The following is a 72,089-nucleotide window of genomic DNA, read 5'->3' as shown; positions in this document are numbered from 1 at the left end:
CTAGCAGGAGCTTAATGCAGTAGTGAGATAGTAAGGTTGTAAGAATAATTTCATATCAGTTGTAAATTAAATTAGTTGGGATTTGGTATGTTGTAGTAAAAGTTAAGGTTGTGGCTTATTTTCATACTTTAACCTGTTGCGATCCGTGGTTAAGTAAAGCAGGGTCATTGCAAATAATATTTTATATACAGGTTTATATTTTGTGTATGTGTTGTGGACCCCAAACTTCTGACCCGGGAATGGAGGGCGCCACAATATCAATACTAGAGAGGAAATAGAGTGAACATTGTTCCAACCTTATAAGACTTGCATAGGGTAATCAGAGTATAAAAAGTATATCAAGATTTGATATCCAGAATATAGTATAAGCATAGCAAGATCATCAGAGTTACACATAGGGTCAATATATAAGTCATACAATCAATCATATCACAACTATTACCAGTTATACTGCATATTTATTCTAGCACAAAACATATAGAGTTATTCTAGTATAAACAGAGAATCAGAGTGACCAAAGAATCTGTTTTCAGAGTTACCTAGGGTCTGAAGCTCAAAAATCATACAGAATATACTCAGGAAATATGATTTAATCACATAAAATTTAATCAGAGTATTAAAGCTAGTTGCATAAGAACTAAACCTATGAATCAGAGTTATGATAGAATCACAAAAGAGATTATAAGATCTTAAATCAGAGTGCAAATAGAACTGAAATGTGTGTGTGTGCTAAAATAAATATCAATGTCATGAGTATTTACATCGTAGTAAACATATAACATGTAAACATTCAAACAACTCATATATGTCATCAAAAACTCTAACTTACTTACCACTAGCATATAACATGTAAAGCATGGTAATCAGTTAGCTTCAAAACAAGTTTACAAACATGGATATATATAATGAATAGATATGTAAACTTACTTTCTCATGTTGTTAATTTAGATTTTTGGAATATTGCTTATTTTGATCCCCATGAGTTGTTGCTGAATCAAATCTGGGATTTGGTGCTTTGAGGGGAATAAATCTTGAACTTGTACTAGAGTTTGAATCTGGATCAACCCCTGTTATATTCAGAAACAGCTTCAGGCTTCTTTTCATTCTTGGAAAGATCTTCACTAATTAAAGATTATGATATATCCTTGAATGTGGGAACAAACCTCCACAAATTTAATCTTCAAACTGATTGAGTTCATCTTACATAACAATCACTCAATCTGGATCTCCAAGAGCTTCACTGCTTCCTTTGGTTCCATTGGTGATAGAAAACCAGAATTTATTCACTTCTTTGTAACAGCTCTTTTAGCCCTTACTCCAGTATTAGAAATACTAAGTACCACATGCCAAAAATGGTCTTTACTCCATTCTTTACGTCTTGGTAGACTAGCTCCTCGTGACTCAGCATTTCTAGAATTAAGTTAAGTCTGACTTGTAGATCCTTGTTCTTCTCCTTCTGATCTTCTAGCCTTTACTCTAGTATCAAAATTACCGAGTATCATATGCCAAGGATGGTTTTTACTCCATTTTTACTTCTTGGTAGACTAACTCTTGATGACTCAGCATATTCAAAATTATATTGAGTCTAACTAACCGATCTTTGATCTTCTTCTTTTGCTCCCCCTGAGTTATTTTCAGCATGATCTATAGAATCTGAAGCTTGTGGATTGGTTCCAAAGATGGTATAATTGTGCTTCTTTCAGTTTCCACTATCATTAACTGCAACCATTTCCACTATCAACACTATCAATTCATCCTTTAGAATCTGAATCTTAAGAACTAGTTCCAGAAATAGATTGACTATTTTTGCTTGTCACAGGACCATTCCCATCGGAGTCTGAATCAGAATTGTGATCATTGACAAGATCATTTGCAATTACATCTTCATTTGGAACAATCTCAGGTTTCATCTTCATCATCAGAAAGATCTTTAACATCTAGATTATCTAAGTTGTCTTCCTTCTGATTACTTGGGAGCTTGCTGCTATTAAGTGTTAATAATGACAGAAATAAAATCTCATAATCAAACATGATTCACTATCCACTAAGTCTACTACCAATTATGATATTCAACAAAAACTCATTAATTGTTAGACTCCATGGAAATTGAATTATGTCCGACTATGCTACATACATGATTTTGATTTTAGTGAGTTTTTTAGAAAAGGCAATGTAAAAGATCTCACTATTATCAAAATCTCACCATTATCTTGTGATAAAAATATTAACAAAATTTTTCAACAAATTTATTCAAGTATGTAGTGCTACACAACTCACCATTAACTAGTGATAAAACTATCAACAAGAATTGTTACTAGATTTATCAGAAGTTTATAGTGCTACAAATATTACCACCAACTAATGATATGAATTATCAAGAGTTTATGGTGTTACAAAACTCATCACTAACCACTGAAAAAGATTCTCAATAGTGTAATACTACCAAACTCATCACAAACCACTGAAATAAATTATCAGAGGTGTAATGCTGCTAATCTCATCACAAACCACTGATATAAATTATCAAAGGTGTGATGCTGCTTATACTTTAACAATTTGACTATGGAGCAAATAATAAAGATGAATTGCTTCAAGGTCCATAAATCAAACTATTAAAGTAGAAACTCAACAAATAAATAAAACATATATTCAACAAATATATGCATTTAAATATTGAGTGAAAGATGACATTTCTGATTTCACGCCATATCCCGTAGTGATTCCTTTGTTGTCATCTCCAAAGGAAACTACTGGGCCAGCTCACTTATCCACTTCTGATAGCAGGGCTCTATCCTCGAACTCTTGTTTATTAAACACCCAATGTTCAAAATCCACATGGTTCGCTTCACTTTCTCTTGCCCCTTCTACATTATGGATCAAGTTTTCTTTGGTACCCAAACTAAATTGGATCCAGAGGACTTAGAGAGATTCATATTATGAATAATGTCAGATGCAAATTTAACGTGCTTTTGTTTCTCATCGACTGTCTCCTTCTTCTCTTTAGAAGCCTTAAGAATGCCTTTAGGCTTCCAAGTTGGAGTTTCCTTCCTAACCTTAGGAGGACTGACAGTCTTTACCCTATTATGTTTTCTACTCATGTTCTTATCATTATTCTTACAAGTAGTGGATGGAAAATGCATCAAGTTAAGATAATACGACAAGGTATTAAAAGCACATGGCATACATTTAGATTTATGACATGAAGAATGAGAACTAGGCAAAGTAGGCATGTTATGCTTAATATGAACTTTATCTTTGTCTACTTTACTCACAGTACATGCATATGCAAGATACGAAGCAGAATTACATTTAAAGCATAACTTCCTAAAAGAATTAGGTTTTAGCTGATCTTCATTTTTAATGCTAGCACCTAACTTTCCATTTCTATTGCGTTTATTTTTCTTTTTAGCCTTGTGAACATCTCTATCATCTAAGTGAGTTTTAGGTTCATCACTAGAAGTTAACTCCTCAGATGACTCTACAATTGACTCCTCGTCACTAGAGATATAATCCTCAACAAGCACCTCGTCTTCATTGAAAGAATCAGGAGTAGCCTTTTTGCATAACAAATTACTGACCTTTTCAGAAGCTTGTGATGTATCTGAAGAGTTTGATTTACCATTATCAACACTCTCTGATTCTATCACATGTTTCTGTCCAACATCACTGGATCCAGTATCAATTATGGATCCACCGATTTGGTTGTCAATAATTTCTTTTGCATTAATAGCAGAGTCTTGATAATCTTTCAACTTGGATTCTAACTCAGCTATCTGACTCATACGGACAATATCTAAATCCTCACTAGCTTTGACCATGTTCTCTAGGCATTCATTACATTTCTTAAGATTATCTAATTCAACAGTAATTAGGCCTAGTTCTTCTTGTCTAGTGAGAAACAATCTATTTTTAGATTTTATTCTATCTATTTCTTCTTTAAAGCTGATCACACTAGCATGAAGTTGAAATAATTCTACTCTTCTATCCTTATCACAATATTTGCAATCATGCCAGGATATATTAGTAGTGGTATCAGAAGATACCTGCGATGACGAGGTTTCCATTGATGTTGGATCATTGCATTCTTCTTCCTTTACATTTGTACCATTTCAGTGTTTTTCATTACTGACTAATTCTTTGTCTTGATGATTCTTCTGTCCATCTTCATTCCTTCTCAGACAAGCTTTTTTCTCATTTGCTTGTGTGGACTCTTCCATTTCAATATTAGAGTGTCCCTTATCTTCAATATCACATAATTCATGTGTGCTTCCTCCAATCAACTGTTCCTTGCAGCCTTTACTGGATACTGACTCTATAGATTCTCCATCTTCAAGATCTTGACTGTCTCCACTAGATGACTTAACCTTATGTTTGGAATTTCTTCTGAATTTAATTGCACTATATTTAGAAGCCATATCAAACATAGTTTGATCTTCTAATTTCTCAAGCTCTTCCAAAGTATAATAGTCATTTGTAGCTTCTTCATTTCCAGTCAGATTTGATCCACTTGTCGAAGCTTCTGAAGTCAGTGATCCTTCAACGTTTTCTTCAGGAATTCTGTATTCCTGTGCTACATGACATGTTGATTCATTTATGGTCTTATTCATGTTGTTCACTGTCTCAGACCTATGGTTGACATTTTTCTGCTTTTCTTCAGCTTCATAGGCCTTCAACCTGTCATAAAGCTCATCCAATGACATTATGTTGAAGTCTAGTCCTTCTCTGTTGGATGACATTTTATTTTTCAAATGATTGGGTAAGGTAAGAATTTTTGTTTATCTGTTTCTCTGAGTATTCCTTCCCAAGTGTACTCATTTCATCCAGAAGTTGGGTGTACCTTCCATGCAACTGTTTAATACTTTTACCGGGAAGAGATTTAAACTCCTTGTACTCAGACATCAGGAAATTTAATCCGTTCTTATCTTTAGTTCCCTCAACTATAGCTTCAATGGTCTCCCACATGTGTTTAGCACTAACACAATCCTTAATCCGATGACGCATGTTAGAATCCATTGACTCAACTAAAATTGATCGAAGACTTGCATCCAAAGAAATTAATTCCTTATCCCTATCAGTGTATTCATACGGATCCTTTGGGATAAAATTTTGAGGAACTCTACTGTCTAAATTTATAGGTACAAAAATGTCCTTTCTTGGTACAAACGAACCATTCTCTAAAATTCCCTTGTAATCACGGTTAACTACTGAAATAAACAGAGTGATATTTTTCTTCCATAATTTATAGTTGTTTTCACTGACATTGTTAAAGGAAGGAACATTGATGCCATTAACTATCCGAGTGCTCATACTTTCAGATCTATAAAAATTCTGCAATATAAGGTCTCAAAATACGATAACCCAAACAGTCAAAATCCACCAATACCAATCAATTAACCAATCCACAACAATAAAGTACACTACGACCACAAATCAACCCAAATCTGATCTACACACCAGATGCACTCCCAGACTCCGTAATAACCAAAACCAACACAGAACTTACTAATCTTACGGATTTGATCTGTATATCGATCAGTAGGCTCTGATACCAATTGTTAGGTCCAAAAGGTACATACAGAGGGGGGTGAATGTATGTTCTTCTTTTTCTAAAATTAATTACAGTGGAATATCAAAATTAAAACGAATCAAACACACAACGAGGTTCTGGATAAATATTCTTTTTATTCAAAATTATAAATACCCGGAGGTTTGCTTACAACTCCAAATATAAAGATCTGAAGCAACAAATACAAAAAGAACCAAAGCAGCAAGCTATAAATATAGGGTTCTTCTTATCATTCTAAAAATTAAAAGCTCCTATCAAAAGGTATTAAATACAATCAAGAGAGCTTTAAATAATGAGTGTTACGAGTTTGTAAGGCTTTAATGTTAGGGATTCGGGCATAAAAATGCAGCAGAAAATCAAAAATTTTGAATCCCTGCCTCAGGATCTATATATAATGAACGGATGATTATGGAGAATAGGATCATGTACCTTAATAAAGCTTTTCTTCTGAGTATGATGAACGTTCTTATCTTGATGAACCACAGCAGCCCTCCTTGCGAAGATCTGCTCTCCAAAGGTATCCACACGAACATTCGATCGTCCAACAATCACCGGAGCCGGTACTAGCCGACACTACACCATAGATGGCCTATCGCAATGGTTTAATCATGCATGTTACAAAATTATGTTACCTTAGGTGTGCTCATCTTAACCTACAGCAACGTAGTATTTTTGATGTTACCCTAGCCTTTATAACATGTTACTATAGTTTCAAAGTGTTATATATGAGTAACATATATGAATTTATGTTACAATAGGGTGTTAATGGATAAAAAAGTAGTACATTTTACAAACAATTAAATATATATAATTATTTGACATGAAAATTAATCAATTTTATAATATAATTAAGCAAAAATATTAATATTAGTTAAGATTGATAAAATATATATTTTTTAAAATTTTATAAACTGTATTAATCAACAATTGATAATTTTTTATCAATAAAAAATTTAAAAACAATTAAAAGTTAAAATTTATTATAAAAAAGAGTTTAAATTTGCTGTATTAAATTATTTAATTTTAAATTAAAGTTGTAACTTGAGTTTGTAAATTATTGCAAGTGATATTATCTTTATATAATAAATTATATAGTACTGATTTATAGCAGGAAATTTTTTCTCTTAAAAAGAGAGTGAATTGGACAGGCGGACAATTATTTGGGCCAAAATGGAGAAGCGGGCTAAAATTTGGACGAGCGGCAATTTTTTAGACGAGCGGCAATTTTTTTTGGAGAAGTCAAAATACCCCCTTTCACTCTCATCACTAACAAAAATCGCCCTCTCTCTCTCTCTCTCAGCTCATTCTCTCTCAACTATGTGTGGCATTTTCTACATTCTTTCAGTTTTATGGGTAAATTAAAATCGATTCCATTCATTTTAAGAGATTAACTTTCAAAGATCGATGGATATGGGGGCTGCTTAACCAATTGGAGCTTCAAAATAAACTAGGGTTTTTATATTTGAATTGGGGGTTTCATCCTTTCCTGGTTCTGCATAACCAGGACGATACTCACTGGTGTGAGAGCAAGTGGCCTCCGTGTATAAGGATGTTCTCATGCCATCATTCCAATTATGTAAGGCTATTTTTATTATGTCTAATTGCTGAAATTTTGTTCTGTATTATATTATATATTGACCTGTGAGATGCAGTAGACACTTACATGAGATATATGGTTTTGCTGCAATCTTGATAGTTATCAGTTATCTTCAGTAAAACTATAAGTTCTCTCCAGCTATATCAAAATTTTGTTTGGTGTTTTACTATAATGATAGTTATATCTTAATCGTTGCTTATTGATTAATATGTGTTTTTTACTTTTGTCTCACGGCAGTAAATTCTTTAAAGTTATTGCAAATGATTATATTTTTGTGGATGGGGAAGTGTTGACTCTGCGAAATCTATTCGATATATTTATGATTGTATATCTATAGTAAGCCTATAGAATATTTTCTTTCTCTTTTTCTCATTCTAGTAACAAAGCCAAAGTTGTCTTTACTGAATTTCGTAACATCTGTTTTGCCTAAGCTCCCTGTGCCTTTCTTGTTATTTTATTAACCAAATGCAGCTATCTTGTTAAATATTGAAACATCAGTTCTAAATATAATTCATATATTTAAGCTACAGACTGTCTCCCTGATCATTAAGGCTCTTGCATGATGTTCAATGCTGGTAATCATTTATGTGGAAACGAAAGTTTACATTCATGAATTCCGCTGGTTTGTTAGGTTCGGAGTCATCTATGTTTTGGTAGGGATGTTGTGATGCTAAATCTCATTTTATCTATGATGTATTTTTACACCGGGTTGGTACCATCTTTTACAGATCAAAATTCCTAGTTTCTAAGAGATGATTGCAGTGTATAGCGTCTGTCCTAGTCTAAATATTTCCTCTGTACAACTCAGTCACGTGTAGATATATCATATATTCATATGTGTTGCCTCTTAAGAATTTTAGAAACATATACTTCTCTAGTTCTCTTAATACAAAATTTAGTTCATAAACGTGTAAATAAATTGGCACTCCTGGTTCAGTTACTAATTTCCCACAAATTTCCTTGCTATTATCTATTTTATCTTGCATAATAGACAGAGTCAATTTACAACATATTGACTTTAATTATGATATTTTATGAAACATTATTTTTTGGGTCAGTTTTACTTCTTGCGAAATGTACAACGCAATATTTTTATTGTTTAAAAATCTACATGAATTTCATTTTTTGAAATTTTAAATGTTTTGTTTAATTTTTTGAAGACTAAATGAGACTTTTTCTGGTTATGGTTGTGTATCGGCATAGGAGTTAACTTTTTCCAAATTGATCAAGTCACCATCTCAGATTTGTAATTATGTATTGTCTATCTTACTTTCTGAAAAATGCTGTTTGATTACAGGTTATATTGGAGATAATGCTGCAACTGCTGAAACTTTGACTTCTGATGGCTGGTTAAAGACTGGAGACCACTTTTACCTTGACTCAGATGGATTCTTGTATATTGTTGATAGGTTGAAGGAGTTGATCAAATATAAGGCTTACCAGGTTGTTTTATAGTTTATGCATGCATAAATGTAAATAAGGCTTATACCATTTATTGTGATTTCTGTAGATTGTAGACTGGTTATGAATGTAGTTGAGATTATGAAATTTTGAATATATTAGATTAATGTAATATATTTTCAAATTTTGCAGTCGATTTCACACTTTCTGATATTAGTTTTTTTCATTTTTCTTCCTGATAAATTGTTACAGTAGCTTCATAAAGTGTTAGAGTAGGTTCAAAGTGTTACCCCTGGTACAAATTTGATGCTACCACTGTTGGACTCACATGCCACGTCACCACTGGGGAACCTACATGCCACGTCATCATTGTGGACCCACTGGTGGGTCCCATTTTTTTTGGAAAATCTAAGTGCAAAGGTAACATACATAATGTGATACTATAGACACAGATTGATGTTACCTTTGACTGCTATTGTAACACAAATGTCAATGTTACACCAGGGTAAACGTAATGTTACCTTAGGGGCCAAAAGTAACTCGAAAAAAAGCAACTTAATTTTTATGTTACCTTAGGCCTTTTTCTGGCTGTGGTAACACTTTTTTGGGCCTGTTGTAACATTTTTCATGGTGTTGCTGTAGGCCATTTATGGTGTAGTGCGATTTGGTTGCCTTCGTCTCTCTCTCTCTCTCTCTAGCCTTTTTAAGATGTAGAGCTGCTAGGGTTTTTCTCCAAAAATGTGATGTAACCACTAACCTTAAAATTATACATCTTAATGTATATACATGGGAGAGAAAGGAGGCTTAACCCTAAACCTAATGGGCTTCAAAAGGACCCATTCTGATTTTGGGTTTATATTATTATTAAATTCGAATTCTAATATATACAATTAATCAAGTCTCACTTAATTAATTTAATAATTAAATTTGATTAATAATAATAAAATATTTAAATTCATAATTTAAATAATACCCCATTTAAACGTTCTTTGTGTGACCCTTTAGGTTATTATTATGTTGGCAATAATTTTATTTTCCAATAATAAAATTATAAATAATGAGTGGCATCTAGTAATACATCAGTGCTATTCTGAATTTAACATGTGACTGTCTATTTTTTTTCTTACTCAACTGGCGACGTACAGATATAAGGCATCAACTTGCGATGCCCATTTTTCTTTCAACCTGTGTCGTATTGTTGAGTTATCCGAACCAGTATTGTTGAGTTATACATACAACTTCAATCTTGCTCAACAGTAACTTTGCTTTCATCAAAATTACACAAAAAAACTCCTTTTCTTTTTTTGTCATGTCAAAACTTGCTACTGTAATTTCAACATTTTTTGTTATCGCTATATTTAATAGGACGAAGAATATTTTTAATCCTTATTTTCTCCAAATTTATGCGAGCATTAAGCTGATATTTTGTTTAGCCCCTAATATTTAACAAAATCCTAAAAATTATGTCATGAATATTCTTCTCATATACATAACATCAAGGTTATGCCTGACTATAATACTACTCCAATATGGCAACTCAAAAAATGGATTTTTGTTCCAAGGGTAATATGACGAAGACTTTATGCTTTTTCTATTACTTACCAAAATCATTCTCATAACCACACAATAGTTACTTTATCTGCATTTTCGTTAACATTTCAAGAGCTTCCTAAATTCCACTTCTCCATGAAAATTCCGCTTATCAGACCTCCAATTGTGATCAGGAGGAATAAATTTTCTATGATTCAGATAGACAATCTTCTTACCATATTTTTGGTAAGTTGATGAGGTCTCATAGTGGCATGAAAGACACGCTCACTTACCTTTCGTACTCCAACCCGATAAAAACTGTTAATCCTGGGAAATGATCATTTATTCTCTAAAAGAGATTTGCCTGTAGTGCAAATCACATCTTACATCGATCATAACTTCAACACCCCATAACTCTTTCAACCCTGTAATTAAGGGTTGCATTTATACATCAATTTCAATACTAGGATAAACCGGGCCATGGAATAAGGAAATCAAGGGTAGGGTTATAATTTACTAAGATAATTGGTCAAGTGTTGTGAGAAATATTCATCCACCGACTAGGGTTAAATCCATCTGCAGCTGAACTCAACCTTAGATTTAGGATTTCTGCCGCCAATTCAAGATATTTGGCATCCGTCGACTTCCAACCATGACCATTAGTTGGATGCATTAACTCCTTGCTAAAGCATCCCATATCATTGAGTTAGAGAAATCAGAGCTCATGAACGTTCTTCGCAGCCTTTACTTTCAAAGAAAAATATCTCATTACTTTCGGTGAAATTTTATGTTCCTTAACCAAATTTGTGTTTTGATCAATCTTATCCTTATCTTCAACTACTTTTCATTTGAGCGTTCCACACTTTTTACAATTATACAACTTCTCATTTTCATCAAAAATGGCATGCAGTCATCTGGACATGCATGTATTTTTCGGTAATCAAGTCATAAATCTTTGATCATACCATTTCCCGCATTACAAGATGATGATAAATTTACGCTAGGAAAAATCTTATTTATCAACTCAAGTAAATAACTAAATGTTGTTTCACTAAATCCATTAATGCACTTTAGTCGATAAAGCCTAACTATGAAACTCAATCGAGTGAATTTCTTATAATTAGGATATTAAGGCTCCCTCTCTCCCTAACAAGCCGATAAAATTTTCTTGCATCAGTATTCAATCCATTTATAACTATCCTTCGAAAGCTATATTTAAAGGTTAATGGAAAATTCTCAAAAGTATGTATGAAGTGTAACAATTAGTAGCGTATGAAGTGTAATAGTTAGTGGCAAATATAGGTTAGTATTTTTAGAATTAATAAGTTATTAAAACAATCGTTTAAGTTATTAAATTAAATTGAGAACTAATAAAATTTAATTAAATAATTAAATTAATCTATATTTGTTTTATTTTTTTATTCATGTATAATCAAAAGAATCCCTTTTGGACTTTGCTTATATTCTATATTACATATTTTCATTGGCTCATGAAACATACAGACACACACACATACACAATTTTTAAATTTGAACATATATATGTTTTAATAATTTCTTAAAATCAATATAGTATCAATTTTAAGTATTATAAATTATATATTTATATGTTGATGTATTCATTGGCTTATATATTTTATTTAATTTTCTTACTTTTAGCTTGCATTGATAGATTTTCAATATTTGTGTTTTCATTTCACACATTAAAGATTTATTAACTATTTTTTTTACGATCATCTCTGTGTGTCCAGTAGTTAGATGATAAATTTCCTTGAATGAAGGAACTCATTGTTGTTACTGTTGTATTTTGATACAATTCATTTATGTGTAACATGATTTTTTAAAAAGATAATGAAACTTTATGGCTTGTTTTGCCTTTACTGTTCTTGTATAATATTTCTTGTCTCCCTATTTTTGGATGTGCACTGAAATTAGTAAAATAAAAAATAATATTGGTTGTTATTCCCTAACAATCTAACAAAGAAATACAGAACGGCGATGTAATTATGGCTACTTTTTTAATTTTAAGAACAGTTCTACTATGAATATATAACTGTGTTTAATTTGGCTATGGTGCGGAATGAAAGAATTGATAAAATCAAAACACAAAGTAATCAAATACAAGTATTTGAAAACTTTATGGTGGATTGAAATTTTCCACCAGACATATATATTAATATGAAAACTCCATGATGCAATGTTTGCACACAGCTATTTACAAGTTGAACTTACAAAGAACAGAGAAATTCTTTAGAGATGTAGCTTTATCAATTTCTCTAGTAATTGCTTACTAACTTGGTTGTCGTTCTACTTGCTACACTTGGTTTATATATTACCAAGTTACATGATAAAAAGATAAATAAATAAGACAAAATGTTTCTAGTCTAATTTTATGCTTCTTCATTTCTCTATCCAACATCTTTGAATATTTTTAGTTTAGCATGGAAATGAAAATGCTTCTTTGGTCTCTAAACCCTGTAAATAGGTTGCCACATTCCATTTGCATACAATCAACGCATGTGACTATCAAGTCACTATCAACTGCTCTTTTGAATTTGCTCATCCGTTGAAACTCAGTTAGATCATCCGTTGAAACTCTGTGGGATCATCCGTTGAGACTTTGTTGGATCATCCGTCGAGAGTCTGGTTGATCATCCGTTGAAGCTTTAGTTGATCATCCGTTGAAGCCTTGTGGAATATCCGTTGAGACTATCTTCATAGCAGTTAACTCCATTTCATTTATACAAGATTATAAGGCATCTAATATTTATAATTAGCCAACCTATCTTGCATATCAATCTAGTAGTCAACATGACTTAAAACATTCTACAATATTTAGTTCTCTAAGGCATTACAATTTACAGAAATGTGTTACTAAACTTATTAATACATAAGCTACCCTTTCAACGGATGTTAAAGTGATCATCCATTGAAATCTACAATTTCACTAAATTAAATCTACTAAGTGTTTTGTTTAACTTATCATCAAGTACACAACATATTCCTAACAATCTCCCCCAATTTATGTCTACTGGAATTGTAGCCATAAATTAAGAGAAACTTGATGATAACAAAACACCTTATGAATGCAGACTGAATTATAGTAGATAAAATTTACAAATGGTACGATTTATTGAAAAACATACAGAGGAAGGTTTGTAGAGAATCTCACAGGTCATTTTTAAGGTGCTCCTCTAGACTGAGCAAATTTAGCTTATTTCCTTGACTGCCTGAACTTCTTACCCAACTTCTCATTGTTTTCTTCAATCTGGTGTTGAAGTTGCTTGTAGAATTCAGATTCATCCTCATTAGTCCGATCTATCTTTTCTTGCATCTCCACGAGAGTTTCATTGCTTGAAATCTTTAGCTGATCTTCCAATATGAAGAAGCTTCTGATGCATTTTTCATCTATGAACTCCATTATTCGGTACGACCTCAAATGCACTCTATCTCCAGTGAAGGGAATTGTTAATATTCTTGGGAGAGCATTTGGATTTCTTTTGCTATTCATTATCTCCTCAATTTTGTTCAGTACCATTATTTGGCAATAATGTTGAATCCAAAATTCTTCTTTATTGAGGGGAAAATCTTCACCAAAACAGAATAACCTTCATTGAGAATTCCGTGAAGGAGCCAAGTCATCTCTTTTCCATCCTTGTACCTGAAGACTAATCTTTCTGGGAGATGTTTGTAAGCATCAATAGCTCTAACTTCCTCTATCTCATCTAGATAAAGATTGATGTTTGAGAATTCTTTGATGTCATAGATGAAGAGTTGATCTCCCTTGTTGATAGTTGGTTTGGGTTTGGCTGATACTTTGGATTGAAGTCTGATAGGCTTGACCTTCTTGATTGCTCTTTTCTTTGTCTTTATTGGTTTGGATTGGAATGTTTAGATCTGAAAGAGGCAGACTATCCCAATCTATAGGTTCATTCTTGGGAATTATGGGTTCACCATGGAAATTCATGTCAGGTTTAACCTTGAATTCAGCCTTCTTCAATGTAGGTTTGATTGGTTGACTTGAAGTGATAGATTGGGTTGGCATGTATTCCTCCTTATCATCATTGAAATCCAGCTTCCTCTTTGGTCTAGGCTTGTATCTTTGTTTCTTAATTTGCTTTGGTTCTTCTTGCTTTTCTTTAATTGAGTCTCAGTTGTCACATTGGGCATTATAGAATCTGTGGTTGCAGGCTTCTTAGCTTGGTTCTTGGCATCTAAAGCAGCTTGCTTTTGTTGTTGTTTGAGCCTCACATTTTCTTCTTTCTTAGCATCTGCAAACTGTGGATGTCCAGTCACCACACAGATCATTTTCCCATTTCTGTAGATTTTGGCTATTTTTTTCTTAAGACTGAATCTCTAGGATCTTTGAAGAAAGAAATAGACCATCCAAGCAGCTTCTTCTCATCTGGCTTAGGGTTTTCATACATTAGGTCCAATGGATTTTTGTCTGAATTATTTGGATAATTTCTCTTGGGTTTAAAAATCATATTGGTCTTTGGAGATTTAATTGATGATGGTTGACCTCTTTCCATGTTCCATAAACTCATGTCATTTGCTGAAATTGGTCTTAATTGAGAGAAATGAGAGAAGACTTTATCTTGCTTCTCAATTGGACCAAACTTCTTTTTGATGTTTTTATCAAGCTTCTTCCATTTTTCTTTTAACTCCAGTTCAATTGTTGCTCTCTTGATTAGATCAATGTTATCAAAAGCTGGTGGTTTAGAGAGAGTAATTGTTGGAACAATCACCTTGCTGACTTGTATGTTATGCACTTTCTCCCCCTCACTAGCTGACTCTTCTTGACTAACTGGAATGATAGAGTCTTTCTCCCCCTTTTTGTTAGCATCAAGTTGAGTGGAGGTTGAGGTTTGTGCAGCCACCGGTTTTTGATGAAGCAGTGTCTATTGAGCTTGATGAAGTTGGATTTGGGTAATAGAGGTTTCTAGAGTCCTTAGCCTGGTATGCAAAGAATCCACCTTGGTACTGAGATCAGAGTTTTTCCTAATTTTCTAGTTGATATCTAACATTGTTGATGCAGGAATTATAGCCTCTAATCTTTCAGTAATGTCCTTTTTGACCTGTCCAATCTCTGTCTTGATCTCAGACACATCTTGATTTTGCTTGAGAGGTTGGATTTTATGTAATTGAAGAGATTCAAGGTGGGCTTGGAGAAGATTCTTGGTGTTGGCATCTCTAGTGTCTTGGATAGTTGTCCGAGTCTGATGAATTAAGTTGAAGAGAGTAGATTTGAAATGGTGCATATTGCATTCTTTGCTAAACATCCAAGATGGAATGTTTGTACTTGAGCTAGGGCCTACTCCCCCCTATGTACATGAAATCTCCTTCATCATCATCTTCATCCCCAAACATATTTTCAGAACCATCAGCTGGATAATCATAGTCATCACCAGCTGTGGAGGGCATGGAAGTGATTGTATTCTTGGCCCTTTGCATAGAAGCAGTTGTATGCACCAAGTTGAGAATTCTCTCAGTAGCCTCATTGTCTTGTTCAGCCAAAACTTGATAAGCTAGAACATGGTGAGTAAATGCCTCAGCTTCATAAGAAACAGAGTCTAAGACAACTTGATAATCTTGCTGAAATCGCTGCTTCTTTTCAGCCTCATTGACATCCCTTAACTCACTAACAATGGGCTCTTCCCATTCTTCAATACCTGTTTTTCTCTCATTTTCTCTATTTTCTTGCATCAAGGGCTCCACTTAGATTTCCACCCTCACACCCTCACCTTCACCTATTAAGGTGGGACTCCACTCACTCAGTTTTGCCAAGCTGGAAGAAATAACTTGCATAGATTCACTCTTTTCCTCTCATTTTGCCTGAGAGAAACTCAGCCTCTCACTCTATTCACTCTCTTCCCTCGGTCCTAGGAGTGATTGTACAACTACTAATTCATGTGCACTTGTAATAATAGTTGATATTTCAAGTGGTGTAGAGATAGTCAACGGATGAGAGACATCCGTCGAGGTAGTAGTTGAGAGTTTCAACGGATGACTGTTGTTAAGCACATCCGTCGAGATACAATCACTAGTCAACGAATGAACAATATCTGCTAAAATAGTAGAAATGACAGAGTTTAGAGTGGAAAATACTGTAGAATCTATGGTGATTGATTTGAGATTTGGCACAGATTTCTCAGTAGAATCAGAAAGAAATGGCAAGTGAGCCAACAAATCATCTAGAAGATGATGCTCACTTGCTTGAGATTTTGTCTTCTCCATGAGAGTTAAAGATGGAGAATCAGGAATTGATGTATGAATCATATCCACATCCAAATAATTTATGGGTGAGTTTTGTATGTATGAATTATTAAAGATTTTGGTTGTGACTCCACATTTATAGGAGCCACATCAACCTAACTTTGAGAAGGTGCTGTAACTGAGTCTTTGACTGCAGTTTGCACAGTGTGTGCACCCTGTGTATCCCCAAGTGTTTTAGATTTCTTCTTTCTAGTGTAAGTTTGGGGTGAGTCTGTGTCCCTAACCCACTTGGCCTGTGCTCTTGGTTGAGAGCTTGTTTCAATAGTAACATCCTTTTGGGAGGATGAAACTAGTAGTGAGCTTAAATCCTTATTAAGCACTACAGTTTGTTGGGAAACTGCAATGTGGCTAGGTTGGGTTACACACACCTCTCCATCCTTATTCTTAGGGTTTCTTTTATGTTCACTATATCCCTCACCATGATCACTTCCCTTCACACTCCCCTCTTTAGTTTTGGAAAATGTTACAACTAACTTCTTTTGAGAGAAGCTAGAGGAGGATTTCTTTGACTTGGATTTTGAAATTCTTGATTTTATGGCTTGGGTAGGCACCTGTTTGGTCATTGTCACAGATTCCATAGCCACAGTTGTCTGCAAAGAATTTGGTGGTAGAGAAGTAGTAGGGATAATAATGTTTGCCTAATTTACCTGAGGCCCCTCCATGATTGGCAGGTAGACTAGAGGAACCTCACTGAGGTTGTTTCCCTGTTCAAGTCAGCAATAACTCTCCTTTCTTGAACCCAACAATCAAGCTTGTTGGTTGGTTAAGATCTTCAGAAACAAAGTTAGTTAGCAACATAAAATATCTAGCATAGTATATGTTCTTAGATCTTTTTTTAATATCTCCTAACTTATAACCTAATTCAAACAAGACAGACTCACTAAAGTTGTGATACTTATCACTAAGCAGCATATATAACATGTTTACAAGTGAGTAAGTCACTGCATCAAAATTACTAACTTTACCAGAAAATACTTTGATAAAAGAATCACAGAGAAAGCTCCACTCCTTTCTGAGGCCTTTTCTCCTAACCTCACCTAGCTTGGCATGGTTAAAAGCATAGCCCATAGAAATGAGCATAGATCTCACATCTGTGTCTGTGTGTGGAGTTAGTGTATTATTCTCAGGAAATTGAAAACAAGCACGAATTATATCATTGTTTATGCAGTAATTTGTACCTTTGAGAGTGAAGGTAATGGTTTTGTCATTTGAGTTGTAAACAACAGTAGTCCATATTTCTTCAACCACTTCGCAGTAGATAACAGGAGACTCTAGCATAACATACTTCAGTTTGCAACTTCGAATGAAATCCATCACTTTGTGTTAGGTCACACAACACTGTAGAAGGGGGTTGAATACAGTGTAGAATACAATCAAATCGATTTAGAACACAAGTAACGGAAAATAGATGTATTCGATATAATAAACTCTGTTACAATGGAACTATCCTCTCTCAGTGATGAACAAATATCACGAGAGTTGCTAGGTTATAATGTATGATCTTCTCGATGATCGTAACACATATAGTGTAAACCTATGTATGTGTTTATATAGACACACAGTTACAAGATAACTTCTAATTGATATGGAATATAATTTTATCTCCTAAAATATATCAATCAGATATCTTTTATAATTCTTCTAGTTCTATAACTCTTTCCATGCATATCTTCTTATGTATTAGTCTCGATCTTCTTTCCTGTAAATCAGCTTCCTTCCTTAACTGTTATGCCTCCAGTACTTAAATTCTGATATCCATCTTCTGATATTATCTTTTGATAATCTAAGTCCTGATATCCTTAAGTCCTGACTTCCAGTAAGTCCTGATTCCAGTAAGAACTGATATTTCCTGTTTGTTAAGATCTGAAAACTAAACATGAAACATATTAGACATGACATCTCAAATATATCCAACAATCTCCCCCAACTTGTAAATTATACAAGAATGTACAAGTTAATAGATTTGATGATGTCAAAAACATTTAAGTTCAAATGCAATAAGAGTTTAATAAGACTATTAATTACAACTTACAAAACATCCAGCTTTACCAACATCACTGAATCAATCTGAATCCATAATGATTCTTAACAAAATCATTTATCAGATTATCTTCAGCTTTCCTCAGAACTTCAGCTAACCGTGCTTTGACCTGCATTAGTTCTTCTTCTTTACTATCACCAATTTGATAAATGGATGTTCTGAGAGCTTGAATGGATGTTTTTTCAAGTCCATCACCAAGTCTGATAGCCTTAGGATGTGAAGAGTTTTCATTATAACATAAGCATCTTCTTTTCAGAATAACTTCCACCTTAGCAGAATTCTTCAGCATAAGAATTTCTCTTCCATCACTTTCAGTAATCATTGGACTGTAATGAGAAGTTTTTGTACCAGAGATTCTGAATAGATCTCTTATAGCCTTCAAAATGTATTCTGACCATCTTCTTGTAACATCAAATTTTACTTCCAAAAGATAGTGAATATGTTGAAGCTCTCTAACATACTTTTTTAGTACATCAGTATCAGCTAGTCTATAAGTCCTTCCATCATTGAGAAATAAGATCAATTTCTCTTTTAGATTCTCTTTGTCATGAGCATCTATCATAATTTGAGCAGACAACACCTTGTCAAGGTGCCTTTGTTTGATTTGTTCATATGGTTTATCTGTCAACATGAAAGGATCTCTTAGAGTAACCTCTACTCCTGTTTGAATCTTCTCTTCATCAGAACCTAATCCAGCTCTATCTCTAAATTGCTTGGCTCTCAACCCAAATGTAGCGAGTTGATTAATCATGAGATTGGATTTTGGTTCAACTGGAGTAGCTTTCTTTCATAACAGCTTCTTCTTATCAGCAATTGTCATTTTCTTCAAATCAACTTGAGCATTGTCAGTAGTTGATGTCTTGATAGCTTAATCAGAATTTGTCATTTCTTCTGTAACTTGCTGTCCTTTATTCTGAATAATAACTTGAGCAGTGTCAGAGGTTGTTTTAGATTCTTCAAATATCTTTATTCTTTTCAGAATTTGAACAGTTTCATCTTCAACAAGATTATCATCAGTTACTTGAACCATTTTGCACACTGGTTTCATCAGATCTTGAGAAGTTTTCAAGTCCAGTGGCTTGGTTGGTTCATCAACTTTTCCTTTCCCTTTGTCTTTGGGATCACTCTCAGTCTGTGATCTAGTCTTGAACTTTGAAATTTTAGAATTTGACTTTTTCTTGATCACAATACCTTTTTCCTTAGGCCTTGGGGGTTTCTTTGCATCAGAAGCTTTAGACTTAAGATTTGTCTTCTCAGCAAATTTAGCTTCTTCCTCCTTGAGAGTTTCTAAATCGATTCCTGGATTATGTTTCAGAAATAATCTTCTAGCTATCTCCTCATCAAGTGTCTGGATTTTAGGATTTTTGTAATAAACAGTAGTCTGCTTCCCCTTTAGCTTCAAAGTTTGCAAAAGCTTCTGAGAGTCTTCAGATCCTGACTGAATCAGAATATCAGAACTTGACATCAGACTTTGTTTATCAGCACTTGACTTCAGTCTTTGAGCATTCACAACATCAGAACTTGACTTGTTTTGAATAGAAGATTTTCCTTGAACTTTTCTTTGACCTCTGCTCTTTTCAGAGTTTCCCTGGTCATCACCTTTATCATCCTTTTTCTTCAGTTCATAAGTAGGTGAGCATTTGGACTTAACTACCTTCTCCCCCTTTTTGGCATCATCAGGAAGTAAGAGAGAAAGAAGAAGTTTAACTAAAGATTGGATTTCATCCAATTGAGCTTTCTGATAAGCTTGATTAGCCAGGACCTCAGCAATTTGGGCCTGTTGCTCCTCTTGAGTTTTCTCAATGGCTTCAACTTTTTCAGAAATAGGTCTGATATACCTGTTCTTATCAAGCTTGAGCTGTAGATCGAGCTTATCAGCTTTTTCTCTAAGTGTATCAACCTTTTCATGAGTAGAAGTATGTAGACCTTGAAGATATTTTGTAGGCAGAGTTGTGATCTTGAGTTGTGTCTTAAAATCAACATTTTGAGCAACTCATCAGCTTTTGCAATATGCTCCATCAGAACTTTAGAACATGGAATAAAATCTGATTCATTCCACTTCTTGGTCCACTCAACACCTCTGTGAGTATCCTCCCAAGGAATAGGTGTTTCCTTTTCAACAAATTTCTTCACCAATTCTTCCTTTCCCAGAATGGGAACTGGATGCTCAGCAGAAACACTGTCATCAGGACTTGAGGAAGACTCATGCTGTTCTGATAGCTCAACAGTGTGTGAAGCAACTGGAGATTCAGGAATAACATCATCTAAATTCTGAGGATCAGAATTTATCTCCAGAGCTGGTGTCTTTGATGTAGATGGAGCTTCCAGATAAAGAACTTCAGGTATATTCAAATTATGAATATCCATTTCAGAATTTTCAGTTTGTTCTTTAGCATCGTCTGTAGCTTTAATAGGAGAGACAGGAGGGGTAACAACTGTATCATTAACAGTGTCTTTGGCTTGAGCTGGAAGGGCTTCAATGATAACTGGTTCTTGTGAGATCAGAGATTCCTGATCCCCTTCCTCAACTTCTTCAGTATCTTCTGATGGAGCCTTAGCCAAATACCTCCTAGCCTTCATTTTCTTCAATCTCCTTGCCAATGAAGGAGTTGCTTCAGCAACAACAGAACTTACAAATGTCTTTCTTTTCAAAGTATCAGAACTTTGAGTTGTTGTTTCTTTCTGAGAAGTAACATTCTCAGCTACATCTGTCACAGGTTCAGATGCATTAACCCGTGCTTTAATTGTTTCCTCAAATCATCAAAAATTGAATCAAAACATTCATCATAGGATAAAGTTAAAAATCGATGAAGTAAAGATTATACTTGGGGACCATTGAGCACCACCATCATCATATACTCCACTTTTTCAGAACTCCAGCACTTGAGTTCCAGAGACTGCATCAGGTTGGGTCAGAGCGAACCCAATATCAGAATTAGCGAGAAAATCCTGAATGAAGTGAAGTTCCGATGGAGCTTCAGTGTTACTAAGAATGGCGAAGTAATTGTTAGGAACAAACTTAGCTCCATTGAAAATCACGTCTTTTGGTGCCATCTTTGTAAGAAATTAAGTGAGAAATAGGGTGTTTTCAAAGTGTTTGTTAAAAGTCCTGAAAGAAAACGTTTCAGAGAATATTAGAAAGAGAGAGAATAAAAGAGATAAGAATAGAAAAGTAAGTAAAATATTAGAAAATCTTTTAACTCCCATATATATACTCTCTCCACTTAACAGTTATATTTTCAAAGCATGGGATACACTTTACACCTGGCAATGTGTGAACAGTCAATAAACGGTTAGAGCAGGAGTTAATGGGCACGTAAAATAGGCAATAATTACCGTGCACATGCAGGTTTTTCAAGACATACACGTTTACCACTAACCCAAAATGATTATGACTGTTTTTATCTTATCGAAATATATTCTAATTTAAATATGACTGTTTCAGATTTTACCACAAATAAGTCAAGTAAAGAATAATGCCACGTAAGCATCAAGGATTCCATCAGGATTTAATATCATAACTTAACTTATATCAGATGTTAACAGTCATCAGAACATGGCTTCCGTACTCAAAAAGTGAATATCTTGTTCTGTAATTCTTCATACAAATACTGACTTGTTTTCTTCAGAGTTTAATCATCAGAACTTCCATCAGAACTTGTCTTCGGAATTTATGCAAATGACACTTAACTGTTTGTCAACAATAACTTAATCACCACAGTAATCTTCATCATTCATATTAAGTGAAAGTGTGTGTGCATTCAGCAAAATATCAGATAAAGATTAAAGTCTGATAAACTTCAGTACATCTTGGAAATAAGGCATAACTGAAAAAAATGCTTAAAATCTGTCATCAATCATGATGTCTACTATAGAACAAATTTATGTAAGAGTCCACCTCAACTGTTTGTGCTCATTTTTTGCATCTTTTGAAATTCCTTTTTACAGTGGCTTCTCAGTGTAAGTGAGTCACGACTGCTTATCAGAATTTATGCTGTCATCAGAGTATTTCTCCAGTAATCATAGAGTGTGAAAAGTCACCAAGATTTTTTTTTTGCTTTTCTAATGCATATTACTTAATACCAGCAATGCACTTGGGTCTTCCCTTCCACATATTTACTCTATATCTTAAAGGAGTACCTGACTTTTATTCTTTTCTTTTGATAAGTGAGGCTTATCAGCACTTAGTTCATTCTTAAGATTTACTGACATCAGAATTTGACAGATAAGAAACAAGAATCTAGTTTGTGACTTAGTAATAAGATACATAAAGTAAACTTGACTAAGCTCAATATCAGAATCTGCTTGTGTTAATGAGTTTCCACATAAACAACTAATTCAAACATGGGATTTCTAGTATGTTAAAGACTACTAAGTCAACATCTAGCACAGTTATCCTCATTGGATTGAATAGTCACAGAACATTCAAAACACTTATCAGAATATATAGATCCACATCAGATAATAATCAGCATTTAATGAATTTTCAAATTAAGCACATATTACATATAGATAATACAATCTATAAACACTGATCATAAAGTCTGATGTATGAGAACAAAAACTAAGCAGATTTAGAAAAAGACCCTAAAACCATTCCAAGTTCATTTACCAATCTTATAAAAGTAGCTTCACATAGGGGTTTTGTGAAGATATCTGCTAGTTATTGATCTGTTGGAACAAAATGTAATTCCACTGTACCATCATCCACATGTTCCCTTATGAAATGGTACCTAATGCTGATGTGTTTTGTCATTGAGTGTTGAACTGGATTACCTGTCATAGCAATTGCACTTTGATTATACAGTAAATAGGGATTTTAGAAAATTCTAACCCATAATCCAGTAACTGATTCTTCATCCAAAGAATCTATGCACAACAGCTTCCTGCAGCAATATATTCTGCTTCTGCAGTTGATGTGGAAATTGAATTCTGTTTCTTGCTAAACCAAGAAACCAATCTGCCTCCAAGAAATTGGCAACTTCCAATTCTCCATTGAGAAAAGCATTTTTCACATCCATTTGAAAGACTTTAAACTTCTTGTGAGCAGCATAAGCCAAAAAGATCCTTATGGCTTCTAATCTAGCAACTGGTGCATATGTTTTATCATAATCAATACCCTATTGTTGAGAGTAGCCTTTAGCAACCAGTCTTGCTTTATTCCTTGTAATTATGCCATCACTGTCAGTTTTATTTCTGAATACCCATTTTGTGCCTACAATAGATCTGTTCTTTGGTTTTGGCACCAGGGTCCAGACTTTATTTCTTTCAAATTCATTTAACTCTTCCTGCATTGCTTGCACCCAATCAGCATCTTAAAAAGCTTCTTCCACTTTCTTTGGTTCAGTCTGAGATAGAAAGGAATGATAGAGACATTCATTTGAAGTTGCAGTTCTAGTTCTGACACCTGCTTCAGGATCTCCAATGATTAAATCAGGTGTGTGTGCTTTAGTTCATTTCCTTGCAGATGGAAGTTGATCTCTAGAACTAGATCCTCCCCCATGATCCATGTTGTCTCCATCAGCATTTTTTGATTCCCCCTGTAGTTATGCTCTCTGAGACTTCAGAATTAGAGTTTGATTTTTCAGGAGTTGAAGAATCAGAGCTTCCAGAATTATCAGTACTTGGCTCATCAGAACTAGATGAATCAGAACTTGAAGAGTCAGTGACAGGTTCTGATGCTTCTTGAGAGTCTTGAGATATGGTAGGATCTTCAGCTTGCTCCCCCTGGATAGGTGCATTCTCCTTTGGAGTTGTTACCACAGTTTCAATGACATCAGAACTTAATCCAGTAGAACTTACATGATCAGGATTTAAGTCATCAAAATTTCCAGAATCAGAATTTAAATCTTCATTCTCAAATCTCAGCTGATCATGATCATTGAAATCTTCAAGTCCAGTAATCTTCTTATCATCAAAAGAGACATTGATAGATTCCATGACAACCCTTGTTCTTAAATTGTAAACTCTGAAGGCTTTTGTGGAAAGTGGATATCCAACAAAGATTCCTTCATCAGCTTTTAGATCAAATTTTGACAGCTGTTCAGGATGAGTCTTAAGAACAAAACACTTGCAATCAAATACATGAAAGTATTTCAGATTTGGCTTCTTTTTCTTCACCATCTCATATGGTATTTTTCCATGCTTGTTTATAAGTGTAGCATTTTGAGTAAAATAAGCAGTCTGCACAGCTTCAGCTAAAAAATAGGTTGGCAACTTTGCTTCATCAAGCATAGTTCATGCAGCTTCAAGCAGAGTCATGTTCTTTCTTTCTACAACTCCATTTTGCTGTGGAGTTCTAGCTGCAGAAAATTCCTGCTTGATTCCTTGCTCTTTGCAGAACTCTTCCATAATCGAATTCTTGAACTCAGTGTCATTATCACTCCTTATTATTTTAACAGAATCTTTGACCAACTTATCCAGCTGTTTGATATGATCAGTTAGAGTAAATGCAGTTTCATTCTTCTTGTGCAAGAAGTACACCCAAGTGTACCTTGTGAACTCATCCACTATAACCATAACATATTTCTTCTTTGCAATAGACATGACATTGAATGGACCAAATAGATCAACATGCAATAGGTGATAAGGCTCAAAAATTGATGACTCAGTTTTCCTCTTGAAAGAAGATTTTCTTTGTTTTGCCTTCTGACATGAATCACAAAGGCCATCAGGAGAAAATACTGTTTTTGGCAGTCCTCTCACAAGATCTTTCTTTACAAGCTCATTTATATTGTTGAAATTTAAATGAGAGAGTTTTTTGTGTCAATTCCAGCTTTCTTCAATTGATGCTCTACTCAATAGACAAATAGCAGAACCATCAGTACTTATTGAAAGTCTGGCTTCATAAATGTTACCATGCCTGTAACCTTTTAGAACCACTTTGCTTGTAGAATTACTTATAACTTCACAGTGTTCTTCAAAGAAATCTACATGATAACCTCTGTCACAGATTTGACTTATACTTAACATATTGTGTTTAAATCCTGATACTAGAGCTACTGATTCAATGATGACATTCCCAAGATTGATCTTGCCATATCCCAGAGTTTTTCCAATATTGCCATCTCCATAAGAAACTTCTGGGCCAGCTTTCTCCACAAAGTCTGATAGCAGGGCTTTATGTTATTCCCAGTGAACTAACAATGAGATTTATAGAAGGGGGGTTGAATTTAAATCTCAAAACTTTTTCAAGTTTTGAGCAGTTTCTAGGCTATGTGTATTGATGAACAAGTGTGTGTGAATTGCTTAGAGCTAATGCAGACAGATATATATTCAAACACAAATGTAAAGAACACAACAGACTTAAAAACTTTTCTGGTGGATTTGTTGTTCCACCAGAGATGTGTTATTTCAGAAAATCTGTGATTTAAAGAATTAAATCACAGTTGCGTCCTAGTACAAACTAGATGATTTTCTATCTGGATTTTTCTAAATAGCTCTGGAAAATTCACCATCTAATTACTAGCTGCTACTTGGTTTATATATCACCAAGTTTACAAGTGAAGACAAAACTGTATAATACAATTAAAAGGTTCTTCACATGTTTCTTCTTCATTTCTCTATCCAATGTAATTTAGGTTTAGCTGTGAATCTTTAAATACTTCCTTGTTTGCACCAGAATGGAAATGCTGCATTTTCTTGATTCCTCCTAGAGGCTGCCACATTCCAGTTTGTCTCTGTCAACCCATGTGCCTCTGTCAGCTTATGAATTGTCATTATCAACTGCTATTGAACTAAGCATCCGTTGAAGCTTTCATCCGTTGATGACTTTATCCGTTGAAGCTTTATCCGTTGATGCATTAGCAGTTGAAGCTTTATCCGTTGTAGCACTCATCCGTTGATGGATGTTATCCGTTGAAGCTTTAGAGACATCCGTTGAAGCTTTGTTTCTCATCCGTTGAAGGCCTTTAATATCAGTTGATACTACTTCATTTATACAAAATTACAAGGCATGGAATATTTACAATTAGCCCTCCTATTTGCATATCCACTAGTAATCAACATGACTGATAGTTTCCCATAACATCTAAGACTTACAACTCAAATACAGAGAATGAAATGTGCTATAATACTAAACTTATTTCTAAGTAAAGCTACTCCTTCAACGGATAGCCAAAATGGTCTTATCCGTTGAGTCTACAAACACTAGATTTCTACTTAAGTGTTTTGTTTAACTTATCATCAAACTAATACACATATTCCTAACACTTTATTTCCAGTCATATGTCCTGAACATCCACTATCCATAACTAGGATGTTCTTCTTGTTGCTCTGCAATTAAAAAGACCACTAATGGTTAGTTTTAAGGACCTAGACTTGCTTGGATCCTTTGGCCTTATTAAGTTTGTTAACATTGGCCTAACTTGACCATTGATATGGTCTGACCACGAATCTGGTCCACATATAAAAAAAACTATCCAATCCTAAAGCAGTTCAATATGATAACAATATGATTCAATAACACAAGATCATAATTGATGATGTTAAACATTTGCATAAAAACATAAGAAAACTCATAGATATCTCAAGGGTATATCAGGGTATGTATAAGCAACTGTTTTCAGTTTGCACGAGGGTCAGGTATCAAACCAGTAATGATTTTTCAGGATATGGTTCTTTGATGTTACTAAGAATGATTGGAGAATAAAAGTTTCTATTTTTTCAAACCATTTTCTTCTGGTGTTTGGTGTTTGGTAGTTAAACATTTGGGAAATAGTATCATATTTGTGTGGTTTAGTGTCTGAGGATCAACAAAGGATGGTTTATAAAGAACAAGGCTTACGGCTCAAGATCAAGAAAAAAAATCAGGGATTCAAGGGTAAATAGTTTAATGCACTTGCAATGTAAACAAGAGTTATTATGAATAAGAGCGACATTTTATGAAACAGTTCGAAAATAATTGCGATATAACTTGAGGAAAAGTTTTGAAGTACTTGCCTTATAAGGCTTTACAATTATTACTGATCAACTCTGAGCCGACTCTGCTGCTCAGGTTCTAACGTCCAACCACTAGATCCCATTGGATTTAACTTCGACACTCAGGTCTTTCTGTTGAAACTCAACTGAGCTCGTCGACTGACCACTATGTTATCTTTAGTCCATCGTCCACTTTCAGGTTCCCGACCATAACCTACAGGGTTGAAATGCCCTACGTTAGACGTCTAGGTATGCTTGACATATCCTCGATACTAATTCTTACCCAACGATATTCAAACTCGACTCGTAATTATATGGATTATTATAATATAATAACACACCAAACAGTCAGGGTTCACATTCTCGAGAAATCGGTTTGATATTCGTTTTCCGAAAATATGTATACTTGTAATTTTACAAATCAGGGTTATGAATTTTTAGCAAATTATTTATCACATCGTGCAACCAAGTTTCATATAGAACACATATATATCTATATAACCATTTGACATCCCGATAATCGTTAGATACGCGCCCGTATTGTTATAGGTAAATTTTTCCGGAAATTGGGCAGCGTCTCCTCTGTTTATAGGACTACCCGTCGAAACATCAATCGACATCAATTCAATAACATCAATCCAATTTAACACACGACAATCAATCACAACTCACAAATTCCAATTATCGATACAATTTAATAATTACAACCAACTCAATCACCTTGATTCCATATTTACTAAGTGCTAATTCGATCCAGAATAAAACACCACACAAATTTTATTTATTTAAAATATTAGGACTCAGAATAACCATCACAGTCCACCGTCGGCTCGCCGAGGCTCATCGCCGACAGCGGTAAAATTCACGGGTACCCATACAAATCGAGTTTCCAACGCGAACTTTCACCGATTAAAACTAATTTTTCGTACGAAATTTATTTATTTCACGAATTATAATCAATAACTCTTGCAAAAATAAGAATTAACAACTCAGAAATAATTAAAATAATACATCAGGCTGCAAATACAACATAAACACATCTCTGCACAACCTACACGCGCTATACACGCGTGTTAACCACGCGCATCCAAAATACAGGTTGCCTTGCCGGAAAGGCCGACGGTAACCTGGAGGAATGAAAGCTCAAGCCACCATAACAGTAATCTCTTACTGCTCAGGCGTGTATACACACAGATATGCGTTTATATAGGTGCTTCAGGTAACCAATCGGACAGAAAACGAAGATATGGCCGGAAAAGAAATGGGCCGGACTTACCAGAATCGGAACTGCGGCCACAGGGAAACTAGGAATGAAACAATAACGAAATACTAGGGAAGGAACGGGGATAGGGAGAGGTGCGATATAGGAGGAATTAAGAGAGAGATGGAATGAGCCTAAAGAGATACATGGAACAAATGGGTTTGTATCTGATATTTACTTATTTTATTATTATAATTTCCCTGAAAAACGCCAACAGTTGACACGTATAAGAAGAGTTGACACGTATATGAATAGTTGACACGTGTTCTTACCCCGCTTCCTGACAGTCCCGATTTGACTCGTTTTTGCAATTTAACGAATCAAGTTACACATAAAATGAACTCATAAAATTATCAAAATAGTCTTAAATTTTCTAAAAAACCCGAAACTAATAAAATAAAGTTTTTATAATTTTTAAAGCATTTTTGAAATGCAACTCGTACCTGTATTTAACAATTAACGAATCGAGCTGCTTTTAAAACAAATTCAGAAAATCACGGAAATAATCTTAAAATGTTAAAAATATCCCGAAGTTCACAAAAACATAAATTCTGAAATTTTAAAACAATTTTTAAAACGCACCTTATACCTGCTTTTAACAAATAACCGAAACAACGTGCGGGTGAAATTAATCCCGAAAATTTCCAAAATAATTTTAAAATTCTCAGAATATTTCAAACTTAAATAAATATGAGTTTCATATTTTTTGAATAATTTTAGAATTAAATAGGGATTTTACCATTAAACATACTCAGAAAATCATTTAAAGATAAATAATTAATGAAATATTAATTTCTCAATTTTATAAAATCCTAAAAATAATTATTGTAATTATAAAATCATAAAAACAATTTTAAAAATATTCCCAATATTTATGCAAATAAATTTGCACTAAATTTACCTTTGAAAGTGAAAACAATTCAATATGATCCCATAATTAATCGCACGGATAACTCGTTATACTATAAATCACATATGGATAATAATCAAACAACACATAGCGATAAAAACCAACACACATATTTTATTTATTTAATAATTTCCATAATAATCACATTTTTAAATAATTCAAGAATGCACGGGTCGTTATATCCTTCCCCCCTTAAAAAGATTATGTCCTCAGAATCCGGTCTAATTACATAAGTGAGGATATTTATCAAGCATATCTGACTCAAATTTCTAGGTAGACTCTTCTATTCAAGGATTTCAAACGTATTTACAATAGATATATACTCATTTCCAAAGACTCGCCTTTAACGATCAAGAATTTGGATCGATCACTATATGCAAAACAACTTGGACCAGAGCCTATTGGCTCCTGATCAACTACTTGGTTCGAATCAGACACTTATTGCCTTAACCTTGACAGGAAAAACACACTATATGTACATACTATCATGATGGTAACATCAACTCATGAACAACTTTGTCTATTTTTATCAATACCTCGAATGGTTCACTAATTTTAGGACTTAGCTTGTCGCTTCTACTCAAACTTATCCAATATCTTTCAAGACGGCACTTTTACTAACATTACTAGTCCTATTTCTATATTCAAACTTTCTCTCGATACAATTTCGTCTTCTTTCTTTGTCTACTTCGAGCTGCTTCAACTAATAGCACTACGCTCTTGGTGTGCCGATTTAACTTAGAATTTAACAACTTTCTTTCTCCCACTTTATTCTAATAGAAATGGGGACCTACACTTGCGTTCACATGAAGCTTGATACAGTGGCATTCCAAAGCTGACATTGCTGATAAATGATCATTTCAGTGTTTCTTTAAAACTTCACCTCTCAACATATCTTACATTTCCTAAATCATTTCCGTACTTTGACTCTCCGTTTAAGAATGATAGACGGTGCTTGTTTTCAACTTGGTTTTCAAACATTTAAACATCTCTTATTCTTTTTCATTAGTTAAAGCTGAAAATTAATCTCATATATTCGCGTATTATCACCTTAGTGTTTAAACTTCAGACTCCACTCTTTCCAATTCGTTTATTAACTCCTCGGTGGTCTTAATTACATCCAATCCTTTCTGTCGGTATAAGGCATCTGTTACCATACAGCTTTGCTTAGGTAGTTGTAATTGGATTAATTCAGAATCTTTTGTTAATCTTGGTCAAAATTTCATTCCTAAAGACTCAACGTATAGTTGCTTTCCTTCTGATCTTTGGAGAAAATCTTTGGGTATTCCATGCAGGCTTTCTTATTCTTTGAATAACTGAGGATGTTATCAATAAATACAGTTTGCTTATCTGAGTACTCCTTATACACCATGTTCCTTAATTCCTTATAATCAACTGATACATTTATTATTTCGTATAATATCACCAGAGCTTGAAATGTTCATAACTCATTTTAATCGTAATCTCTAATATGTTCTCAAGTCAGATCTTAAGTTAATTCCCGCGACATAACACACTTCTTAGATTAGGTCTCATAGGTAATCAATCCTCATAGGGGTCACTTATTCTTATTCGTTATTTTATTGAACTCCCGCTAATCAGTACATAATCTCATAATTTTATTCCTTTTCTCCCTTAACATCACTGGTACACCTCACGATTCGCCTCTTGTAAAGTTACTTCCTGAGTCTGCTTTATCCACTAGGCTTTCCAATACTTTGTCTTAACTCTTTTACATATCCAACACTTCCTGATCTATCTTGAAATTTCCTTCTTATACCTGGTTATCACTATTTTTCTTTAAACTTCCCTATATCTTGGCATCTCTTCTTTATCTCGTGAATTCCTGGTAGAATCTCATTTCTTAATTCTTCTTATTGAAAATAGCTTTATTAGAGGTGTCATAGACAAATCTCTCTTTTCTAAAAAGCATAAAAATGATACTATATTAGTCCAAGTCTATGTGGATGATATAATATTTGGGTCTACTAATGATAATCTCTGTAAGAGATTTTCTAAGTTAATGCACAACAAATTTGAAATGAGCATGATGGGAGAGCTGAAGTTCTTTCTTGGATTACAAGTAAATCAAAGGTTAGATGGAACTTTTATTTGTCAATCCAAGTATCTCAAGGAACTCCTCAAAAAGTACAATCTAGAGGATTCTGCATCAGCAAGGACTCCGTCAACTACAGCTGTCAAGCTTGGACCATGTGAAAACTCCATTAAGGTAGATGTCACAAGCTACAGAGGTATGATTGGCTCGTTAGTCTATCTTACTGCAAGTAGACCAGATATTATGTATGCTACATGCTTATGTGCAAGGTTCCAAGCGGATCCTAGAGATATTCATCTCGTTGCTGTTAAACGAATCTTAAGATATCTTAAGGGAACACCAAATCTAGGTATTTGATACCCTAAATAATCTGGTTTTAACCTTGTTGGATATACAGATTCAGATTACGCAGGAAGTGTTGTTGATAGGAAAAGCACCTCAGGGAGTTGTCAATTCCTAGGTAGCAGACTAGTCTCATGGTACAGCAAGAAACAGCAAACAGTTTCAAATTCAACGGTCGAGGCTGAATATATTGTTGCTGGAAGCTGCTGTGCTCAGATCTTGTGGATTAGGAATCAGCTACGGGACTATGGCTCTGTATTGAACAAAATACCTATTTTATGTGACAATACAAGTGCAATAGCCATCACCAACAACCCTGTGCAGCATACAAGGACCAAGTACATTGACATCAGGTATATTTTTATTAGAGAGCACGTCATGAATGGTACTGTTGAACTATTTTTTGTTCCAACAGAAGAACAAATAGCAGATATTTTCACTAAACCTCTTGATGAATCCACATTTACCAAATTAGTTGGTAAATTGGGTATGTTGAATAGCATTAGTGATTAAACTTATGAATATCTGAAATCTGTTCTTGAGTGAATTTACAAATGAATTTTTCATAAATGAAAAATTCATTTGCAAATTTATTTTATCATTTTCCATAATTTCTTGCTTATTTCTATGTAAGTTTTTATTATCTTATCTTATTTATTTATTCAACTTGTTAATTTTAATGTCTCAGAATATTTTATTTTCTCTAAAAATATTTTTCTATGAATTTTATTTGCTAAAATTCAAAAGAAATCTATTTTTGGACTGAAAATATAATTATCTCTGAAATATTTTAATTGTGTAAATATTTTCTGCCATATCTATATTAGTATTTATTGTAGTTTTCTGTAAAAAAATTTAATATGTTCTGTTTTTGTTAAAAACTGTTTATATTTGGTTTATAAAATATATATATATATATATTTGTTTGTTTGTGTTAGTTTGATACTTGAATGACAATCGGCAAGACAATTGAAATTGTCTTGCTGAAAGTCATTTCAGTATATTTATATAAATATTTAATTTATTTTATACTAGAATGACAATCGGCAAGACAATTGAAATTGTCTTGCTGAAAGTCATTCCAGTACATATAAGTGTTTATTTTTAATTCAGTTTAATTTTATAACTGGCAAGACAATCGGTATGACTATTGATTGTCATGCCAGTAATAAAATTAATATCAGATATTTTTTGTTTTATTTTGTACTGGTATGACAATCGGTATGACTATCAGATTGTCATACCAGTTATATTATTACTATATTTTTTATTTGTTTTGTTTTCTCAAATTGCCTGGTATGACAATCGGGAAGACAATCGGTATGACTTTCCTCGATTGTCATACCAGTTGTGTTCTTAACGGTTTTTTTTGTGTTGTTTTGTAAAATCATTCAATTCTTGTTTTTTTTCAAATTCCATCAGTTTCTTTTTTCTCTCGTTTTCTCTCGTTGTCTCTCTCTCTCTCTCTCTCTCTCTCTCTCTCTCTCTCTCTCTCTCTCTCTCTATTCGATCTTAATCAAAACGACCTCCATTGTCTTCTTGCTCGAGTTTTTACTCAGCTTCTCAAAATTTCACTCCTGTGATATATACATACACATATATACATACAGAAGTGCCGTCGATTTTTTGTTAAAACTATTTCACTTCATTTTTTTCTTTCTTTTCCTCTCTTCAAAATCAGTTTGTGTTCGTTTGATTTTGGGTATTTCTATTTAATTTTGTTTGGTGTCTTGTGCGTTTTTCAGATCTTGTGTTGAGAGTTAAGAACTTTAACGAGATACATTACCTTCTAAATTTTTCGGATATAATTGATTTAATTCAAATTATTAAATTAATTTAATTAATTCGAATTTTCTTAATATTACTCTTAAAATTCTGAAAGTGTGTGTCTTATTATTTTTTTTAAAAATGGCTCTCAATTTCCAAATTGTTTCGCATAATCTTGTTGGTTATTTTAATCCAGATAAATGTGATGTGGAAAAATTTAAGCCGTGGATTAGATTTTTAAATGACCATTCGATTGTTAGTTCTGCTATTAAATCAAATGTGATTTTAAATGTTGATCTGCTCAGACTGATTTGCACAACCTCTACTGTGGTCGATGATTTTAAATCTTTTTCATTCACCGTGGAAAACACACAGTATGTGGTTGATGAAACAGTCGTCAATTGAGCGTTAAATTTTCCATTGGACAATTTATATAATTTGCCCTCTGAAAATGATATTTCAAACTTTTTCCATGCTATTCACTATCAGGGGGTGATTAATTTAACCAAATTTTCTAAATCCAATTTGGTTTTTGAATGAGACATTTTCTTCGATACACTTTCTAAAGTGTTTGCCAACTGCACTAAATCTAACTTTCACAACATCACTTCCACTCTGTAGTATATTGGTCTTGCGGTTGTTTTCAATCAAAGGATCAATTTTGGCAAACTACTTTTACCCATTCTGCTGAGATGTCTCACTACTGTTTTACGTGATCATTCTACAAATCGTAGGGTCTCGTGCTACTACGCTCGTTTTCTCATGCTCATAGTAGAACAACTTCTCTCACCTGAGCATAAAGCCCTTTTTGCTAACTCTTCAGTAACCGAACCCCCTCCAGTAAGTAAAAAGATTTACACTCGCCAAGACACAACCTTCAAATTCATGCAAGTTCCAGTACTTGTATCTGCTTTTATGGCCACTTACATTCATTTACCTATCTTCAATCTTCCCGGTCATGAACAGCAAGCTCAACCTCCAGTGGTTCAAACCACCCAGGCTCAAACATCATATGCTCTTCCTCTGCAGGTAATAATTCCTCAAACTCAACCTATTCCTACTTCTGTTGAAAGACCCCCAGTGGTTGATAGGACTGACCATGAAGTTGTAGAACCACAGCTTCAATCCCAGGTCATAGAGCCAAACATAGAGTCACAACCTATCTCAACCTCTCCCCCACTGTCTAAAATGTTGCCTAGAAGGTTAGTAGGAAGTAGTATGTTAGTGGATGTGAATGAACCCTCAGCTCTGCCTCCACCCAATAAACGAAGAACATTTACTGAGGCATCTGAAAGCCCATCCTTGTCCTCCCAACAGGATATGGACTTTGAAATGGCCACTGAACAGTTACTAGAAACATTCTCTCAACATGATGAATCTATTGAAATTCTCCATAGGGCCATGGCATCATGTACTGAGTCAAACACAATTCCATTACTCACAATGGAAGCATACAGACCAGTAGATGATACTCAGGACACAGAGCGAGGAGTGCACATTGAGTCGGTTACAGTGCCTGCCATAGTTACGGCAGAAGAGCAGTCACATGCTTCTGAGGGAAAATCTGACTCTCAGCCACCTTTAATAGAGTCATTTTCTCCCCTCCCAGATCCAATACCTCTGGCTCCCTCACGGGATTCTCCACTCGCAGATTTATCTGGAGAAAGTGGAGGGCAACTCGGTCAATCTAACCCTGAAGTAATTCAGACATCTATTTCACATGAAAAGATAGGTTTGACTGAGGATCGGGACTCGCGAATTCCCATTGCACCACCACTGACCTCTCTTGAAGAGGCTAGGGTGATTTTAGATGCAGGTACAGAAGATCAGCATCAGGAAGACTCCTCACGAGCAATTATATTGAGAGATACACAAGCACATGAGTTGAGTGAATTAAACGGGAGAGATATTCAGGTGAGCGCACACATAGACACAAACACTGAAAATCTGTTAGCTCAAATTGCTGTTCTCAAGGAACAACTTGCAAAATGTCAGGCTGAAGCTAAATCATTCAAAGCACAAGTGGTTGAACGGTTTTCTTCTTCCACCTCTGTCAATAATCAACTGGCTCTCATCAGGACTGAAATATCATATTTGAAGACATCTGTTGTACCAAAGCTTAACTCAATCCAGGCATGTCCAACGTTATCAGCTGAAGATATTTCAAACTTCTGCTCTCTCCATACAAGAATGACTTCTCTTGAAGACTTGGTTGAAATGAATCATTCACTGGATTCCTCCAGATTTCTGAAGATAGAGACGGGTATGGAACATCTGAATGAAGGGATGAAGCACTTGTACTTCATGATCAAAAATTCTCACTGCCCCAATGAAGAACAAAGGACTTTCTTTGAAGGGCCGTCTGGTGGAGGCTCAGGCTCTGGAGGTGACGGAGGTCATGGAGGATCTAAGGGAAAGTCTGTAGAGGATTCCTCAACTAAGGGGGAGAAGGAAGGGAGAAGTAAAAAGGGAAAAGGAAAAGATTCGTCTGCTGGAGGCAGAGGGAAGCCTGATGATATCTACTATAGTGGAGAACATGATGACTTTGATATTTGTGACGTTCCCACTGAATCAGTCTTGGGAGATAAAGATGGTTTATTTGAAGCTGAGGAGGAAAGTGATTTTGGAGAATGGGAAGAAGAAGCTCCACTGGATCCTTTGTTTGAGAAAGAGTTTTAGCAGCAGCGGTCAGAGTTGAAAAGAAAAGAAGCTGAACTCAAAAAGGTATCCCAGATCATTGACATGAGGAATGACATCCAAAGAACAGAAACTCTTCAAAAGCAACGTCTTCATGACATTAAAGCTCAAGAAAGGAGAAGAGATGTCAGACTGAAGATTGGTGAAAAATGGGATAAAGCTAGGAGAGTACTTGATATGCCTCAGCTGAGCACAAATAATGATAGGCAGTTTCTACATCTTCTGGAAAAGCTGGAGATCTCTAATCCAAACAATGACATGTACATGAATGCTATAAAGACTGAAGTCTCAAGGATCACAACTGCTTTTGACAGATCTCTAAATGAAATGAGCATATTTGTATATTGTCAGAGCGAAGGATCTTTCAAGGTATCACTTCATCTGTTAGAGAATTGTTCTTTGTCAGAGATTTGGGTTCTTCTCAACAAAGTCAAAAGAAGCTCAGAATTGAATGAAGTTCTTTGAGAAAGGCTCAAAGAGTTTGCCAGCAGGGCCAGTCCTCAAGTGGTCAACAATCCTTATCAGGTAAGATTCTTTAAGTCTGACTGTCTTCAAATCTGCCCGCTCGATTCACAATCTCTTAAAGACTACTCAGCTAAGCATCTTATCTGGATGGAACATCACTTAAGAACTGCTGGATATTCATCCATGTTGAAAACTCAAGCAGCTGATCTGATTCAAGCTTATTGTGAAAAAAATATTAAAAGGTACAATCAACTCAAGAATAAGCTAAAGACAGTTGGAGTTCAACCAGTCAGGCCAGACAGCTTTACTTCAGAAAAGGATCGTGTCTTTGACAAGGAGTTGCTTCAAGATTTGGAAGAAGGTGAAGATTTGGAAGAAGGTGAATTCGGAAGGGAAGACAACTGAATTCAATTAGCTCAAAACTCAATGTAATATGATTAGAGCTTTATGAATCAAGATAGACTAATGTAGTTATATGTTCAGACTAGAGGAACATCTATCTTGTATTCACTTGTAAATTTCTTTTGGAATCTGGAAAATGTTAAATATAATCCAGAACTTTTCTGCTATTTACTTTGCATTACTGTTTATATCTTTTTCTTATTTGTTAGTTGAGTTATCCTCTAGGTATTTGTTGTTATTGTCTAACAAACAAATAGGGGGAGATTGAAAGGCATATGTCATAGCCTATTTGTTTATTCGAGGATTTAACTCAACTCAAATAAGGATGTAACAAGTAAATAGTGGTCCTATCGTCCGAGAGATCTCTCATAGTAACATATGTCAAAGGATTAAGTAACATTGTTCTTCTACAGACTTGATGACTTAATTCACTGGAAGAAGCTCAAGAAATTGATCAAGCCTCAGTGATATAAATCAAGATTGTGGATTTAATCAAGTGACAGAGATCTCGTCAGGGTATCAATTAATTACAAGGATTTAGTCTGAAGAAAATCAAGAGTATCAAGGTCAAGGCATGAAGAAACGTCACGGAAGTTAGTCACTCATGAACCAGACAGTACATCGAGTGTCAGCATTGAAGTGGTGGAATTGATTCATAATTGACAGTGACTTTCAGAAGATTTTCAGAAGAAGGGTTGTTGTTCAAGAGTAGTATTAATTCTCTATTAATTAATTAAGTCGTATAATTTAATTAAGAAAATAAATTAAATCTACAAAGATTAATTTATTGATTAATTGAATTAATTGATTAATTAATTCTGAATTAATATTATGTATTTTCAGAATTGATTTTGAATTAATATTCTATATTAATTCAGCAAGACTGTCTTTTGTATTAGCAAGACAATCGGTATGACAATCAATAGTTATACCGAAAGTCATGCCAGTTCATTTGATTGTCTTGCCAGTTCAAATGGATTGTCTTGCCGAAAGTCTTTCTAGTTCAAATGAATTGTCTTGCCGAAAGTCTTTCTGGATCAAGTCGACTGTTTTGTTTACTTAACAACAACAGCTGATTTTTCAACAGAGTGTATGCATTGAATATCAAATTCAGAAGAACACAGAACAAAAGAAACCTGCAGAGAACTTATTGCAAATTCACAGATCATTTATTTCTAGTATTTATTGTTAAATCTAATCCACTAGAAATCCTTTTCTTGTTCTTGTGTAACTATCTAGCAGATCGAAATCCCTAGAACTTAATCTCAAATCGCTTTTAGCATTTGATCTTTTTATTGCAAAAATAGAAAAAGTTCATGTCGAATTTATTCTAGATTTGTAATAATTGATTTGAGATTAATCCCTTGTAAACAATACCGTTGTTGTAACTTCTTTCAAGTTTAATAATAGTTTTATTTAACTTGAATTTTGTTTCATTTTTTTATTCCGCATTTTATTCGATTAAACGGTATTGTTTGTATTCAACCCCCCTTCTACAAACATATTGAGACCTAACAGTAACACATATAGTGTAAACCTATGTCTGTGTTTATATAGACACACAGTTACAAGATAACTTCTAATTGATATGGAATATAATTCTGTCTCCTAAAATATATCAATCAGATTTCTTATATAATTCTTCTAGTTCTCTAACTCTTTTCATGCATATCTTCTTATGTATTAGTCTCGATCTTCTATCCTGTAAATCAGCTTCCTTCCTTAATTGTTAGTCCTCCAGTACTTAAGTTCTGATATCCATCTTCTGATATTATCTTTTGATAATCTAAGTCCTGATATCCTTAAGTCCTGACTTCCAGTAAGTCCTGATTCCAGTAAGAACTGATATTTTCTGTTTGTTAAGATCTGAAAACTAAACATGAAACATATTAGACATGACATCTCAAATATATCCAACACTTTGTGGTAATCTTCAGAAGCAGTAATCTCATTAGTCACTAGTGCGGCGAAGTTATTCTTTTTAGAAACAAACCAAGATTGGGACATGTCCTTGACTACTGGTACCATTGTTGAGAGTTAGAGTAATTGCAGAAAAGATATTTTGCTTTGGAGAAGAAAGAGTTAGAGAAATTGCTTGAGAAAGATAAAAGTAAAGATTAAAAAGAAATAAGCTTTTATACTTTCTCAGAAGTAAACTGACAAAAATTAAAAAGTAAAATAAAGTAACCAATCAAATTAGCCCAAAATAGCCGTTAAAAAAACAATCAAAATTCTAATGATTATCCATCGAGGTGTACTTATAGGCTGTAAGTAAATTCAACGGATAATGACTGGAATTATTGGCTAGAATTAAGAGCAATTCGACGGATAAGATTTATAAGTAGCTAGAGTAATAATTGATACTTTGATGAATGATAAGATTCAACGGATATTCATTTTCAACGGATAATGAACATCCGTTGAGATGTAAATTCTAACTTAGCCAAAATTTCATCTTTGACAGGAAATATCAAATTTTACTCTGGCTGCATTTCAATTTGCTTAGACATCAAAATATATTAAGAGTAATTAAGCATACCTAACTTACTTACCAACCTAGTAAAAGTGGATTCATCAAGTGGCTTGGTAAAGATGTCTGCAAGTTATTTTTCACTTGGAACAAAATGAAGTTTCACAGTACTATTCATGACATGCTCTATAATAAAATGGTACTTGATGTCAATGTGCTTGATCCTTGAATGCTATACTGGATTTTCAGTGATTGCAATGGCACTTGTGTTATCACAAAAAATAGGAATCTTATTCACCTATAGACCATAGTCCAACAGTTGATTTTTCATCCATAAAATATGTGCAAAACAGCTATCAGCAACAATATATTCAGCCTCAGCTATAGAAATAGAGACTAAATTTTGCTTTTTACTGAACCGGGATACTAGCTTGTTTCCTAGAAATTGACAGGTTTTTGTTGTACTTTTTCTATCAATTTTACAACCTGCATAATCTGCATCTCAATAGCCAGTAAGATCAAAACCATAATCTCTAGGATACCAAGTGCCAAGTTTTGGTGTTCCTTTGAGATATCTAAAAATTCTTTTAATAGCTATTAAATGAGATTCTCTAGGATCAGCCTGAAATCTAGCACAAAGACAAGTAGAAAATATTATATATGGTCCATTAGCTGTTAAATACAAAAGTGAACCAACTACGCCTCTATAGCTTGAAATATCCACAGACTTTTCAGTAGTGTTTACTTCAAGTTTAGTTGCAGTGGCCATGTGAGTTTTTGCAGATGTGCAATCCATTAAGTCAAACTTCTTTAAGAGATAAAAAATATATTTGGTTTGACTAATGAATATTCCATCACTAACTTGCTTAACTCGTAAACCAAGAAAGTAAGTTAATTCTCCCATCATGCTCATTTCATATTTACTTTGCATCAATTTGGCAAACTTTTTGCAAAGTTTTTCATCAGTAGATCCAAATATAATATTATCTACATAAATTTGAACAAGTATAGTAGAGCCATTAACAATTCTAAAGAATAAAGTTTTATGAACAGTACCTCTTATGAAGTGATTTTCTAAGAGAAACTTTGACAAAGTGTCATACCAGGCTCTAGGTGCTTGCTTCAGTCCATAAAGTGCTATCAAAAGATAGTAGACATATTCTAGAAAGTTTGGATCTTCAAAACCAAGAGGCTGACTGACACAAACTTCCTCCTCCAAATCTCCATTTAGAAAGGCACTTTTGACATCCATTTGATAGACCTTAAAATTGGCATGGGCTGCATAGGCTAAGAAGATTCTGATGGCTTCAAGTCTTGCAACAGGAGCAAAAGTCTCATCAAAATCTATTCTTTCTTGTTGAAAGTAGCCCTTAGCAACCAATCTATCTTTATTCCTGACTACTATGCCATTTTCATCCATCTTGTTTCTGAATACCCATTTGGTGTCAATAAAATTCTTTCCTTTAGGCTTCGATACCAGCTTCCAAACTTTATTTCTTTCAAATTGGTTTAGCTCCTCTTGCATAGATAAGACCCAATCAGGATCCAACAGAATTTCCTATACCTTTTTAGGTTCTTCCTGAGATAGAAAGCTGCTATATAGATATTCTTCTTGAGTAGCTTTCCTTGTTTGCACTCTTGAAGTCGCATCACCAATTATTAATTCAAAAGGGTGATCTTGAAAGAGATGTGTCCTAAGTCCAATAATGTATGATGATTTAGGAATAACTTTTATGTAATTTGTTTTGATTTCATTGATATTAATAAAAGACTTATTTTGGTTTTATTTCGGGCTTTATCTATTTAAGTGTTTAAATAAGATATACCATAGTTTGGAGTAAAGATTTTTATGGATTATGATGAGATCATAACAATGAGACCTAAAAGATGATAACTCTAAACTTAAATATTTCCTGGTCATAGGATTACTAACTGATAATTATTAATCCGCAAAGATCGGTATATACTATGCTTGCTTCATTATGAAGGATGTCTGTTCTCATAGACATTTGTGTGGTGACACTATAGCTAGTATGTAGGTGCTTATTATAGAATAAGTTCACTGAACATGACTCACACAGCTGAACAACTGATGGAGTTCACTCACGTGTCAGCAGTTGTTCACATAGTGATAGTTGTACAAGTATCCTTAGACTTGAGGTCATCATAGTCATCTTGTGTACACGGAACTATGCTTTGGTTTAGCTCTTAGTCTCCAAGGACAATTATAAGGGCTCTACTGGGTATAGGAATTTGTACACGAAGATAGTGTATGATCAATGAAGGATCTACCCCTTCCAGTGAAGGAAGAGAATGTTCAATATTGATCCACTTATGCTAGTTCAGGAATCTCTGGCCAGAGTGAATGAAATTAGAAAGGAGTTTCTAATTTGCATTAAATAAAACTAAGCACAGTGAATGGGAAAGCAAATGATTAAATAAGATAGGCTTGACACAAGTTCCATGCCTTGTATTTAATCGTGACATTGTAGGGTAGAAGGAATTGATTGTACGGTAACTACTCGCTGAATAGGTTCTTGGTACTCTAAGCAGTGAATTCGTATTATCCGGATAGTCGCGATATGCTGAGAAGTATCCCTCACGATGTAGAATAAATATGAATAATTTATTAATTAATCATATTTAATTAATTAGAGAATTTATATAAATAATGATAAAATAGTTTTATTATTATTTATTTCTACTACCGGCTTAATATTGAACCTACAGGGTCACACCATAAAAGAGAATGATTTAATGGTGGAGAAATTAATTAATAATGGCTGGTAATTATTTATTTGTGAAATAAATAATTAATTAGCAGATTTAATAATTGATTAAATAAGATTTAATTAATTCTTAATATTATTAATTAAGAATTTAATTTTGGAAATTAAATCAAGTGAGAGAATTATTTTTCTAAAGTGTTTAGAAAAGAGATTATTGATTAAAAGGTGTTTTAATTATTAGTTAATTGGTTAATAAGAATAATCAATTAAAGGGTTAATAATAATAATATTTTATGGAAAATTTTCAGCTGAAAATTTTGCCTATAAATATACTATTATAAACCCTATTTGCAAATACCCCAAATAATTAACCCTAATTTTAAAGTAGAACAAGAGGGAGACAACTAATTCTCTCAACCTCTTCCTCCTCCATCTCATTGTACTCTTGGTGGATACCGGTGGAGTGCTTCACACTTGAGGAGCAGCTGCTAGGGATTTCCGTTCATCGTTCTTGGATCGCTATTAAAGACCTACATCTTTCCAATAACGTAAAGCTTCTTAAGGTAAACATACTGAACTACGAATTAAATATTATTTTTCGCATGGATCCTGCGGAGGGTTTCAGTTTTTTTAAGATTTAAATTTACGTTTTAATTGCGTTTATGTGCTAAAAACCCTTCAATGACATCAGAGCTACTTGCGAAAAGTTTTTAATTCGTTTATGTGTTTAACTGTTTTCGATATATGAGCATGTACGTGATTCGCCATGATTTGATGTTGATATAATATGCCTATATATGTATGGTTTTGAATATATGATATTCATGTGAGTTGTATAATCATAAGATGATTATCTAATCTGTATATATACTGATATATACATGATTTATGTTTGTTCTAATTATGCGAATCATATTAGATATGGATTCTGAATTGGCTGCTGCAGATTTGCTGAAATCTGGGTCTGGTGTCCTATTTACGTTAACGAATACCCTATTCCATAGGTAAACGAGCGTCTGAACAAAACTATTAGCTATAGCTATCAACGACTCGTCTGTAAGGTGTTTGACGTCGTTTCCTGCCCGTAAATAGTGATTCTTGTTTTTCTGATTTGATTCTGATTTTTCTGATTTTTGTCATATTTTTTTATAATTAGATCATGGATAATATGATATGTTAAGATCAGATTATGTGTTTTAACATGCTTTTATGTGTTGTATGAGCATGGTGGATGGTTATGGTCTTTCGACCTTAGTGTAATGGTTTTGGTTTTGATTTTAAATACGACTTGCATGTCATCAATCTTTGTAATCATAAATCTCGAATGTAACTCGAGTTATTCTTGTAAGTTCATTAGATTAGTTTTACTTTCAATCTATGTAATGTAATTGAAGACTCAAGAAGGCTATCCAATGGAGGTGATACAAAGAAGAAGACGAGGCATACAAGAAGTCTAAACAAAGAAGAAGACTTATGTAATAAGTAGTTGTATTTATTTCCATCACCATATTAGATTGACCTTGATCTTTATCATGAGCTTGATAAAGATCACATAGGATGGGGCCATAACCAAACACATTTACTTTATTGCACTTTACATTTACTTGTTTATTTAATTTTATATATGAGATATATGCCTATGTTTACCATGCGATGATAGATTTAGGTGAACTTAAATCAATATAAGGCGTGCTCTAGAAAATCTAGAATAGGAATCGTTTCTTGCCTTAAATATAATATTATGAATACAATCATGAGATTCTTGTGTTTATGAAACACGTAATTAAATATGAATTTTCAATATTGAGAGAAAGGATGATTCTGTCAAAAGCAGATTTCTATCTGTAAGAAAGGGGTATTAAGTGACGCCTCTTGACAATGCTCCCCCGATCTGAGAATCATCTGATTATCGATTATTGATTTGAAATATTTAATTTAAAAATAATAATCTCTTTATAATATGATTATGATTGTAACATAATATAATCTCTCTAAAATTAAATAATATCAAGTAGTAATTGGCCAATGACACAACGGGCTTGTGTCGGTCATAGCCTTCCAACATGGTAGAAAGTGGTTCTTATTTTTAAATCATTGTCGTTTAATGTTACAGCCGAGGGCTTTGATTTCGAAATAAGAAATACTTGTCTATTACATAGAGATGTGTACATTGAATTAGAATCTAAAGGTCGTTACGTGCTACAGCCATGGGCCGTTGGAGACTGATTCAATTGTACAAAATGTTGGGTTAAACTTGACTTAGAATATTGAGTTTGTCATGATACAGCTATGACTCAATTATTCAAGAGGCTAAAGTTTTATTAGGAAATAACATAAGATGTAATTGACAAGAGTTGTCTGCCTATTGAACATCTCATGACGTTTCGTGCTACAGCCGAGGTTGTGTGATGGAATGTAGGATCCCTATTCCCACTAGCATTATGAATGCTTAATTTTCACTTAGGGGTTGTATAAATTAGATAAACTAGTGGGAGCCACTTATGAATAGAGACTTGATTCATATAGTGTCTTGAAATGAAATTGAATATTTGCTAAGTGTTGTTATGTGTTCATCATTTACAGATTTACTATATTCGTTATGTCTTCTGCACTTTCACTCTAGAGTATACTAGATGCTCACAAGTTGACTGGTCCTAATTTTGCTGACTGGCTTCGAAACTTGAGAATTGTTCTCAGGGTTGAGAAGCTGGAATATGTGCTTGACTCACCTAAGCATACTGAACCTGCTAGCGATGCACATAATGATGAACATGTTGTGTATCGTAAGTGGATAGATGATGCAAATATTGCTCAATGCATCATGCTAGCTTCCATGAACATTGAGCTACAGAAGCAACATGAGCATATGGATGCTCACACTATCCTTATGCATCTACAAGAGTTGTATGATGTGGCAGGGAAGACTGCTCGATATGAGATATCGAAGGAACTGTTCGGTTGTAGGATGTCTGAGGGATCATCTGTGAATGACCATGTACTTAAGATGATGAATTTGATTGAACGTCTTGGACAACTTGGTTTTGCCATGGATGGGGACCTGAGCCAAGACTTGGTCTTGCAATCACTTCCGAGTTCGTTCTCGCAGTTTGTTGTGAACTTTCACATGAATAAGCTGGATGTCAGTCTGCCTGAACTCCACAACATGTTGAAGACTGCGGAATCGAATTTTCCCCCTAAGAAGAGTTTTGTTCTTCTAATTGGTGAAGGTTCCAATCCCAAGAAAATGAAGAAGAACCCTTCCAAGAAGAAGAAAGTAGGTGAGAAAACGCCGGTTCCACAAAAAGCTGAAGACCCGAAGAGCAATGTTGTTTGCTTTCACTGTAACAAGGTGGGGCACTGAAAGAGGAACTGCAAGGTTTACCTTGCAGAATGGAAGAAGAAGAAGGGTAGTGAGACTACCGCTTCTGATTCAGGTATATTCATGATCGAAGTTAATATGTCACTAAGTCAAATTTCTACTTGGGTATTAGATACCGCCTTTGGTTCTCATATTTGCAATTCATTGCACGAACTAAGGAGAAGTAGGACTCTTGAAGAAGAGGAGGTGATTCTACGGATGGGAAATGGAGCAAGAGTTGTTGCTGAAACTGTAGGATCATTTCATTTACATATGCCTACGGGCAAGACTATTGTTCTAAATAATTGTTATTTTGTTCCCTCGATTGTGAGGAATATTATTTCTATTACATGTTAGACTTGGCTGGATTTTCGTTTGTTATTCAGAATAATAAATGTTCAATTCTTAGAGATAACATTCTTTATGGAAGTGGTATTTTAAACAATGGTCTGTATGTATGTGACGTAGTGCATAATTTACTATAAATTTAACATACTAATAAAGAAAAGGGATGATGAAAATCTCACTTTCTTGTGGCACTGCGGACTTGGTCATATTAGTGAAAATAGACTGCGGACATTGCATAAGGAAGGGTTGCTTGACCCCTTTGATTTTGAATCATATCCTACATGCGAGTCTTGTCTATTGGGTAAAATGACCAAATCTCTATTTAGTGGACATGGAGAGAGAGCTGCAGATTTGCTAGGATTGGTACACACAGATGTATGTGGACCAATGTCTACGCAAGCCATGGGTGGATTTTCATACTTCATTGCTTTCATAGATGATCGATCTAGATTCAGATATGTGTATTTGATGAAACACAAGTCTAAAGCCTTTAAAAAGTTCAAAGAATATAAGTATAAAGTGGAGAAACAAACCAAACATAGTATTATAACTCTTCGATCAGATCGAGGTGGTGAATACTTGAATGGTGAGTTTCTAGCTTATCTCAAAGAAAATGGTATAGTCTCCCAGTGGACTCCTCCATATACTCCACAGTTGAATGGGGTATTTGAAAGGAGAAATCAAACTTTGTTAGACATGGTTTGGTCCATGATGAGCTATGCGAATCTTCCAGTATTCCTGTGGGGTTATGCATTGGAAACCTCAGCATATTTACTGAATCAGGTGCCTTCCAAATCTGTTCCTCAAACTCCATATGAGATATGGAAAGAAAGGAAACCAAGTCATAAACACGTTAAGATTTGGGGATGTCCAGCTTATGTCAAGAAAGTTGACCCAGATAAGCTGGAATCTCGATCTGTAAAATGTAATTTTGTGGGATATCCTAAAGAGACTTTAGGGTATTACTTTTACACCGATCATCGGGTGTTTGTCTCCAGACATGCTACCTTCTTGGAAAAGCAGTTTATCCTTGAAGGAAACAGTGGGAGCAAAATTGAACTTGATGAAGTTCAAGAAGCACAAACTACTACGCATCAAGTGGAAACACCTATTCAGACTGAACAACCTTCTGTGGAACAGCCCATTCGTAGGTCAGGGAGAGTGTCTCGCCAACCTGAGAGGTATTATGGCCTTGTCATTGAGAATGACAATGAGTTGTCAATCATTGATGATGACGACCCTGTGACCTATAATGAGGCTATGAGTAGTGTTGACTCAGAGAAATGGCATAGTGCCATGAAATCCGAAATGGAATCTATGTATACCAACCAAGTATGGACTCTGGTTGAGGCGCCTGAAGGTGTTAAGCCTATTAGGTGCAAGTGGGTATACAAAAGAAAGATTGGAGCAGATGGGCAAGTGGAGACCTATAAGGCCAGGCTCGTGGCAAAAGGATTCATAAAAAGACAAGGGATTGACTTTGATGAAACTTTTTTGCCTGTAGCCCTGTTAAAATCAATTCGGATTTTGCTTGCGATTGCTACTTACTACGACTATGAGATCTGGCAAATGGACGTGAGAACGACCTTCCTCAATGGGAAACTTGAAGAGGAAGTGTATATGACACAGCCAGATGGTTTTCTTTCCAAGGAAAATGAACACCTAGTGTGTAAGCTACTACGAACCATAAATGGTTTAAAGCAATCTTCTTGTAGATGGAACATCCGTTTTGATGAGACAATCAAAGAATTTGGTTTTATCAAAAATATAGATGAACCATGTGTCTAAAAAAAGGTTAGTGGGAGCGCAGTAACATTTCTTGTATTTTATTGAAAGAGGAGACGTCAAGAGAGTTGACACACATAACAACGTAGCAGACCCACTCACAAACCCACTTTCTCAAAGTCACTTTGATCGTCATAAAAATAAGATGGGTATTAGATACCAGAGTGATTGGCTTTAGTACAAGTGGGAGATTGAACGAGATGTATCCTAAGTCTAATCATGTATGATGATTTAGGAATAACTTTTATGTAATCTATTTTGATTTCATTGATATTAATAAAAGACTTGTTTTGGTTTTATTGCGGGTTTTATCTATTTAAGTGTTTAAATAAGATATACCATAGTTTAGAGTAAAGCTTTTTATGGATTATGATGAGATCATAATAATGAGACCTAAAAGATGATAACTCTAAACTTAAATATTTCCTGGTCGTAGGATTACTAACTGGTAATTAGTAATCCGCAAAGATTGGTACATACTATGCTTGCTTCATTATGAAGGATGTCTGTTCTCATAGACATTTGTGTGGTGACACTATAGCTAGTATGTAGGTGCTTATTATAGAATAAGTTCACTGAACATGACTCACACTGCTGAACAACTGATGGAGTTCACTCACATGTCAGCAGTTGTTCACATAGTGATAGTTGTACAAGTATCCTTAGACTTGAGGTCATCATAGTCATCTTGTGTACACTGAAGTATGCTTTGGTTTAGTTCTTAGTCTCCAGGAATAATTATAAGGGCTCTACTGGGTATAGGAATTTGTACACGAAGATAGTGTATGATCAATAAAGGATCTACCCCTTCCAGTGAAGGAAGAGAATGTTCAATGCTGATCCACTTATGCTAGTTCAGGAATCTCTGGCCAGAGTGAATGAAATTAGAAAGGAGTTTCTAATTTACATTAAATAGAACTAAGCATAGTGAATGGGAAAGCAAATGATTAAATAAGATAGGCTTGACACAAATTCCATGCCTTGTATTTAATCGTGACATTGCAGGGTAGAAGGAATTGATTGTACGGTAACTACCCACTAAATAGGTTCTTGCTATTCTAAGCAGTGAATTCGTATTATCCGGATAGTCGCGATATGCTGAGAAGTATCCCTCACGATGTAGAATAAATATGATTAATTAATAAATTAATCATATTTAATGAATTAGAGAATTTATATAAATAATGATAAAATAGTTTTATTATTATTTATTTCTACTACCGGCTTAATATTGAACCTACATGGTCACACCATAAAAGAGAATGATTTAATGGTGGATGAATTAATTAATAATGGCTGGTAATTATTTATTTGTGAAATAAATAATTAATTAGCAGATTTAATAATTGATTAAATGAGATTTAATTAATTCTTAATATTATTAATTAAGAATTTAATTTTGAAAATTAAATCAAGTGAGAGAATTATCTTTCTAAAGTGTTTAGAAAAGGGATTAATGATTAAAAGGTGTTTTAATTATTAGTTAATTGGTTAATAAGAATAATCAATTAAAGGGTTAATAATAATAATATTTTATGGAAAATTTTTAGCTGAAAATTTTGCCTATAAATATACTATTATAAACCCTATTTGCAAATACCCCAAATAATTAACCCTAATTCTAAAGTAGAACAAGAGGGAGGCAACTAATTCTCTTAACCTCTTCCTCCTCCATCACATTGTACTCTTGGTGGATACCGGTGGAGTGTTTCACACTTGAGGAGCAGCTGCTAAGGATTTCCGTTCATCGTTCTTGGATCGCTATTAAAGACCTCCATCTTTCCATTAACGTAAAGCTTCTTAAGGTAAACATACTGAACTATGAATTAAATATTATTTTTCACATGGATCCTGCGGAGGGTTTCGGTTTTTTTAAGATTTAAATTTATGTTTTCGTTGCGTTTATGTGCTAAAAACCCTTCAGATCTCTTGTCCATTTTCTCTGTTGTGGTAGATTAGCTCTAGATGAAGAGGCCTCATAGTTTTATTGATGAGTGACTGAGTTTTGATTAGAAGAAACTCCCCCTGAGTTTATGGATCTTTGACTTGAAGTTGGGGTTCTTTCTGCTTGTGATCTGTATTGGCTTTCAACTCCTATTGATGGATCAACGAATGTTGTTCTTTGCCTTTCGATGGATGATGCAGATTGTCTTTCAACGGATGATGCAGTTGGTCTTTTGATGGATGTTGAGTTATGTGCTTCATTAGTTGTAGATTTTCTGCATATCCTTAGATATGATTTCTTGATCACTTTCATCATCACTATCATCACAAATCATCTCAACATTATCAAATTTGAGGCTTTCATGGAAATATCCATCTTGCAGTCCTTCAATCTTTTTGTCATCAAACACAACATGTACAGATTCCATAACAATGTTGGTTCTGAGATTGTAGACTCTGTATGCTTTCCCAACTGCATATTCAACAAAAATGCCTTCATCTGCTTTGGCATCAAACTTTTCATGCCGATTAGTTTGATTCCTTAAGATATAGCATTTACAACCAAAGACATGAAGAAAGTTTAATGTTGGCTTCCTATTCTTGAACAATTGGTAGGGTGTCATGTATTTTGCTTGATTAACCAAAGAATTATTTTGAGTGTAGCATGCAGTATTTACAGCTTCTGCCCAAAAATATGTTGGTAACTTTAATTCTTCCAGCATTGTTCTTGCAGCTTCAATAAGAGATTTGTTCTTCCTTTCCACCACTCCATTTTGTTTTGGAGTTCTTGCTGCTGAAAACTCATGCATGATCCCATTCTCTTCATATAATTATCTCATCACTTAATTCTTGAATCCAGTTCCATTGCCACTCCTGATTCTTCTTACTTTGAAATCAGGATGATTGTTGACTTGCCTTATGTGATTGATGATGATTTCACTAGCTTCATCTTTGGATTTGAGAAAATATGTCCAAGAGAACTTTTAGAAATCATCCACAATTACTAGGAAATATCTTTTATTTGAGATGGAAAACACATTGACTGGTCCAAATAGATACATGTGTAGTAGTTGAAAAGGTTCCTGAATTGTTGAATCAAGCCTATTTCTGAATGATGCCTTGATCTTCTTTCCTTTCTGACAGGCATCACACAGTCCGTCCTTTGAGAATTCCACTTGAGGAATACCTCTTACCAAATCTTTCCTGACTAGCTCACTCATAGTCTTGAAGTTAAGATGGGACAACTTCTTGTGCCATAACCAACTTTCATCTTGACTTGCCTTGTTAAAGAGACAAGTGACAAATTCTGCATTTGATGAGTTAAGTCAGCTAGATCTAAATTTCCTTTTCTCACACCAGTATGAACCACTTTGTTGCTAATCTTGTTGCTCACAACACATGCTTCAGAATTAAATGTTACTGAGTTGCGCTTATCACAAAGTTGGCTGATACTCAACAAATTTTCCTTAAGTCCATCCACTAGGGCAACTTCCTCAATGATGACATTATCCTTTGAAATCAAGCCATATCCCACGGTATAACCATTGATGTCATCTCCAAAAGTAATACTTGGGCCAGCTCTTTCCTTGAACTCAGTGAGCAGGGTAGAATCTCCAGTCATGTCCCTTGAGCACCCACTATCCAAATACCAAAGATTTTTTATATTTCCCTGCACACAATAAAACCAAATCAAGTTGATTTTGGTACCCAAGTTTCCTTGGGTCTTATTTTGTTAGCCTTTTTCATATGTTTCTTAGGCTTGTCCTCATTTGACTTAGGTATTTGAGTTTTATCCTTAGTCAGTTTAGTAGAACCCTTAAGACCATTCATCATTGCAAAATTATCATGCACAGACTCGTTAACATGGAAAGACATATTTTGTGCAAACATGTTATTCCGGTATGGCATGCTAAATGGCATTTGTGGCATATTAAATGCAGCATAGTAAGGATTTTGTGCAAATTGCATGTTAGCATACTGTGCATTCAAATTATGTGCATGCATAACATTCACAGGCATTGTAGGCATACTTATAAATGAAGGAGGTGCAGACATGGGAGCAGGCATAGCAAGTTTGCAATTAAAAAACAAATGATTAACACTAGCATACTTAACAAAGATTCTTCTAGGTGCATATTTATCTGGTGTGTAGTTGTTATGTTTGTTAATTCCTACTTTCCCAATCCTATTATTTTTTCTTTTAGACTATGTTTTCACTTTAATTTTCTCCAATCTGTCATTCAATTGCTTAATAGACAGATGCCCTAAATTGACTCTCTTGTCCTTTTTCACTTGACTAGTTTCTCCTGGAACAAAGTTCTTAGAAACTGATCCATATTTCTCATTTAACTTAGCTAGCTTGGCTTTGCTAACTGGCTTTCTTTCACTCAACGGATGTGGTTCCTTGTCTTTCGACGAATAATTCTTTTGATTATTCGACGGATAAAATTCATCATCCGTCGAATCCACATCCGTTGAAAGTCCTTCACCAAATTAGAATCAAGTTTTTCCTTGCTCTTTTTCCAGGCTTCATCACAGAAGGATTCGATACCTTGAACTTTAGTAATTTGAGCATGGACATCTCTAGATGATTTCCATGCCTTAATTACTTTCTGTTCCCGTTCAAGTTGCTCTCTTAAAATATCCTCTTTCTTTAAGGATTCAGTTAGTTCATCTTTGGCAATCTTGCACTCTATTTTCAGTTTCTCAAACTCAACAAATTGAGTTTCTAACACATTGTTTCTTTCACTTAAAAAAAATGTTCTCTTTAAGTTTAGTGTTTTCTCTAGTGAGAGACTTGAGTGTAAGACGCAGATGATATAATTCAGTAGACATGTCATTTATAGCATCATTACACTCAGCTTTAGATAAATGTGCTAGATTAGTGGTGATTACCTGATTACTGGATGAACTGACCTCTGTTTCATCTGATTTGTCCATAAGTGCTAGATTGACATAGTTTGTATCTTCATCCTCTTCTAGTCCATCAGTAGCCCAGTCATTTTCTTGAGTTAGAAAAGCCCATTCCTTCTATTTAAGTAACTCGAAGTATTTCTTTTTGTAATCCATAGGCTCAAACTTCTTTCTATCAGAATCAGGCTTTCTACATTCATTTGCAAAATGACCACTCAAGCCACACTTGAAACATTTGAATTTTGACTTGTCAACCATGTTTCTATTTGGCTTGGATGCTCTAAAATTCTTCTTGAATTTGAGCTTGGCAAACCTCCTGGATAGAAAAGCTAAATGCACATCTATGTCATCCATATCATCTTGACTAAGATGGTCTTCATGTTCAGCTACTAGCCCTTTTTCCTTGACTTCACAAACTCTAGGGTTTGGTGCAAATTCAACAGCTTCAACCTTTATCTCCTTCTACTTTTCTTGCTCAGCAACCAATGCAATGGATCCTCCTTTCTTTCTTCCTTTCTCCAGCTTCTCATCTTACTCTATTTCAAGCTCATAGGTCTTTAGAATCCTATATAGTCTATTCAAGGTGAATTTCTTGTAATCTTGAGAGTTTCTTAGTGAGACTGTCATAGGCTTCCATTCATTTGGTAGAGATCTAAGGAATTTGAGGTTTGAGTCTTTGTTTGATAGACTCTTCCATGCAACGTTAGAGCATTCAGCAGTTTTTGAAATCTACTGAAAATGTCAGTGAGTGAATCACTTTCTTCACTATGAAAATGCTCATATTGTTGAATCAAGAGTTATATTTTATTTTCCCTTACTTGCTCAGTTCCATCACATATAACCTGAATAGTATCCCAGACCTCTTTAGCAGTTTTATAGTTTATAATGTTGTCAAACATGTCACTATCAACACCATTAAATAAAATGTTCAAGGCCTTCTTATCCTTATGAAACTGTTCAATATCTGGATCAGACCATTCTGCTATAGGCTTTGGGATGGATGTTTCATTTCATGTAGTAGCTCTCATAGGGACATGTGGACCTTTCTCAATGCAGTCCACATATTCTTCATCTTGAGAGAGGAGATGCAGGTGCATCTTCACCTTCCAATGGTGATAGTTGTCTTTGTCCATCAATGAAATTTTTATTCCAACATCTTTTTTGCTCATCTTGTTAGTTGTTGTGAACTTTAAACTCTTTGTTCTTCAAGAGCTTGCTCTGATACCAATTGTTATTCCCTAACAATCTAAAAAAAATTACAGAAGGGGGGTTGAATGTAATTCTGACTACTTTTTAAATTTTAAGAACAGTTCTACTATGAATATATAACTGTGTTTGATATGTTTATGGTGCGGAATGAAAGAATTTATGTAATCAAAATACAAAGTAATCAAATACAAGTATTTAAAAACTTTCTGGTGGATTAAACTTTTCCACCAGAGATATATATTAATATGAGAACTTTGTGATGCAATATTTGCACACAGCTGCTTACAAGTTGAACTTACAAAGAACAGAGAAATTCCTTACAGATGTAGCTTCATATATTTCTCTGGTAATTGCTTACTAACTTGGTTGTCGTTCTACTTGCTACACTTGATTTATATATTACCAAGTTACATGATAACAAGACAAACAAATAAGATAAAATATTTCTAGTCTAATTTCATGCTTCTTCATTTCTATCCAGCATCTTTGAATATCTTCAGTTTAGTATGGAAATGAAAATGCTTCTTTGTTCTCTAAACCTTATAAATAGGCTGCCACATTCCATTTTATATACAATCAATGCATGTGATTGTCAAGTCACTATCAACTGTTCTTTTGAATTTGTTCATCCATTGAAACTCAGTTAGATCATTCGTTGAAATTCTGTGGGATCATCCGTTGAGATTTTGCTGGATCATCTGTCGAGAGTGTGGTTGGTCATCCGTTGAAGCTTTAGTTAATCATCCGTTGAAGCCTTGTGGAACATCCGTTGAGACTGTCTTCATAGTAGTTAACTCTATTTTATTTATACAAGATTACAAGACATCCAATATTTACAATTAGCCAACCTATCTTGCATATCAATCTAGTAGTCAACATGACTTAAAAAAATTCTACAACATTAAGTTCTCCGAGGCATTACAATATACAGAAATGTGCTATTGAATTTTTGTAACATAAGCGAACCTTTCAACGGATGTTAAAGTGATCATCCATTGAAGGCTACAAAATCACTAAATAGAATCTATTAAGTGTTTTGTTTGACTTATCATCGAGTACACAATATATTCCTAACATTGGTGGACCATTAATTTTTATTAAATTAAATAAATTATATAAAAAAAATTCGATACATCTTAAGTGAGGATTACAACAATTACACACTCCAACTTCATACTCCTAAATTTAAAAAAAAATGAAAAAATATTTTAAGGTTTTAATTTCCACCTCTGTACCAAAATTATTGTAGCCAGACAATTAGAAACTTGCAAGTAAGGGTCCAATCAAGCCAAACTGAGTCGAATACTGTCAAACTCGACGCGAATCGATTAAAAAGTTAACTCGATTAAAAAGTTTGGGTTGAATCTGGATTTCGAACCTTTAATTTCATGTTTGACTAGGCTCGAGTTCGATTCGAAAACTTGAATTGATTTCATGAAATACAATTGATAAAATCTCGAATATAATTGTTTCAGTTTGAGTTCGATTCAATTAAAGTATGAAATACATATAAAAAATTGAATATTTATGTAAAATACCATGTTAAATTTTTTGGAAATAAATGATAACTGATAAAAGTATTTTAAAAGAGTAAACTAAAAACAAAACTAAATTTTATTATCAAATGCCATGCGTTAAAATACTATATAAGCCTTCTTTATATAGGCTACCCATTTAACAAAATATCTAACAAATAGCTAACCCTATTCCACTAACATCTAATCTAAAATTTCAAATAATACATTATCTAATAATTATTCAAACACTATTTCTAAAAACCTCTTCAAAATTAATCCAAAAAACAATTCAAATAATTTTGAATTATTATTTCCAACACTCCCTCTTAATTTAACATTTTTCTTCCCTGTGATGTACTTGTCAACACCACCCCCATTATTGTTGATTACTTCCCTTCACAATTGTTTCAAGGAGCACTTGTCTTCCTAATCTCTTTAAGGAGCACTTATTTCCTATTGATCAGTGATGTCCCATCACCATTGGATCCATTCTCTCCACTTTTCTTCAAGAATCACTTGTCTCTTATTGACCAGTGATGTACTTCCCATCACCATTGAAGCCTTTCTCTCCACTTTTTTTCAAGGAGCACATAATCACCAATAACTCAAAACAAATATGTATTTTTTTTACGCCTTGAGACACATTTTTCATGAATCTCTAGCAGCACTACCATCATATTTAATAATAAAAAAATTAAAATGATAACAACTCGAGTAATTTGAAATTCGAACTCAGGTAAATAAAGAATTTGAATAGCTCCCCCTCTAGGTCCACTAAATTATTTCTGAATTAAATTCAAATATATTACGAGTTGAGTTAGAGCAGCTTAGAAACACAATTCATCTAAAATCATCTTTTAAGAACAAAAAGAATGTTAATTTTAGTAATAAGTGTGACGTGGTTTGATGCAGGCTGCACAATAGAAAGCTAGTCACCTAATCAAAAAATCATTAGGTTTTTAATATCTTTGAAATAGTAACGTCCAATAATAAAAAAAAAATTACAAAATCAACGTTTTGCAAAAATAAATTTATAATTTTGTTCATATTATCCAAAAACTATAAATGATGAAAAGAATACTAGTCAACCAACTTTGGAGAATTATTTCATTTCGAACATCTTAAAAAAAGAAAAGCACAATAATATATAAGAAAATAAAATGATACCTGGGCTAGAAAGAAACTGGCAAACTGCGATATAACGCCAAACAAAACATACATAAATCTGATCCTTAAATCTTGACCCTTCCTTTCTTATCACTCTCACAATCTCCCCCATCCTTTCTATCTCTTCCTTCATTTTTCTTTTCTCCTTTTTATTTCAGTTGCCCAGGCCTTCATTTTAAACACTCTCCCGCAAAAACATACATACTATCTTCATTTACATATATATGGTAGGTACATTAATGAGGTTTTACTGTCGACTTGTTACTACTGCTTAGAACTCAGTCATTAATCAATTCTCACTTTCAAGCTCATGTCATATGTTGTTCTATTTAATGGACATTGGACTATTGTTTTTGACTTGGGCTTAATTTCTAGAATATTTATTATTTTTCATTAGTAAGATTGTCTTGTGATTATATTTTTTTTCTTAGCTGGTTGAGCTGAAGCACGAACATGGCACCAAACAAGAATGGAAGAGGCAAAGCCAAAGGAGACAAGAAGAAGAAAGAAGAGAAATGTATGAATTACATTCAATTTATAATTACATAATCTTTACTTCAATACTGACATTGGATTAATTTTAATGTGTATATTTAACTAATAACTTAAGCTTAATGCAGTTCTTCCGGTTGTAATGGATGTTACTGTCAATCTGCCTGATGACACTCAAGTGCTTCTAAAGGTTTGATATTTCATTTTTATTCAAGTTGTTGATAATATTTCTGTGAAGCACATTTCTTCATCAACTATCTTTGTTTTCCAACATGCAGGGCATGATTTATCTTTTGGTTAGTGGTCAAATTTGAATTTAACACAAGTGCTGTATAGACTACATAGTTTATGTTAAATTTTTTTAAAAAAGAAACCATCCTTTCGCTAATTTAGTAATTTTGTGAATATTGGAATTTATTTTGATGTATGACCCTCATGCTCTTAAATCAGGCGTGGATAAATTTATTTATAATATCGGTTTTTTTAATGTGTGTCCAAGTGCACACAATAGGGTCCATCAATATTTATGATTAGAAAACCAATCAAAATAAACCAAACTGAGGGGTGTTAGTGCTTATTTTGTGTTTTTGGGCACATATTAGAAAACTTTTTATAATATTGAGCTTTTTATTATCGGTATTTCTAATGTGTGCCCAAGATAAGTACTAAATTTTATGAGTTTGGTGCATTTTTATTGGTGGTGTTATTGTAAATGCATGGGTCCATCAATATTTATGATTAGAGGATCAATCAAAATGCAACAAACTCATTCAGTGTTTATTGTGTGCCCTAGGACACAAATTAGAAAACCCGTTTTATTATTATACTTTATATTATCAAAACACACATGTTTATAATTTTTTTGTAGCATTAAATAATTCCATTCCATTATTTAATGCATATTTAAGTTATTTTTTTCCTGTGCTTTTTTTTGATTTAATCATTGATCAGGGCATATCAACGGACACGATTATAGATATTCGGCGGCTGCTGTCCGTGAATACTCTCACCTGCCACGTCACCAACTTTTCGTTATCTCATGAGGTAAGGATACATTTTTAAATTTGTAGTAGGAGCAGTGTTAAAATTTTCGGTTTTTTTTCAAAATTTTCTCGAATAATAATTAACAAGCAATAAATTTTATTTTTTAAGCGTACAGAGTTTCAATCGATCCATGTTATTACTAAAAAATTGTCTGAGTATACGTTAAAACATGATAAATCAATATTTTGAAAGATATAAATTGAAAAAATGAACCTGATTCCCAAAAAGAAAACTATTGTCAACCCAACTCTTCATATAGTGGATGGGGCTGGGTCAACTTTGTTTGAGTTAAAATTTAAATAAAATTACTTAAATATTTTTATGATTCAAAATTATAAATAAATTTAATTAGAAGTTGAAGTATACCTCATAATTTAACATAAAATAAATATTATTGGATATTATACGTATCGTGTACTTTTTTAATTTAAAATCAATAACTTATTGTGTGTTATCCGTAAAATAATAATTTTATTTTGAATATATTATTTATTATAATATATATATAAATTAAATTTTCAAATAATAATTCTATAATTATAAAATCGGGTAAGGTTGAGTTAGTAAAAGTTTAAATTTTTTGAATCTTGACCCGACCCATTATATTGGGGTTGACAAAATATTAAATTAGTTAAATTTGGGGTTTTGGATAATTCGGTTCTGTGGGCCGAAAAATGGCGAGTTAATTGAGTTCGGTTTTACAATTTGGTCAGTTTTTTGTTCTTGTTTTTGAACTTTGGCATTGATTTTGAATTTTGGCCTAAATGTATAAATAAGGAGTGAAAAGTAAGAAACTAAGTAGGGGATCATGTTTAGTTTTTTATATTATAAAATTTTACTACTATTTTAGAAAAAAATTAAAATCTAAAAAATAATAGAGAGCGTAAAAGTTTTATTTAGTATGATAAAGAAGTAAACTAATATTCCCGTTTTGTCCTTAAATTTAAACAGGTAAGAGGACCCCGTTTAAAAGATACAGTGGACGTTGCTGCATTAAAGCCCTGCGTCCTCACTCTAACAGAAGGTAAACTACATTTTGTTAATTGCACGTGTAATGACGCCGTTCTGTACTGAGATGTAGGCAGATTGTCGAATTTACCCCTTTATATCAATCGCAGAGGACTATGACGAAAAGGGCGCGACGGCGCATGTTAGAAGGTTGTTAGACATCGTTGCTTGCACCACCAGCTTTGGATCGTCGGCGAACAAGGAAGATTCCGGCAAAAATGCGTCGGCTATGCAGGATAGCAAGGCCTCCAAAAAATCTCTGCGGAAACGAATGTCTCCGCCGCCGGAGAAAAGCTTGTCGGTGTCTCCGTCATCTCCTCCCGCTTCCAGTGATGTGTCAGTTGATGGAGAAATGGACAATCTGAACCCTAGGCTTGGTAGCTTTTACGACTTCTTTTCACTCTCTCATCTCACTCCTCCACTTCACTGTCAGTTCTCTCTCTCTCTCTCTCTCTCTGCCCTCTCTCTCTCTCAAAACTAACTTGATGTATCATAAATGATGCAGTTATAAAGAGGTTAGAAAGACAGCAAAAAGATGGAATTTTTGTTGATCATCTTTTCTCTCTTGAAGTAAGTTTATATTTACTTACTATTTAATTTTCCTTGTTAATTTCTATAGTTGTTTTAACAATTAATATATTTTATGTAGGTGAAAGTTTGCAATGGAAAGCTGATCAATGTTGAAGCTTGTCGAAAAGGATTTTACATTGTTGGAAAGCATAGGATTCTGTGCCACAATCTTGTTGATCTGTTAAGGCAGCTGAGTCGGGCCTTTGATAATGTTAGTGTGCTTTTTAGATCATAATGACATGCATCCTTGATTTCTTAGTGTTTCATGTTTGTTTTGAAATCTCGGTGGATCTTTATGATAGGTACTTAACTTTTGCTTTAATTGTATCTGGAATTAAGTTAGCACAAGTTTTTTGGTGAGATTGGTTTTAGTTATGGTGTAATTTGATGGCAGACGTGTTTAGAAGTTTGATATCACATTGTCTCTGATATGACATAACGTTGTATATGTGAATTTACTTAATGTACATGGTTTATTAGATGGAAGGAAATGATTTAGTGAGTTTATTCCCTGCCTTGATCCTTTCCACAGAACAGAGTTGTGGATACATCTTTTTTTTTTAATATACCATGTCTACTTATCATATGCTTCTTAAGGACCAACAAACTTCTGCAAGTTTTAACACGTGCTGTACCTATGCAGGCATATGATGATTTAATGAAAGCATTCCTGGAACGCAATAAGGTAAGGCATCGCTTACCAGATATATTTGTAAATGAGCTGCCTTAAAACTAATTTTCAGTTGTTCTTTTTATGCCCTTTTACACACTTATAAACCATGCAAGTAATAGAGGTATCAACCCTACTTCTTGCTTTGTCACTGTAGTTTGGGAATCTCCCCTATGGTTTCAGAGCCAATACATGGCTCATACCTCCTGTTGCTTCACATTCACCATCAGTTTTTCCTCCTCTGCCCGCGGAGGATGAAACATGGGGAGGAAATGGAGGTGGTTTCAGAAGGGATGAAGAAAGTGATTTGCTACCTTGGGCTAATGAATTTCGGTTTGTGGCATCTATGCCTTGCAAGACACCCGAGGAGAGGCAGATTCGAGACAGAAAAGCTTTTATCGTACACAGCCTATTTGTAGATGTTGCCATCTTTCAAGGCATTCTGGCCATGCAAAATCTATTGGAAAAATCAAGTTTGAACAGTTCAGATCTCAAAGTCGAGCTTGAACCTCATACAGTGAGAGTAGGGGACTTGAGTATAACTGTTATGAGAGATGCTATGAATGCTAGCTGCAAGTTGATTACCAAAATTGACGGAGCTCACACAACTGGGGTAGAGCAGAAAAACTTGGATGAGAGAAATCTTCTAAAAGGGATCACAGCTGATGAAAATACTGCTGCCCATGTAAGAATATCACTAAATAGTCAATTAATATAAGAAATTGTATTACCTTTATTCTTTTGTTTTTCTGTTGATGAAAAGGCTAATTTTAGACATAGTGAAACTGAAGAGAATTCTGCATTTAATGCAGGATATTTCCACTCTGGGTGTTGTCAATGTAAGATTTTGTGGTTACATTGCTGTTGTGAAAGTTGAGGTGGATGACAGCTTCAAAATAGGTCCTCGATCAGAAAACATTGAACTTCTTGATCAACCTGATGGTGGTGCCTGTGCCCTCAATATCAACAGGTTGGTACAGAATGTACATTTTATATGACATATAGTTTTAGAGATCTTAACCCATTTTGCTGTAAGAGGAGATATTGTATTATCTCTTTCCATATCTTTTTCCTTTTTCCTAACATTAGAAAAGATATTAGCCAGAGCATACTTGTCGTGTCATGCTTTTTGACATAAGATAGAATCAATTTCTCCGAGTTAGATATTTAGTTCAAAAACTCCTTCTCAACCCACACCGTACCCACAGTGTCCTATATTCTATCGCAATTTAAGTGGGATGCTCAGTCATTTTTTCTGTAAAAATCATTATATGTGTAATTCTTTTATTAGTTTAAACTCTTCCTCTATGCAGTTTACGAAAGCTTCTTCATAAAAGAACAGATCCTGAAGATAATAAAATGCTACCAGATTTACAGAATTTGGAACATGCCAAGTTCAGTTCTGCTGACAAGTTTGTCGAAAATCTTTTGAAAGAGAGTTTGAGTAAGCTTGATGAAGAGATACTGCAAGGGCATACATTCTTAAGGTGGGAACTTGGAGCCTGCTGGATTCAACATTTGCAGGATCAGAAAAAACTGGAAAAGGAAAAGAAACTGTCTATTGAGAAGACAAAAAACGAGGTAAAGGTTGAGGGGCTTGGTACATCTCTTCGGTCCATGAAAAATAAAAACAAGAACCTAAATGGGAGCAAAGATGAACTGTTGCCTGACAACTTAAAATTGACTGCTAATGGTAACCATGGAGAGATAGACAATATCATGCTTTCTTCCCCGGAGTCTCGACTTGAGGTGAATTCCAGTGAAAATGAGGTAGAACTTAGGAGGTTGATAACTGACGATGCCTTTACTCGATTAAAAGAGTCAGAAACTGGACTTCACAGCAAGGTAGTAGGTTTTAATTTTGTCGTGTTGTTCTTCTTTCTTCACTCGGGCAAATAGTGACTTGCTGATTGTAATTCGCAGTCTTTGCAAGAGCTGATTAGCTTGTCTCAGAAATATTATGACGAGGTTGCACTACCGAAACTAGTAAGTATGGAATTTATGTTATTTTATTGCATGTTTCTGTGAACATTATATTATCATCTCAACCATCATATCATATGTAGGTCGCAGATTTTGGTTCCTTGGAACTTTCCCCGGTAGATGGAAGGACTTTGACTGATTTCATGCATACACGAGGTCTTCGGATGCGTTCTCTTGGGCAAGTGGTAAGTGCCATATGATCCTGCCATGTTCGGAACATATTTGAGCATTTGAACTTAAAAAATGTTTTTTTATGTGCATTTAGTTTAAATAAGTAACATCATTCTTGTCAAACTTTGACTTGTATGTTGTGTATTTGAATGTGGTGCTTTACTATATTTATATTGATGTATCATGTCATAAATGTATGAACAATTTTCTTTTGTTAAGGGGATATCAATCTCAAGCATTTATGGAGTAATTAGCTACCAAGCTTAAGTCTTCGCTTAAAGCATATGATATCCCTCCTCTCCTGTCCCTCTCCTCTGCTCGAATTACATTTTAAAATCATTGCGATAATGGGATAAAATTTTAAATATTCCGTCATACTGCATGTCTTATGTCCAGTTTCCAGAACACAAGTTCCATACTTAATTTTAATTAAAAATCACTTCTTGACTTTGCTGAGAATATTTGGTAAACATTTGATGCACTAATAAGAAAGAATTGCCTACTAGAATTTTTTTTGCTTAATAATGCTTCTTCATTATTTTTTTGACCAGGTTAAGCTGTCAGAAAAGTTATCGCATGTGCAATCTCTCTGTATACATGAGATGATAGTACGAGCATTTAAGCATATTCTTCAGGCCGTGATTGCCACAATAGTTAATACAGATGAAATGGCAGTGGTGATTGCTTCTGCATTAAATTTAATCCTCGGATTTTCTGAAAGTGAACAATCTGATGACTATTGCGGAGTTAATCCTCTTGTCTGGAGATGGCTAGAGGTATTTCTAAAGAAACGTTATGACTGGGACCTTAGGATCGAGAATTACAAAGATGTGAGGAAATTTGCAATTCTTCGTGGATTATGCCACAAGGTATTTGGTACTTTCTTAATCTTTAGAATCACAATCTACATTATGGAATATGGATATATGGATTCTCATCATTCCAGAAAAAATATATAGGTGGGTATTGAGCTAGTTCCAAGAGACTATAATATGAAATCTCCAAGACCTTTCCAGAAAGTAGATATTATCAGCTTGCTACCGGTACATAAGGTGAAGAAGTACACAATGCTTTGATTGGGTGATTTTCTTTATTAAAATTTACTTACTATGATAACGGTTGTTTGTTCTTTTCTTTTGGGCTCTTTCAGCAAGCAGCATGCTCATCTGCAGATGGGCGACAACTCTTGGAATCATCTAAAACAGCTTTAGATAAGGGAAAACTTGAAGATGCAGTAACCTATGGTACAAAGGTAATATATCCGCCAATGTCCTGAGGTCTTTCTATCAGAAATATGAATCAGTATTGTTTTTCTTTCCGGCTAACATCAGTGACTATTGTATATTGTTCTATTCTGCGGAATGAAAGTTTAGAAAACCAAGACCAAAGAAAAAAAAAATAATTCTTAGTAACAAACATCTGTTGAAATTGTCCTTTTAATTGGCTAATACTAATGTGTGCTTCACTTGTATTTTCAGGCTCTTGCGAAGCTAGTTGCAGTTTGTGGTCCCTACAATAGGATGACAGCAGGAGCTTACAGTCTTCTTGCTGTAGTTTTATATCATACAGGAGACTTTAATCAGGTCTTTTATATAATAAGTCTCTGATTTGTAGTTATTTTCTACAAAATAAAGATAACAATCTTGCTAAACCTTTTGCTAAGAATCCCCTTGTCTTGTCTACTAATACTTTGGCCATAAATCAAACTTATCTAGGTTGATATGGTTTAATTTATAAAACCTACATCCATTATGTATCTAAAACACACAAACATCTATTGCAGGCTACAATTTATCAGCAAAAGGCATTGGATATCAATGAAAGGGAACTAGGACTCGATCATCCAGATACGATGAAGAGTTATGGGGATCTTGCTGTGTTTTATTACAGACTTCAGCATACAGAGCTCGCTCTAAAGTATGTTTCATTAATATGAAACTATCCAATTACTTTGTTTTACATAAGAACCCCCATGCGTACTGCTTCACCCTTGTTGACGTGAAGTTGTTGAGCATGTTTTAAATGTAGAAATTCCCTTGTGTAGTAGCTTGATCTGAGTACTTTAATTTGGATTGCTTAAGAAAATGGTTCTTGATGTATTAGAGTGGATAAAAATGATTCACCTAGCCTACCCCTAACAGTTTGCAATTAAAGCTTTGTTGTGGTAATTATCTGCTAAAATGATTTGAAGTCTTGTTAAGACCGCCCTTTTTGTAATTCCCTGAAAGTTGGATTTGTAGCTGCTCTTTTCTCTTTGAGAACCGGATATTCTGGTACGGTTGTCTGAAGTACGTAAAATTATTGTGTCAGTCTTAGCTGTTAGAACTTAGCACTTATAATGACCTATTCACTTGTTCATCTTAACAATCTTAGCTAGCTAGCTCATTTAGAACCTGGGAGGAAGATATATTACATATTTTCTTACTAGGACATTAATAGATTTACTAAAGAAAAACTTTAATAAATAATGACAGTTTGACACACTTCGTAATTTTTTGTAGCTATTATAGTGATGTAATATACTAGTTTTGGTTGATATTGTTTAATTTTTTAGTTATGTTAACCATTCTTAATTTTTTTCTTGAATTGATGATCCTGATTTCTTGATATATTTTGTGTGTTTTTAACGGGATCTCTAGGACCAAGTTCATAATGGTCAATTTTAAAGCCATATTTGTCAAAGGCTGTTATCACTTTTGTGTCTTATCCCTGTTATATATGTTATAATCTTTATAAAAGTCAGACCTTCTAAATCAAAATGTCTATGTGAAGGTATGTTAAGCGTGCATTGTATCTGTTGCATCTCACATGTGGCCCATCTCATCCAAATACTGCTGCGACGTACATCAATGTAGCTATGATGGAGGAGGGACTAGGAAATGTACATGTTGCCCTTAGATATCTCCATAAAGCACTGAAGTGTAACCAACAGTTACTTGGCCCAGACCATATACAGGTTACTCCAGATATGTATTATTATAATGTTAAAGTCTGCAATTTCATTTTTGAAACTTATGTTGGCAATATGATCTCAGAAACAATATTGTTTTTAAAGAAAAATTTGCATACTATACATTGAGTTCCTATTGTGCTTGTTAATATAATCTTAAGCTAGCTAGGCCCTACATCATAGTCATGTCAAAATTACTTATGCTGCAATATTTTGCATTTACATTTTACTATAAGGTTGCGTGTACCTTTGATTTATATTTTTTTCGTTGCTTATTTTTCAGACTGCAGCAAGTTACCATGCTATAGCAATTGCACTCTCCTTGATGGAAGCTTATCCTTTGAGTGTTCAACATGAGCAAACTACCTTGCAGATTCTAAAAACAAAGCTGGGGCCAGATGACCTGCGCACACAGGTACCTGCCATTCTTTTAGGTTCATTGATATCTGCACCTCTAGTGACCGTTGCTGTATCCCTCTTCCTCCTTGTCAATGGTTATACGTGATCATACATAAATATGACTGCCTTATATAATCTATGGATACATATTAAAGTTAGTAACTGCGGGTAACCGCAATTATTTCCACTGCTTATGTACGATAAGCATCGCCAGTCAATGACTTTGTGTAGTTCTGATTGCGAAAACCTATTGTGCAGGATGCTGCTGCTTGGCTTGAGTACTTCGAGTCAAAGGCTTTTGAACAGCAAGAAGCTGCACGAAATGGGACTCGAAAGCCTGATGCATCTATTGCCAGCAAAGGCCACTTGAGGTATATATTTTTTGCAGTGATAATTTTGCATGACCTCATTATATAGTTGCGTGTTACAATTTAAGGATGCATCGGTTACGTTGGTGGTGCGTCTAGGGGTTACTTCAACTATAATCTAAGTTCGTGTGTTTGGATGAGTAGTCTGGGATTCCAAGATAAGAATATATGTTCTTATATCCCACTATAAAATTCATTCTCTCTAGTATAATTATTTTAGTTACTGGCAAATTACTATTAAAGGCAGTGAGCTCATTTCTTTAAGCCCTTGTCCACCTTTTGTGGTTCACTTAGCCATAACATGTTTTTTCAGTTAATGGGCTTAATACAATACGCAAACATTCATACCTGCGTAAAAGTATTTAATGGGCACAAGTGTGGCTCAAATTTTCGAAAAGGTACATAATAAATTAAATATTATGAAAAATCCCCAATTATGAGGATCATAAGCTTCGATATGTATGCAGAAGGTCATATTAGTTATCCTATCCTTTAACAAGGAACTTAAAGTTCTGATGCATTGATGATAATCCTCCAATTTTTCCATCTACATATTCAGTAGTCAATTTTTATATGAAAGCTATTTTATGGATTCAATAAACCAGTTAAAAATATTCTAATTTGTTTACGCTATAGTGTGTCAGATTTGCTCGACTACATTAGCCCAAGTAATGATGCCAAAAGAAAGGATTCTGCCTTGCTAAAGAGGAAAAGCTATATTTCAAAGGTCTGTTTAATTTTCAGTTATATATACATATATAATCTTTTCTTTATATATACACACACACACACACACAAATATATATAATCTTGGTCTGTCCTTTTCATGCACTTACCGAAAAAATTGTTTCATTCATCAGTATTCTTTCTTCTTCAATAATGAGAAATCATTAAGAGCCCACTCCCTAAAAATGGATCTTTTTATGTTTTTTTTAATTATAATTAGTAAGAATAATTTTACGCTGATTCATTCACAATGATAAGAACTCTCTCAGCGGGAATAAAATCTACAAGTCAGTTTTTACCAGTATAAAGTTCTCACCGAGTTTAGGAAAAAGGTCGTGTTAGAGGTCATATCAGACCCTGACACTTACATGTTTACAGTTTTCTCGGCAAAAATAATGTTCATGTCCTCAACTGTATTAGTTTCAATTTTTTCTTAGTTTCATGAAGTAATTCTCTTCTTTTTCAGTTAAAAGAAAAATCGTACGAGAACTTTGGATTGGCAAGTTCTGAAGGATCTTTAAAAGATATGCCTCAAGTGGTTTTGGATGAACAGAAACAGTTTCCTGAATCTGAAGGTGATAGTAATGGGAAAATTGAATTCACAGATGCACCTCTTGAGTATGAACAACCACTTGAGGAAAGAATTCCCAGGGAAGAGCCTGTTCAATTGCAACCTCTTTTGGAGGAAAGTGCTCTTAAAAAAACTGTTATTGCTATTGATACCCTACGTGAATCAAACGGTGAGGGAGAAGATGGATGGCAACCAGTTCATAGACCAAGATCAGGTCGATCATATGGACGGCGACTAAGGCAGCGGAGAGCGGCTATGAGCAAGGTTTACCCTTATCAGAAGAAAGATGTGAATTCTGAACCAGAATATTTAAGAACACAGAGTACTTATCAAGATAGTAAGCATCAGATGCTAAAGAAACGAATTTTGTCTCCCGGAAGTTATGTTGAGTATCACTCAACAAAGAGTCCCTTTCAGGGTAATAAATTTGGTCGGAGAACTGTGAAAGCTGTAACATACAGAGTGAAGTCTGTTTCATCTACCAAGGATTCTACAATTGACAACTCAAAACTTAGCGAGAATGAAGCTGTTTCCAGACCTGTTTCCGCGGAAAGAGATGCTGGCGTAGTATCAATAAGAAGCTCAATAGTTAGCCTTGGAAAATCACCTTCTTACAAGGAAGTAGCACTGGCTCCACCAGGTACTATTTCAATGCTGCAAGTCCAGGCGTCCCAGAATGACTTTCCTGATAAAATAGAACTCATGGTGAGAGATGAAGAAACCAGTGGAGCAGGAGATAAGAAATTTGATGTAGCTGTTGATTCAACTGATCCCTTTAAAATTGAGACTATAACTGCTGTCAATCCAGAAGAAACATATTCAACCGCTAAGGACGAGGATAAACAGCCTGAGGTAATTTCTTCAAATGGGGAAATGACTCAGTCCAGCACTGAGAATATTCAAGGTTCATCTAGCATTGTTGAAGGTAAAGATCCTTCATACTTCACTTCACAAGAAGAAAGGGATTCAAATGAAAACCCTTCAGTTCCATGTTTTATTGATACTCGAGAAGTCCCCAACAAAAAGCTGTCTGCATCAGCCGCTCCTTTTAATCCTTCACCAACTGCCACACGTGGACCTCCTTTGCCCTTAAATATTGTTCTTCCTCCAGGTCCTGGTGATGTTACACCTGTTGGTCCATGGCCGGTAAATATGACTCTTCATCAAGGTCCAACTGTTAGTCCATCGTGCTCAACTCCTCGTCACCCATATCCATCACCTCCTCCAACACCAAACATGATACAATCTTTGCGATTTGTCTACCCTCCTCCATATACTCATTCACAACCATTACCAGCCCGTACTTTTCCTGTAACTAGCAGCCCGTTTCATCCCAATCATTTTGCGTGGCAACACAATGTGAGCCCTAACACACCAGAGTACATACAAGGCCCAATTTGGTCTGGCTGCCAGCCAATGGAGCTCTCTGTACAGGCATCTGTTGTGGAGCCAATTGCTGAACCCTATTTGGAATCAAATAAAGCATCTGATTTTGTTGTTATTTCTAGCAGTAATAATATTGACGTCAAGAATCAAACTAAGACTGAAGCAAAATTTCAGGAATCAGATGTTAGGGAGAACCCGAACGACGGGATGCAGTCAGAAACTGTTCAAGGAGTTCTAAAACCAGTTTTACATGGTGTTCCCTTTCCAGAGTATTTAATGGATGACAGTATCAATGCATATAGATATGCTGGAAGCAGTGGTGATAATTATGTGCAAGGCAACCCTCACAGAATTGGCAATGAGAAAACCTTCAACATTTTGATAAGGGGAAGAAAAAACCGGAAACAGACTCCGAGAATGCCAATAGGTTTACTTAACCGGCCGTATAATTCCCAGTCCTTTAAGGTCATTTATAGCAGAGTGATTAAAGAGACTAGAGCACCCACGTCTACCTGCTTTTCTTCAGATGATATGAGTACTCCGTGTGCAACTTAGGATTATTTCATAAGCATGCAAGATGATCAGAAGGTAAAGGATAATCTTTTGTTATACAGTATACACAAAGAAGCTGAAATTCTTGATGTGGAGCTCAATGAAATTTTGACCCTTCTCTTTTACTGTTAAAGGTGACTTTCTTGGATTAAATTTCTCAACTGCTACAAACTATCAAGTCTTAGCTCGATTACCATCTTCCTGAATAAAGTTAAAGGATTTAAATACACTTCTTGCATGTTTAGTCATTCCCTAACTTTCTTACAAGTAAAACTGGAAGTTCTAATCGACTGCTGGGATGAATTTTGATTAGTTGAAAGCTGATGCTTGCTGAGTCATACTATATGTAGAACTCTTACTTCTTTACTTTTTCCTTAGTTGATTTGGAAGGAACTAATGGGTTATCTGCTTGTTGATATGCAGGCCTATTACAGGAAGTTTTGGTCAGTGGATTTTGAGAGGTGTCCTTGCGGCAACCAAACAATTCAGTTAGACAGTTCTATTTTTTTCTTCTTTTTTGGTTCACAACAATAGAGGACTGACATAGTTTCTGATATCTTATAGCATAGACTTCGAAGTTAAATTTTATTTAATTGTATATTCGACATTTCAAAATAATTTTTGATGGTTTTGGCGTACTTAGGTGAAATAAATAAAACTAGATTATGCGAAATCAATGTAGTCTGGTTTTTCTTTACTTGTGCATAAAGAAGGCTTACCGGTGTTAGGTTTTCACTCATTGTTTAGCTTTGATGATAGATAGATATAGCAGCTACGTTGCTTTAGAAACATTCACCGATAAAGGGTTAAACAACCTTTATGAACAATTCGATATAAACCGTAATTTGACAGAGAGATTAAACGAGAGAGAAAGATTAGAGAGATAAGAGAGAAAGAGATTTGGAAATAAGAGTTAGTTATTTCATATTCTTGAACAAAACATACAAAATGGATTAATCAGCTTTATACAATTGGAAATGCTTTCAACTAACTTTCCTGCCTAATCTATCAACAAGTGGACCAAAGTCTAATTTTGACATATTTGACTTTTACGGGTCAATATCTCACCTCTTCTAAAAAGGCTTGACCTCAAAACTGTATAAGCTATTATTAAATGTCAAAATCAGGAAATTATCGAGTAAACTGAATAGCGAATTCCGAGTAGTTTCAGAGAGCGAAACATTTTTCCATTGAATTAAGAATTGAACCTGTATAATATTACTGATCTTTTGAACTCGATCTGCGAGCTAAAATGGCCTGAGGTAACTTAGAAGTAGTAGAATCCTCCATAAAATTAGGTAACACCGCAGTTAAGGGGTATAACACCATGAAAGATTTTGAGCTGAAAGACATGGAATACATCATGTACACTAGCATAACTGGGCAATCTCAACTTGTAAGTCATTTTACTCACTACACCAAAAACTTGGAAAGGACCATAATACTTGGGAGAAAACTTCTGATTAGTCCTCAATTGAACAGAATTCTGTCTATACGGCTGCAATTTCAACCAGACCCAATTATTGAGCTGAAATGCTCTCTCAGACCTTCTTTTATCAGCTTGACTTTTCATTCTGAACTGAGCTCTAATCAATTGACTCTTAATATCAGTAAGAACTGCTTCTCTTCTCTGCAAGCTTTTATCCACCTCTCCATTAGTAACTTCACCAGCTAGATAAGAAAGATGCAATAATGGAGCTTGACCATATATAATTTCACAAGGTGTGAGCTTTGTAGCAGTGTGAAAGTATGTGTTATACTACCATTCAAACAGAGGTAACCAAAAAATTCAATCCTTTTCATGTTTACTACACAGGCACCTTAAGTAAACCTCTAAACATCTATTTACAACTTCAGTCTCAACATTTGTTGCTAGATGATATGCAGAAGAAAGTAAGAATCCAGTCCCATAAATAGAGAACAATCCTTGACACAAAGTGCTTAAAAACACATTATCTCTATCACTCACTATTGATTTAGGCCACCCATGTAATTTGGATATATTGTCCAGATAATATTGAGCTGCATCAATTGCAGTGAAAGGATAACTTAGAGGCATAAAATGGGCACACTTGTTCAACCTGTCAACCACCACAAAGATAACAGTCTTACCATTTGATTTGGCAATCCAGTTATGAAATCCATTGAAATGTTAATCTAAACAGCTTCTGAAATAGGTAATGGTTGTAGCAATCCAAGATAAGCAGCTAACTCATTCTTACTATTTTAATAAATAGTACAATTCCTAACAAATTGTCTAATGTCTTCAATCATGCCCTTCTATTAAAACAATTGTTTAACCCTTTTGAGAGTTGAATCCCTACTAGAATGACCAGCTTCCGGGGTAGAGTGATGCCACCTAATAATCTTGTTCTCTAAATCAATTTGATTTCCTACCACTATCCCGTTTTGTCTCTTTAACAACCCATCATGATACACATAAGAATCTACAACCTGATTCTGCTAAATTTTGGTTAATATTTCTTCTATCAAGTCCTGCAAATTAGAAGAAACTACAGAGATGACCAA

The 72,089-nt window shown here is 34.4% G+C and overlaps 1 protein-coding gene across 3 annotated transcripts; it reads left to right on the top strand.

Annotated features, from left to right (window-relative positions):
* Window positions 1-56,739: 56,739 nt before the first annotated feature.
* LOC141664321 (protein REDUCED CHLOROPLAST COVERAGE 1-like) lies at window positions 56,740-70,185 on the top strand. Of its 3 annotated transcripts, none has more exons than XR_012551960.1 (25): window positions 56,740-56,897; window positions 57,102-57,187; window positions 57,291-57,352; window positions 58,114-58,206; window positions 59,158-59,230; window positions 59,325-59,591; window positions 59,720-59,784; window positions 59,864-59,995; window positions 60,428-60,469; window positions 60,612-61,139; window positions 61,267-61,424; window positions 61,768-62,299; window positions 62,378-62,440; window positions 62,521-62,622; window positions 63,160-63,477; window positions 63,568-63,660; window positions 63,759-63,860; window positions 64,087-64,191; window positions 64,392-64,525; window positions 65,381-65,564; window positions 65,842-65,973; window positions 66,216-66,328; window positions 66,962-67,052; window positions 67,518-69,694; window positions 69,984-70,185. XR_012551960.1 is itself a non-coding variant. In XM_074470247.1 (25 exons), the coding sequence occupies exons 2-24, from the start codon at window positions 57,124-57,126 to the stop codon at window positions 69,561-69,563; spliced, it is 5,550 nt and encodes a 1,849-aa protein (XP_074326348.1). In that variant the 5' UTR covers window positions 56,740-56,897; window positions 57,102-57,123; the 3' UTR covers window positions 69,564-69,596; window positions 69,984-70,185. The 3 variants fall into 3 exon arrangements, 1 of the variants encoding a protein (XP_074326348.1); XR_012551959.1 differs by having other exon boundaries at window positions 59,325-59,642; XM_074470247.1 differs by having other exon boundaries at window positions 59,325-59,642; window positions 67,518-69,596.
* The last annotated feature ends 1,904 nt before the right edge of the window (window positions 70,186-72,089 follow it).

Source organism: Apium graveolens, chromosome 6 (genome assembly GCF_009905375.1).
Source record: "Apium graveolens cultivar Ventura chromosome 6, ASM990537v1, whole genome shotgun sequence".
NCBI classification, from domain to species: domain Eukaryota; kingdom Viridiplantae; phylum Streptophyta; class Magnoliopsida; order Apiales; family Apiaceae; genus Apium; species Apium graveolens.
This window is presented reverse-complemented; position numbering and strand designations above follow the sequence as displayed.

Bases quoted from the DNA above. Each gene is read 5' to 3' on its own strand.
- LOC141664321 (XM_074470247.1), top strand. From the start codon at position 57,124: ATGGCACCAAACAAGAATGGAAGAGGCAAAGCCAAAGGAGACAAGAAG. The intron at 60,470-60,611 runs GTAAGGCATCGC...TTGTCACTGTAG, and splicing joins CATTCCTGGAACGCAATAAG to TTTGGGAATCTCCCCTATGG. The intron at 62,300-62,377 runs GTAGTAGGTTTT...TGTAATTCGCAG, and splicing joins AAACTGGACTTCACAGCAAG to TCTTTGCAAGAGCTGATTAG.